The sequence below is a fragment of the Eptesicus fuscus genome, chromosome 5 (assembly GCF_027574615.1).
Source record: "Eptesicus fuscus isolate TK198812 chromosome 5, DD_ASM_mEF_20220401, whole genome shotgun sequence".
In the NCBI taxonomy this organism is placed as follows: domain Eukaryota; kingdom Metazoa; phylum Chordata; class Mammalia; order Chiroptera; family Vespertilionidae; genus Eptesicus; species Eptesicus fuscus.
Genome location: NC_072477.1, coordinates 2,970,760 through 3,039,771, shown reverse-complemented (window position 1 = coordinate 3,039,771; position 69,012 = coordinate 2,970,760). Strand labels below are relative to the sequence as shown.

Below are 69,012 nucleotides of genomic sequence, written 5' to 3'. Positions count from 1 at the left end.
AGGGCGATGCTCACCCACGGAGCCACGCCGGCTGGACAAGCGGCTCCTTCTCTCCATGCAGGGCAGGTGGAGGGAGCCGGGAACCCAGGAGAGAGCAGAGCCTGCGAACACTGGCTGCTGCTACGTGCCACCCTGCGCCCCTCCTGCGCCCCTCCTGTGCCCAGAGGAGGCTGGACGACAGGCTGAGCTGGTGCCAGGACTGTACTCAGTCCAGACCAGGGGCACAGTGCCCCTGATGGGCAAGGGCACAGTCTCCCAGCAGGCCCAGGGAGAGGCAAGGCCGGGTGCCGGAGGGCGGCCCTCCCGACTCCGGGGTGCTGGGAATCGAGCTGAGAAGGGCCCTCCAATCCGGCAGAGCTGGGGCGGGAGGCCGGGAGCCAGGGAGCTGTCACCGGCACTACGTTAGTCGCGGGGGAAGCTGAGGAGGCTGTGCCTGCCCGGCCGGTGCAGGTGCGGAGGTAGCGCCGTCTATTTTTACCGGGAGCGTCGCGTCCTATTACACAGTCTAAAGAGGTGCTCCTGTCAGCAGGGAGGGAACGCGGGCAGCTCTGCAGGGGAGGTCTGCACTGCAGAGTGTGTGCGCACACGTGTGTGTGCGTGGATGTGTGCAAACGTGTGTGCATACGAGTGTGTGCATGTGCATGTGTGAGCACCCACGGGGCTCTCCAGCAAAGCCAGGAAATGCTACCACAGCCATTTCCAGGCCCTGCCATGTGGGATGGGAGCCCCTGCCACACGGGATGGGAGGGTGCGCCTGCTGCTGGTTGCTCCCGGCATCACTCCCGGGCCCTGCGCGTTCTCTCCCAACTCCCCAGGAGCCCAGTGGGCGCCTTCCTCAGGGCCCAGCCTGCCCCTGGGCCCACACAGCCCTCACAGCCCGGGCCCAGCCTCGATGCTGGCTGCCTCCTGCGCCCCTCCCTCCTCCAACCAGCACCAAAGTCAATAGACTGCCCTCCTGCCCACCCTTTCCTCAGCCACTCGCCTGAGCCTGAGCATCCCCTTCCGGCTCCTCGGGCACTCCCACGCCAGGCGGGCACTCCCACGCCAGGTGGGCACTCCCACGCCAGGCGGGCACTCCCACGCCAGGTGGCTTTCAGCTCGGCCCCGCCCCCCTGCCCTAGAAGCAAGGCAGGTGCTGGAAATGACAGCGAGGGGGGCCCACAGGGACAGGTGAGCAGGAGCTCAGGCGAGGACAGAGCAGGCTCCAGCACCTTGGGGTGCAGCCTTAGCAGAGTGGGGCGGTGTGTGATAAGGGGGAGGGTGTAAGAGGTGGGGGGAGAGGAGTTGGGGGGATGCGAGTGAGCCCCATGAGCAGAGACTGGCAGAGATCCCGGGTTTGGCGGCACCAGGACCAAGAAGGCCAATGCTGAAAGCATGGGAGTGGCCCTGGCCGGTCTGGCTCAGTGGTTAGAGGGTCGGCCCCGGCCTGAAGGATCGCAGGTTCGATTCCGGTCAAGGGCATGGACCTCGGTTGCAGGCTCCATCCCCAGCCCCGGTCGGGGCACATGTGGGAGGCAACCAATCGATGTGTCTCTCACATGGATGCTTTCTCTCTCTTTCCCTCTCGCTTCACTCTCTGAAAAGTCCTCGGTGCCGATGAAGAAAGAAAGGAAGAAAGAGCTGGCCCAGGAGAGACTGAGGGAACCTCGCCGAGGAGAGAGACGGAGACCGTCAGCGTCTTGGGCACAGAGATGGCGCCTTACACTGTGGGCCACCAGAACCCACCAGAACCAGGCACGGTCGAGTCGAACCCCCGGGCCTCTGGGGGCCACCCACCAAATGCCCCCGCCCCCAAACGATTGCACGACGTCTCCAGACTTCCTCCGGGCCCCCCTGTCCTAAGGGCACCTGCTTAATCCTCTTCCGACGCCCGGCGTGTGGTCCCCGGTTCAGATGCCCGTGGGCCTCCCCTCTCCGGCCTGTCGCCCAGGAGTCCTGCCCGGCTCAGCTCAGTATGGCACCACGTAGTGTTTATAGAGAACTTTGTGGGACCCAGCCCCCCAGATTGGTGTTAAAGGAGGGTTCTACCCTGGGCGCGGAGTGGAGCGCACAGTCCCGACTAAAATGGATTCCTGCGCCCGGCACCCCCCTCACTGCCTCTCTCTGGCTTCTCCCCAAAGGCCACTGCGCCGCGTCCCCCAGGCTGCTTCCCTCTCGCGCCTCAGAGGTGACCACTGGGGCCACGGAGGCCCTTCACCTGTTGTAACAAAAAGGCGCGTCTCACCACCCTGTCTGCATCTGGACTGTTTCCAGCTGTTGGCGGGAGGTAGGACCCCCTGGCTCTCCTCGGACCCGTCTGTGGTGATGTCCCAGGCGGCTCGGGTGTCTACACAGCACCCAGATGTGCTTGCCTCTGCTGGTGAAGGCCGGGGACCGCGGGGAGCGTCCTCCGGAACGAGCTCGAGCTGTACAGCAGGAGCTTAAGATGTGTGAGTGCTTTTAGTATGTATCCTATTGATCTCAGAGAGGAGGGAGCGGGAGGGAGAGAGAGAAACATCAGTGATGGGAGAGCATCATGGATCGGCTGCCTCCTGCACGCCCCACACGGGGGATCGCCGCAACCCGGGACCTCCTGGGTCATAGGTCGACGCTCAACCACTGAGCCACGCCGGCCGGCTGTTTGTGTGTGTTTGATCCTGTGATTTCACTTCCAGGAGCCCATCCTAAGAAGGTGACCTAATGCGCAGGTTCCTGTGAGAAGGGGCGCAGATGGGATCTGGTGGCACCTGAGCCGGGCTGTGCAGAGCCCTCCTCGCACCCGGCTCCCTCCCCGTGGCCACCTCGTTCCGGATGATTAATGTCTATTCCAGGCTCAGCACCGGCCGCCTCCCCTCCCGCCTCCCTCCCGTCCTTTCTAATTGGCGTGCTCTGGAAGCGTGCTTGGCACCGCGCTCGCCTTTCAAATGCCCTAGAATCCTTTTGGCTTCTCTCTCCTTTCTATTTAAATTCAAACCCACAGTGCTCGCCACGGGGCTCCCACCATCCCGGCGCCATCAGGAGATTAAAAATTTGCAGCAACGGACTCTGCTGCTCCCGGGTCCCACGTTCCCCACCGGGGAAGCACAGGGCCTGCCACCTGCCACACGGGCCACGTCTCCTTCCGAGCCAGGGAGCGGCCGGGACGGGCTTCCCAGTGATGAGGCTGGTTTCTGCAAGCACCTGGTCCGCTGCCTGGACCTGCAGGAGCCGGGAAGAAACCCAGGGAGGCCGGGAAGGTGGGGGCTCCGGGCAAGCACCCCCCCCCCCAGCCTGGAGGCGCAGGGCCTGGCGCGAGTCCTCCTCTGCTTCTCACTCTCACCCCCTCCCCGGTCCTGGGCAAGTCACGGCTCCCCCAGGCCTCAGTTTCCCCATCCCTGAGGAAGACGTGGGACTAAACACCCTCAGCGTGCCCTCGGCGCCCCACAGCCTCTGTGGTCTCCTGCTTACACGCGAGGAGACCGGGGTTCCTGACGGGGTCCGGGGCCCTCCATCCGGGATCTGCGGTAATCGTGCGCACATCCCGGGACACACGTCGGGTGCCGCGTGGGAAGCCGGGGGACTGCCCCGTCCTGAGAGAGCGAACCGTCTCGGCCACACAGCTGTCCAGCACGCCCCGCTCCCTGTTCCCTTTCCTGTAAAACTCCTTGACAGGGTTCTTGGAGGGTTAATATGCGCTTGTCAGTCCTCGGACACCCTCCCATGGAGCAAGGGGATGCATCCCTCCCTGAACGGGGCAGCTCTGTGAGGGCCGTGGCCAGCTGAGCAGGGCAAAGGCCAGGGATGGGCTGTGGCTCCGGCTGAGTCGTCCAAGGCCCACAGCCTCACCCTGCTCACCGGGCCAGAGAGCTCGCTCTTCAGGAGTCTGCCTGCCTGAGGCCACCATGCTGCGAGGAAGCCCAAGTTAGCGCACACGGAGAGGCACCGGGACTTCATGGGGCCGCGGGGGGCGGGGAGGAGGGGGACAGAGAGAGAGAGAGAGAGAGAGAGAGAGAGAGAGGAGATGGAGGAGGAGAGGAGGAGAGGGGAAGGAAGAGAAGGGGAGGGAAGGGGAGGGGAGGGGAGGGGAAGGGATGTGGGGGGAGGGAAAGGGAAGAGAGAGACCTGGCCATCCCCCAGCTGCCCGGCTCCAGCCGCTGTGGTCCTAGCCATTGCACGACAGCCCTCCGGCCAGAACTGCCCAGCGAGCCCTTGACTCACAGAAACCAGGACAGAGTCTGGAACAATGGTGGCCATCATTCTGCCACTGAGCTTTGTAGGACTGGAGCCGTGTCTGCTTATGCTGCCCCGTCTGCTCCCGCCCGCGCCTCTGCCTCGCCACACCTCCACCTGGGCAACCACCCTGGTGCACCCGCCTCCAGCGTCCTCCTGTAGCCTGCCAGCAGCACACCCATCGGCGCCATTTCGGCCGCCCAGCTCCGAAGCACTGCCAGCACCCGGGACCGCGGTCTGCTCCTCTCTACCGCCCCTCCCTCGCCTCCCTGCCCGCTCCCCTCAGAGCGCCCTGGGCACGGGCTCGGACCTCTTCCCGCCCCACCGGCTTCTTGGGAACCTCTCCCACTCGAGGCTTTAGCCGCCTCCACGTGCCCAGGACCCCAGCCTGGCCCGTCCTCTGGACTCCGGACTCGAAGCCGTGTCTCCACGGGCGTCCATGGCGTCTCCGAGTGGCCGGCTCCAGCCGCACTTCTGCTTGTCCCCACCCAGTGTGCTCCCCGGCCCTGCCCCACCCCAGCTGCTCAGACAGAAAGCCTGGTGGCCTGGACTCCTCTCTCTCCATCATGCCCCATCCAACCCATCCCCGTCCGTGGGCTCTCCCTCAGCTAGACCCGCACCCACCTCCTCCCCCACCTCCTCCCTATATCACCCGGTCCATGCTGCCTGCGGGACTCGCTCTCGTCTCCTCACTCATTCCCAGCATTTGCTGTTACCCCTCTTCCCTTTAGTTTCTGGCAGGAGCCAGGGTGACCCTCTTAACACTGACGTCAGACCCTCCCACTTCTCTGCGAAACGTCTAACGCTTCCCGTCCCGCTCAGATTAGCAGCCGAGTCATGATGACGACCGGCCAGCAGCAGGCAGGGCCCTGCGGGATCGGCTCCCTCCCTTCCCTTCCTCACCTCGGCTCCCCTGCTTTCCCTCTGTCCGCTCGGCCTGGTCCCCTAGGCGTCCAGGCCACCCTCAACCACAGCTCCGCGTCCCCACCCCGGGCGTGCACCCGCTGCTCCGCGGCCGGAACTCTCCTCCCGCGATGCCCCTGCCCGGCCCTCCTTCACTTGGTCGCCTCTTCTCCACAGCGCTCCGCCTTCACCTTCTTCCAAACGGGCGCACGCTGGCCTGGCATCATCCAGGCACAGAGGCCGGTGGTTTGATTCAGGGGTCGGGGCACCGGCTTGCTGGCTCGATCCCCAGTAGGGGGCGTGCAGGAGGCATCGAGGTTCCTCAAACATCCATGTTTCTCTCTCCCTCTCCCTCTCCCTTCCTCTCTAAAAACAATAAAAACATTTTTTTAAAAGGACACACACTGTCCACACGCCTGCCGGACTCTCCCTGTCCTGTTACTTATGTCTTTTTCTCTGACACTCAATCTCCCCGAGATACTTGACATGTATGTGTTTGCTGTCCGCCTCCCGCCACTCAAGTTTAAGTCCGTGGCAGCAGGAGTTCAGGGCGGCTCTGTGCCTGCCCTCTGCCAGCACCTAGAGTGTGCCTGGCACAGAGAAACACTGTCCCCAAATGGCAGCTGCCTGAGTCACATGCCAAACACAAATCAGCACCCTGGCCAGCGACAGCCCTTCCATAGCTCCCGACATCTGGAGGATAAACCTCAACCTCCTTCACCCGACAGGTAAGGCCTTTTATAATCTGGCTGCTGCCGCCCCTGGCAGCCCCAATTCCCACAACTCCCTGCTTTGCACACCCCCTTCCAGCAACACCAAGCTGCTCGGGTCGTGTCCCCATCATGTGTCCCCTCTTGTGTGCGGAAGGCCCGCCCCGCCCCCTTCTCCTACCCATTTCTTCTCACCCTCCGGGTCCCGCCCAGCTCTCCTCGCCTACGAGCCTGGGTTGGGCCCCTCCCGTTGTCCCCTCACCCGTTTCCGGGCAAACAGAATGAAAATGCCAGGAGCCTGCGGATTCCACGAGTGACAAACCTTGATTCAAACTCTTCTGCTCTTTCGGCTCCACACGTGACTCAGGCTGTATCCTCACTGGAAGGCCCTTCTCCCCTTTGCTCCTCCAAGCCCGGCGCGCAGGCCGCCCGCCGCCGTGGGCCTTCCCTGGGTCCCTTCCTCTCCCTCCTTCCCCCTCCCCCCCGGAGCAGGTGCAGAGTGGCCCCTCCGAGACCCGGCCCTCAGCCCCCGCTGCTGGGAGCGTTGGATGCTGGTGGCTCCCGGCTGGGTCTCCCCAGGAGTTACCAAAAGGACCTGCCTCTCTCAAGGGCGTGCCCTCTCGCCGTGGCCGCTGGTCGGTGTGGGCAGTGGGGCCGAAGGCAGAGCGTCCGGGCGGGCTGCAGAGGCCCAGCTGCTGCCTCCATTCAGGGCTGCTCCGAGAGCCCTCTACAGCAAGCGTGTCAAACTCTCGGCCCGCGGGCCACGTGCGGCCCACATGAATACTTTTGCGGCCCAGCCAATACAACGGTATGTAAGAAACGTTTTAATGAAAATTTCATAACTTAATTTTTACAATGTCCTGTTGTACATAATTATTAATAACGAACTACAACGTTCGCTAATGACTGATTGCGATAATCGTGTTGCATTCATTTCCCTTACGCACCTTATGCGCAGGCGCACCATTTCTCTCCACTAATACCAGCAGCGAATATTTTAGCGGCCGATGGCCACGTCATTAGTCTTGGACTGACTTACTTGGCGTGCACAACAGGGAATATTTTGCTTTCGGAGAACAAGAAAAATAGGTTTATTTGCATTATGCTTATTAATTTGTGCAGTTATTCATGTCTGGTAAGTTAATGTTCAAGAAAAAAGTATTAATTTTTATTAAAGTGTTCTTTTATTTTATGTTAACGATTACTCACTTATTTCAGCCCTTTGTATTCAGCATGTCTCTGTCGAAATACACCTACGTTTCTATGAAAATGGAAGCTTTTGTTTTTTGTGGCCCACGTGAACTTAAACCTTGTTTATTTGGCCGTGTTAGCCTTTGAGTTTGACATCCTTGTTCTAGAAGCTCCGTCCTGGAAAATGCATCCTACAGCAGCTCTCGTCTCTGCCCGCCTGCTTCCCCCCCTCCCCCAACACACCTCGCACAGGGGACCTCCCGCCTGGGGACCCCGTCCTGGGACACCCCTCCCCCAAGGCAGAGGGGAGGGGTGAGACTGGGTGGGTGCTGACGCTGTCCGCACTCCCATGGAGACTCTGAGAGGGATGCAGCCCCCGGCACCGAGGTTTCAGCCTGGGGAGACCATGTGGGACGCCCCCTGCAGACGTGCGAGGAAATGCGCCCCGTGTCCCGCTGTCCCAGCTGCCAAGCTGGTCAGGAAACTCACCGTGGCCAGGCAGCAGGCGCGCCCTCAGGTCCCTGGCAGGAACCCTCCGTCCCTCCACAGCTCCTCCAGAGGCTGCTCCAGGGTCCTCACAGCACGAGCCAGGGGTCCACCCGCGAGCCCGGAGGTGCCGCAGGCCTCTGGGTCCCCACCACCAGGGTCTCCCCCGCAGCCCACACTCCAGGGGAGGGGACGGAGTCCACCTCTGAAGGAGGCGTGGCAGGGAGCGTGCGGGCTTTTGTCACACGGCCCACGACCACCCAGAGTGAGCAGCAGGCTGGGCTTCACACACACACACACACTCGCACACACACACACACGCACACGCACACCCTCAAGTCTCTGGCTCCAAGTCTGCAGTCTCCCCCCCCCCCATCCCCCATCTTGCCCCTATATGTGGGCCCCATTGCGGTGGCGCGGAGCCTGGGTCCCGGGATAGTGAGGGCGCGCCCGGAACCATGTGCAACGTCTTTACATTCCAACGGGAACGTGCGTCTGGGCCAGGTCGAGGCCGCACCAGCGTTTGCGTGAAAGGACATCCCCCGCTTCGCTCGGACTGCCGGCAGCTCTGGCGGGGGTCATGGATGACTTTACGAAAATCCGCGACCCCCAAGCTAGGAAACAAGCGCGGGCAGCAGCACCCTTCCAAAGTGTGGCCCCTCAGAGCGTCCCGGTAGGGGAGGGCTGGGATTCGCTGCTCTGCGGCAGACCTCTGGTTTTACCGGCGGGGAAACTGAGGCTCGGAGAGGGGGAGGGCCCAGCCAGCCACCCTGAGAGTTCGACCAAGCCAGGCGCCTTTGTTCCCGAGTCAGTCCACAGCCTCGGAAGAGAAGGCTCCCCTCAGGAGAGGACAGCGGGGACGTTCCTGAAGGCTCCTCCGGGCAGACTCACGGCTTTTAAAGTGAAATGCTGATGAGGAAGGTGCCCTGAGTGCGTCTCCATGGGAACTAACTGGAGGGACGGGATGCTTCATCTTGGAAGTGGGACTGGGAAGGAAGAAAGCGGGGGCGGGGGGAGAGGGGGGGGCGCTGCTGTCCAAGCCTGAGCAGACCGTGGGAGGAGAGTCCCACAAGCAAGACCTGCCCGGGCCGTGTGCTCTCCTCCGCCCGCCCCCTCTGAAACAGATGAAGCTTAGTGCCCCGAAACCTGCTGCCGTGGGTCCTCAGTTCTGACGCCCGTGCTGTGTTAATTAGTGTAAGGTGTCAGCAGGGGGCGGGGCCTGGGGCAGGGGTGTGCGGGACTCTCCACTACCTTTGCAGCTGTCTGTAAATCTAAATTATCCCCAAATAAAAAGGTTATTTAAAAACTTCAGCATGAGTGAGTGAGTGGCCCAGGCCGGTGTGGCCGTTGGTGGGGCCTTGTCCTGTGCACTGAAGGGCTGCAGGCTCAATTCCCGGTCAGGACACAAGTCAGGGTTGCAGGCTCCACCCCCCGGAGGGGTGTGCAGGGGGCAGCTGACCAATGCCTCTCTCTCTCCCTCTCCCTTCCTCTGCCTCTAAAAGTCAATAAAGCGTCTTTTTAAACCATGAATGAGCGAGTGGATGGACACATGTGGTACAGACGGACAAGGGACTATTATTCCGCCTTTAGAAGGAAGGACCTCTGTCCCTGCTGCACCACGGACCAGCCTCGAGGACATGGTGCTCACAAGACGAACGCTGTGTGATTCCACTTAATGAGGGGCCCGGAGCAGTCAAATCCACAGACACAGAGACGGAAAATGGAACGGGGGTGCCGGGGGTGGGGTGGGGAGTTGGTGTTTAACGGAGACAGCGGTTCAGTTTGGGAAGAAAAGCTCTGCCCACGGCCCCACCACACCCACAGCCTCCTCTGCGCCCTGCAGGTCAGGCCGGGCTGAGCCGCAGCCGAGGAAGGCCCAGGCCCGAGGTCCAGCCACAGACACTGCCTGGGCGTCCCTGGTCCCACGCTCCGCCGCCTCCCTTTCTGCTTCCACCTCCCGCCTTCCCTTTCTCTCCCGCCTGGCCTGTCCCTGCCTCCCTGCTCCCTGCCTTTCTCTCCTTCCCTCCTCTCTTCCTCCCGCAGACATTTCCATGGCAGCCTGTCCAACCGGGAGAAAACAGGGGCCAGTCCATCCTGTGTGCCCCCTCCTTCTGCCTCCGCGCTAGCCCTCCTGGCTGTGTCTCCCACGACTCCTGACAGTGGGATTAGGAGCGGGGGCGGGGGGGGGACCGCCATTCATTTTTTCCATCCTCACTCATGAAGTCACCGGCCAGCGTGCAAGCCCCCAAAGGGCACCCCTTTCCCGCACCATCTGCTTTTTCTACTTGCCATGCTCTCCTGCAAGAGGGCCGCCCGACCTTCTGACCTTGGAGAACTTTCAGCACCGCCAGAGGGACAGCTCCCTGCCCTCCCAAAGGTTAGGTTCAGAGGAACCAGGGGAGCTCAGAGGGGGGCTCGCATTTCCTGGGGGAGGGGAGGAGGGGACTGGTGTAATGGTGCCTTCACGAATAGGCGGGGCTTGGGCTTCGGAGGAGAGTTCAAGGGTAGGGCAGGCAGGAAGGATGGGTGAGCGACGCCAACATGCTCCCTGAACCCTGCCCGTGCGTCACTGGGAAGCATTCCCATCCCCGCAGACCGCGGAGGGAATGGAAATATCGGGCAGTAATAAAAATAGCGCCAGGAAGCCTGTGACGTGTTTGGAACCACCTGGAAAGGGAGCTGTTGCTGACATTCCGCTGGGGACGTTATCCAGGTTGGTCTGTCCTCTGCGGGGGACGGGGGGAGGCAGCGCTGACCCCCTCGCTTCAGGTAGAGGGGAAATCAAGGTCGCCTTGGGGACCAACATGTCCTCCCCAGGCACAGAGCCCAGCCGTGCCTACACCCTGCCCTGGGTCTTTGTAGGACTGGGGCTCGCTGTCTGCAGGGGGTCCTTTAGGGCCGTGGTCGGCAAACTGCGGCTCGCGAGCCACATGCGGCTCTTTGGCCCCTTGAGGGTGGCTCTTCCACAAAATGCCACGGCCTGGGCGAGTCTATTTTGAAGAAGTGGCGTTAGAAGAAGTTTAAGTTTAAAAAATGTGGCTCTCCAAAGAAATTTCAGTCGTTGTGCTGTTGATATTTGGCTCTGTTGACTAAGGAGTTTGCCGACCACTGCTTTAGGGAAACAGTCATTGTCTACAGGACAGTAAAAACATAATCGTGAAGACCAAGCAGCAGGACCCCGAAGCCCCTTTAGCCAACGGTGATGGGTACATGGGGACAAGACCAGGCGCAGGGTCCCGCCTCCCGGGGACGCTGGGGCAGGGCGGGGGGGGAGGGTTGGGGGGTGCAGTTCCCAACTGGCTGGAGGTTTTGTCTTGTTTCTGAGTTTTTCTTAGCAACGTTCACTCTTTGTGTGGATTCTCACGGTGAGAGAAGAGAGTGACCTAGATTAACACCCTCATTACTCCTCGGTAATTAAAGTAACGCTCATGGCCTCCACACGCTTGCCCTTGTCGGGAACAAACGCTGTCTCCGGGCCTGCGCTGGTCTTGTTGCTTTAGCTCTAGCATTTAACAGGCAGCCGGTGCCTCCTCAGAGGGCCTGTATCGGAGCGGCCACAACAACAGGGCAACAGAGACGGAAATAACCAGGGCTGCCGCTGGGGGTGGCTCAGCAGCTGGGCATCGACCCAGGAACCCAGAGTCACCGGTTCAATTCCCCGTCAGGGTGCACGTCCGAGGTGTGGCTCCGTCCCCAGTAGGGGGCGTGCAGGAGGCAGCCGATCCATGGTGTTTCTCTCTCGTCGATGTTTCTATTTCTCTATCCTTCTCCTTTCCTCTCTCTCTCAAAATCAGTAAAGAGGGAAAAACCGCTAATACTGCTAAGAATTTAGGCCTGCGTCCAGCCAACCCTGGGCACAGCTCTTGTATTCAACACCTCCCGTGTCATCCTAAACCACCCTGGGAGTAGGGGCTGCTCACATTTGGGGTGATGGCGGATTGTCGGGAGCTGGAAAAGGCCAGGCAGTGTTCCCCTGAGAGCCCGCAGAGGGCGCGGCCCCTCCGACACCCTGCTTTCGGACTTCTGGCTCCTGAACTGGGGAGAATCCGTTTCTGTTGTTTTAAACCCCCGTGGCCCCAAGACACGAACACGGGTTTCTAGGTCGTACCTCCAGTTGGAAAGGAAAGAGACGACGGAGTGAAGATGTGCAGAGATCCATAGCTACGGAGGAAAGGTGCGAACGGTCTGTGCGGCTGGGCTGCCAGGCCCGACGCCAGGCCCCCCGGGGGTTTACCGGGAGATGAGGGTTCAAAACCGACCCTCCCTCCGCCTTCAGTGTCTTATAAATGAGGGCTTTTTATAATAAACAAACATTTAAAGAAGTGCAGGGGCAAAATATTAACCTATGAATAAAATGTTTTACAAAGAAACCAGCATAGAGGGCAGGAGCCGTACCACACACTTCACTAGAAGGGAAATGCTGGACCTCAGAGGTCGTACCTCCCTATCGTCCTGCCCAGTAAAGCAGACTCCGGGGGCCGGGCCCGGGGCCCAGTTACAAAGGGTTTTTGTTGTAAGCAACTGAGCAACTAACAAATAACCGCCCCCCCCCCCCCCTCCAAGCAACTGTTGGGGGGTTATTTGTTATGCAGCAGGAAACGAATAAAACTAGCGGATACACGAATGCTTAGAGGCGATATTTTGTTCTCCACCTGCTGGACTCACCCTGGGGAAGAGAGGTGTTTACTGAGCCCCTCAAACCCCAGCCATATGCGACATCGCGGGGGGAAGGCCTGCACGGGGAGCCTCTTATGGTTGGATGGTCCTGAGTCACGTGACCACACGGTTGGGAGCCCGTGGTCTGCCTTGGCGAGTCCCTGCGGCGGGTGGAAAGCACCCGGCCCAGGAATAGGTGCTGTTCTCAGGATGGGAGCTGGGGACGCAAGGCAAACCCTCCTGCTTCCCCGATGGGCCGTGCGGAGGAACGGATCGGAACCAGGGCTATGGGGGGCACGTCCCACGCCGCTGATTTCCTTCATTTTCTATTTCCCCCCTCGGAGTGTCTGTCGGGGCGGCTCCGTGGTCCGGATGGGACTGTACCGCAATGACCATTGGGGCGCTCCGAGGGCACCCACTGCGCGTCTCATTCATCATCGAATTCCGAGAGCCGAGCCAGCGCCTGGCTCCGAGGCGGAGGCGTGAGTAATGGGAAGGCTGCCCGGCTTTGGCAGGGCCAGCTGGGCGCACGTTTCTCGTCTTGTAAGTGACGCTTCCCTGGGCGTGAGCTTTCACAAACTGTCACCGTCAGACGCGAGGGCTGACAGAGCTCAGGTCCCCAGCTCCCCTCTGCTCGGCTCTGTGGGAGGTCCCCCCAAACTGTCACCGTCAGGCACGAGGGCTGACAGAGCTCAGGTCCCCAGCTCCCCTCTGCTCGGCTCTGTGGGAGGTCCCCCCAAAGGGTCAGGCTGAGCTCCCGGGACCACTCCCATGGCTCCCCACGAGCAGGAGGCACCGTGAGGGGAAGGAGTGACTCCGCAGAGGGCGCTGCCGCAGTGCTTCGGAGACGGTGGCGGGCACTTCCTCGGGGGCAGGGGAGGCCGAGGTGCCACCTCTGTCCCCACCCGCCCTGTGGCTTTGGGAGGGGAGGGTACGCTCCTTGAGCCTCATCTTTAGAACAGCCCGTGCCGCCGGCCCCGGGTGCTTGAATCACGTGTAACAGATGCAAAATGTCTAGCTCCGCGTAGGCGCTCCTTACAACAGTCTTTTAAAAAATATCTTTATTTTTACTGATTTCAGAGAGGAAGGGAGAGGGAGAGAGAAATAGAAACATCAATGATGAGAGAGAACCATTGATCGGCTGCCTCCTGCATGCTCCATCCTGGGGATCGAGCCCACAACCCAGGCATGTGCCCTTGACCAGAATCGAACCCGGGACCCTTTCAGTCCGCAGGCCGACGCTCTATCCCCTGAGCCAAACCAGCCAGGGCTAGATGGTCTTTTTTTAATGTTTTGGCAACGGCTGAACTTTTAGCTGAACGGGCTGGCTTTTTATAACCTCTTGGCCCATAAGACTGGAAAGATAATTCTATTCTATTTCAGTGCATCTTGGATCTGCCTCATTTGACGGGATGGAAGGCAGAGAAATGCTGATTTCTGACTATTTCAAGGATTCTGAGAGCATGGCGCATCTTTCAATGGCTTATACGAAAGCTTTGCAAATTGGAAGTGAAAATGGTGGCTTTGAACCAGAGCCTCACCTGGCGCCTGACCCCATCGGCCTTTCCAACCTTCTTGACCACGGCCGTCCTTCCCAGGCGGCCTGGGCCCTGGCCGCTGCTCCTGCCCTGGGAAGCCCCCTCTCTGGCTGGCAGCTCGCCCTCTTCTCCATGGCGAATACCAGCTCCCGTGCCTCGTCTCTGCCTGTCCGTCCTGTGCTCCATCGTCAAGGGGGTGTGGCTGCCACCTCCTCCAGGAAGCCCCTGGGCCTCGGACTCGGGTCCCCTGATGCCCCTGATCCTGACTCCGACCCACCCTGCGCGGCTGGACTCCAGTCCGAGGAGGGGGCGGACGAGAGGGGGACTCCCTGGCGTATCCTGCCCTTGCTTTCTGCTGGGCTGGGGGGAGCATCCACAGACCATCACACACAGTGACACCTTGCTCAGCTCCAGGAGGCCGCGGGAGGCCTCCGCTGGGGTCCCCGTGGGACCTGGGCCATCTCAGGTTCCGAGTGCCAGTAACTGAGACTGTGAGGACAAGGGGGGGCAGGGGGGCCTCGGCTGTCAACCTCACTGCTCAACTGGCTCAGCTCACAGTCTGCAGGGCCCAGACATGGATGCAGACGGAACGGTCCCGCACTCCCGCGTGGCCCAGGCCCAGCCTCACCTGGACAACGAAGGGCCGGTGCTAAGACAGCTTCTAGACCCAGAGGGATCGCCCTCTTTTCTGGATGGGACTCGATGCTCATGTGTTCGTTCATTCATTCACGCCGAGCGTCTGCTGAGTGCCGGCTCGGTGACGGGGCCTCTTCTAGGCGTGGGGTCCCAAAGACCACTGGCTCCTGGTCCTGCCCTCGCCCGTGACCTGGGGAGGGACCAGGAGGGGGTGAGCACTGAGAATGAAAGGAGCCAGAGAGTGGCACCTCGCTGTGTCTGGGGTGGGAGCAGGTGGTCGTGAGGGCTTCCTGAGGAGGTGGAACCTGAGCGAGCCTGAGCACAGGGGCAGCCGTCAGGGTGAAGGGGTGAACGTGAGAGCCGGCCGGCAGAGGCGTGAGCAGCGGCCCGCGGCCAGCACACTCCACAGGGGCAGGCGGCGCGCTCTGCGTTGTTGGAGCCCGAGTCCAGGCCAGCGCTGACGGGTGGAGCCACGCACGGAAAGCCGAGGAATAAAGGCAGAGAGAGAGGCGGGACCTTGGGAACGGGCCTGGAGGAGCTCGGACTTGACCTCCAAGGAACGCAGAGAGAGCCCAAGGAGGGGGCTGCCCAGGAAGGGGGGGACCAGGCTTGCAGGTGGGGAGGACAGGCTGGGCTGCAGGGAGGAGAGACAGGAAGGCTGGAGGGAAGCCGGGGGTCCCACGAGGACTCTCCTCTTCCAAGGTCAGCCTCACACACGTGCTGCTGGCTTCCACCCACCCTTCGGAACTGTCGACAGAAACGCCCAAACCTGGAGGGAGTTTTCAGGGGTCTATTTGAGCCACTCTGATGACAGAGGCCAAGGAGCACAATTTCGTGGAGGGAGAAAAGGCTCCGGAGAAGGGCCGCCTTGCTGGTTTCGTACATTAGAATGGCAGGAGGAGATGAGGGAGGGTTCCGAGAAGCCTGTTAGTGGTAGATGAGGGGAGCCGAAGGGAGCACAGTGGGGAAGTCTGGGGTTGGGTAAATGGAGAGACACATTCTACATGGGGGGGGGGGGGCGGATGCAGGACAGTTAACCAGCAGCACGGAAGGCCTGTGGGGGACGAGATAACTGGGTTCTGGGGTCTCTGCTCGGTGGGAGGGTCTGGAGGAGATCACATTTCAATGGCAGTAGACAGGCTCACTGAAGGTAAAGATGGCCTTTGTTAGGGGGTGGGAGGGGAGATGAACCAGAGAACTGATATGCAGAGATGCATTGCCCAGGGCAGGGGGAACTGAGTGGAGGGGGGCAACGGGGGACAAAGGGGGATGCCTGTACTATTCTCAACAGTAAAGATTTTTTTAAAAAGGAAGCTACAGGCCTTGGACATAACTACCCGCCATGAGTTTGTACGTCAGACACTCCCGCGTGGTTCCTCTGTCTTTGCGTTGGTAGAGCCGCCGTGCGGGGCTCCCTGAGCGCGTTAGGGTTAGCGTGTGGCCCCTGTGTCAGCCGCCAAGCCGATGGGCCGAGGAGCCCTGGGCAGAATCATTCTGGGATTCTGGCCACGGACCCATGTGGAACCTCCTCCAGCACTCAGCTCTCTGCTGCCCCCCTGTGTCTGCAGGAGGCAAACACACCCCTCCTCGGGGCCGCCAAGGCTTGGACGCCCCTCCCAGCAGCCTGGCTCCGGTCTGCCCTCTGAACGTCCACACACCAGGGTTGGCCAGACTCACGGGATTTTCTAAACGAAGTTTAATTGACACACAGCCACGCCCACTCGCCTCCAACCTGCCTGTGGCTACTCTCAGCAGCAGGGGTAAGGCGTTGCCATAGAGACCATGTGTCCAGAGCCAAAAATATTGACCCTTTTACAGAAAAGGTCAAAACCCTGCGCTTCCAAAGGAGAAGCAGAAACCCCAGCGCCCGCCCAGGCTGGCGGAGAGGTCCGGGGCGCTCCTGCCCGCAGGTGCCGGCAGAGGCGGGGCCAGCCAGCCCGGCCCTCGGAAGGGAAGGCGGACGAGGAAGCAGCTCGGGCCCCGGGAGCCGGCGTTCTGCGGGCTGGGGACTGGGGACGGGCTGACATCGCAGCCACTGGTCAATGCCCCGAAGCTCTGCGGGTGGCATTGCAAAAGCTAAAAAGCGCATCTGTTGACAAAATGATTCTAAAGTTCATGAGGAAAGCAATGCTGGAGAGAATACCGGAGAAAAGTTTGGAAAAGAAAAACGGGAAAGGTGAGAGGCGCTCTGCCAGAATTTGAGATGGGAATGTCTCCCTTCACCCTCGCAGGAGCTGCTGCAGGGAGGGACCTTATTAACCCCATTTGGGGGATGAGAAGGCTGGGTTCAGACATCACAAAGGCTCTCCAAGGGTGACAGACTCGATGCATTTCATCGCCACGCCTCCCTCTGCCCGCACCTGCACTTAGGCCGAGAGGGAACGTTCTCAGCCGGACCCTAGAAGAGCTGCATCCAGGTGAGAGCGGCGTGTGGCTCTCAGTGTGGATGTGGGCGCAGGCGTGTTAGGGGCGGGGACATGGTGATGGGGTGGGGAGAAGAGAACCAGTTCCAGAGATCGCGGGCAGGGGCCAGCAGGCCCGTTTGCACTGGAAGAAGGAAAGGGTGTCTGGTTTGAGCAACTGGATGAAGGTGGGTTTAGACAAGACTAATCATTATATTGTGTAATTACACACGTGACACGTCCCATGTTCCAGCACACCACACGTCACGCCTGTTCTTCAGGCCTCGTGGCCACCCAGGGAGGAAGGTCCTGGGCACTCCCCATAAGGGAAATGGTGCCCACCTGCAACACGGGAGTCGGAGGGGCCACCCGGGACCCGGACAGACAGACGCAGGGACGCGGCCCTGACTGCTCTCTGGTGACCCAGCATCTCACCTAAGGAAGAATGGAGCTGACCGTCTCCCTTCCGCCTCTCCTGTCTCAGCTATAAACCCTATCTCTGCCTTTGCTATTGTTGTTTCCCATGTAGAGCAGCAAATTAACATCTACTTATTACCTGTGTCTGACTTCTTCCCTGACAGGAGGAACTGGGATTATGCCCATTTGACAGATGTGGACACTGAGGCTCAGAGACCTGGCTTGTCCGAGAGAAGTGTGAGCCAGGATTCTGATCCTGGTCTTTCGCCTCCCAATTCCTTCCTCTCCATCCTCCCCACCCCTGAACCCCCCAACTCTCTCACCGCCCCTTACCCTGGACCCCTGGAGGCTCTCAGGGAGGACAGAACCACCCAGTTCTAGCCTGTTAAAGGAGGAAATGGGCGTTTCTGATAGGATCGTGCTGCCCGGTGACGGAATACACAGAGAGGGTACACGCAGGTTGTGACAGGGGAAGGGAGCCTGGGAGAGGCACCCTCACGTGGAGGCGCTCAGTCCTGGAGCAACAGCGCCACCTGCTGGCTGCGTGTGGTGTGACACTGTGGCAGCAAAACCAAAGCAATTGGGAAATAGCAGCACAAAGACACAGAAAGCCTAACTTGATGTTTCACTGTCTGGAGTTATATTGAAGAACCAGAGGCCCGTTGCACGATATTCATGCAAGAATAGGTCTTCCTTCCCCTGGCTTCACTCCCAGCCACCCGGGAGCCAGCAAATCCCCGCCCCCAGCCCGCCAGGGAGCCGGCAAGTCCTCGCTTCTGTCCGGAGCACCACTCCTGTAGCTCCCTCTGTCACCCCTGCCCCCTCATAGCAGGCATCCCGCCCCTCCCAGCCGCTCTGTGCCTGCATATGCAAATTAATCCACCATCTTTGTTGGGTTAATTTGCATACTCACTCTGATTGGCTGTGGGCATAGCGGAGGTATGGTCAATTTACATGTTTGTCTATTATTAGGTAAGATAGGCAGGGGCATTATCCATTCACCACTTACAACAAACAGAAATGGCTGTTAATTATGCAATAAATATGTGCTGAGCAGCTATTATGACAGACACGGCTTCTGCCCTTTTGGAAGCTGTTTTGGCAAAGGGTACCCACACCATCTCTCTCTCTCTCTCTCTCTCTCTCTCACACACACACACACACACACACACGCTCGCTTTAGGTGCTCCTAAGTAGATATGGTCTATAACCCATATGTGTAACTGAATAGGGTAGCAGCTAGGGTCATGGGCGGCCTCAGAGCCGCTTGCCTGGGCTTATATGCCAATTCTTTCACTATTTTTTTTCTTTTTTTAGCTGTGTCCCTTCTCTCCGCCTCAGTGCTCTCATTGGTAAACTTTTAAATTAACGTTAGTATACACTGAGTGGCCAGATTATTATGATCTCTGAACGCATAATCTGGCCACTCAGTGTATATAATAAAAGGCTAATATGCAAATTGTCCCCTCAACCAGGAGTTCGACCAGCAGGCAGGCCGGCCAACCACCCATGTCCGCTCCCCCTGGCCAGGCTGGCAGGACCCCACCCATGCACAAATTCATGCACCGAGACTCTAATCTCTCTCTCTCTCTCTCTCTCTCTCTCTCTCTCTATATATATATATATATATATATATATATATATATATATAATCTAATAATAGACAAATATGCAAATTGACCACACCTTTGCTACACCTAAGCCACGCCCACCAGCCAAGCCACGCCCACCAACCAATCATGACGAGTATGCAAATTGCCCCAACAAAGATGGCGGCTAATTTGCATATCAAGACAGCGTCCAAAGAAGCCAACAGCTGCAGAAGGGAGTAAAGCTTCAAAGAAGCAAGCAAGCGGGGGGGGGGGGGGGGGGGGGGTGAGGGGAGGGCGGGGCGGAGGCAGGGCCAGGGGTGAAGGGAAACACGGGCGGGCTGGAGGAGAAGGTGAGGTGGGCGAACAAGGGAGGAACGGAGGCGGGGTAGAGTGCAGCAGGAAATCCTATTGCAGGATTTTTCCTGCAACGGGAAAGCTAATATATATATATATATATATATATATATATATATATATATATATATATATATATACTGAGTGGCCAGATTATGCGTTCAGAGATAATAATCTGGCCACTCTGTATATTTAGGATGGTTGTCCTCTCTAGTTAATATATTGAGTAGTCCATTAATGTACAAACCTTTAAAAAATTTAACCAAACTTTTTAAAGTTTAAATTGAAAAACTTTTTAAAAAGTTCTCTGTGGGAACCCTGCCCAGAGTAGCTGGACGCTCAAGGCGTTTCCCAGACGCAGGTGCGAAAGCAAGGACACAGCGATCTTTGGCACGCGCAGCGGTTCCGTTGCGTTGGGGTCTCAGTTTCAGGTGAGCCCAGCCCAAGTCCCTGCTTCAGAGCAGGTTTCTATGAGCAACTCGGCCGACCTCAGTGTCAACACGGGGAGTCTCCAAACATAGACAGCTGGGTAAACAGCCGACGATGACGAAGAGGAGCAGCGTGCCCAGCGTCCCCGCCAAACAGCCCCCGCCCCCGCAGGCCGCCCTGTGCGTGGCACAGGGGTCAGAGTCCAGCCCAGGGGCATGCGAGCCAGAAGGAGGCTGAGCCCAGACGGAAACCCCAGCTCTGAGGCTGGCTCCAGGGAGGAGGGAGAGGGGCTTGCAATGGTCTCTCTCTGCAAAGGGTAGACCCAGGTGGGCTCTGGGGCGGGGGGCGGGGTCTGGGGCAGGCCGGCTCTGAGGAGCAAGCCCGGGTGCGTGAGCAGGCCCGGGTGCGTGAGCAGGCCCGGGTGCGTGAGCAGGCCCGGGTGCGTGTGAGCAGGCCCGGGTGCGTGAGCAGGCCCGGGTGCGTGAGCAGGACCAGGTGTGTGTGAGCAGGCCCGGGTGTGTGTGAGCAGGCCCGGGTGTGTGTGAGCAGGCCCGGGTGTGTGAGCAGGCCGGGTGCGTGAGCAGGCCCGGGTGTGTGTGAGCAGGCCCGGTGCGTGAGCAAGCCCGGTGCGTGAGCAGGCCCGGTGCGTGAGCAGGCCCGGGTGCGTGAGCAGGCCCGGTGCGTGAGCAGGCCCGGGTGCGTGAGCAGGCCGGGTGCGCACCTGTGCCCTCACCAGTCTCCGTGCTGCTTCCCTGGTCATTCCCGAGTCCCTGGGAAAGTCTTCCATGTTCAGTCCCGGCCCAGAGGTGCGCGAGGGCGTCCGGGGGGGCCGTGGGTCCCCGGCCATGAGGTCGGCCGGGTGCCGCTGGGTTTGCAAGATGGTCCCTCCCAGAGGAGGGTGTTGGGCTCAAAGCCCAGCCACCTGGAGATCCTTCCGGGGTCAGGCTCCCCACGACCAGCTCAGAGGAACTCACAGCTTTTTGAAAAGGAAGGTAAGAGACCAGCAGGGGCTGCGCCACCTCCCCCGTGGGCCAGCCGAGGTGTGACAACACGCGCCGTGTCGCCAACCCGGGGAGCCGAGCCCTGGGTCCCGGCACGGCGCTGGAGGCCAGCGGTGTGGGTGCCGTTTACTTAGCTTCTGGCTCTCCAGCCCGAGGCCAAGCTGCTACAGTGACCGGCCCTCGGCGCACAGGAAGCTGTCAGAGGACGGCCAGGGCGCAGGCGTCTCCCGGGACAAGGCCCAAGGCCAGGCCGCTGTGGGCTCTGGGCTCCCCAGCCTGCGCTCGGAACAGCTCTCCCCCTTCCTCGGCCTCCCACCCTCCAGGTGCTGCCAGGGTTCTTAGGAGTCGCTCCGGGTCATTTTTGAGATTTACTAAACAATTCCTAAGTGGACAATTAAACTTTTGTAGTATGTCAAATCAGCTGTTCCTGTGACTTTGCACCGAATCCATTTTTCCCTGTCGGCGACTCAAGGACAAACTGCTGGCCTCTGGTTGAAACTCCCTCAACAAAACCTGCCGCTCCAAGGTCGTTCCTCAGTCACAGGGACCCGACCACCGGACACACTGCTCTCTGGGCAGCTAGTTACTAAATTCACGAGCGTGCTCTCGGGCGAGCTGCTGCCGCTTTACAATTCCAGGACAGCCGGCGTGCCCGGCAGCACCCGGGGAAATGCGAACAGGGCCGTGACCATGAACCCGGGACTCCTACAGACCTCTGCCCTGGAACAGCTCCCGACGCGGAGCTTACAGATGTGATGAAATTTCTGTCAAGACGCTTATGAAACAGAAATGACCTTGAATCGTACAAACGTTTCATCTCCCGAAATAACTTCTTCTATTTCTTTTTTTGTTAATCCTCACCCGGGGATGTTTTTTCATTGATTCTTAGAGGGAGTGGAAGGGATGGGGAGAGCAGAGAGAGAAACATTGGTATGAGACACACTGATTGGCTGCCTCCCGCACCCAATCCGACCGGGGGCCGGGATGGAGCCTGCAACCCAGGTACATGCCCTTGACCAGAATTCACCCGGATGGGACCCTTCAGTCTGCAGGCCGGCGCTCTATGCACTGAACCAAACCGGCCAGCGCAACTTCTTCTATGTCTAAGGGGTCTGCTAACAGGGCACTCGGAGGTTGTGACAGGGACCCAATACGTCACATTGGGCCCTGGGCCGCGGGGAGGCAGACCCTGCGGGTGTAAACAGACACTGCTGTGACGGGGGCCGGGGCCGCTGCTCTGTGTCCTCAATTCTCACTGTGCACGTCATTCAAACCGCTCAGCCTGACAGCACAGCACCGCCAGTGCTCCGTGTGGTGCGGACTGTTGGGCACTCGGGACAGCAGTCATCGACTTCCGGAGAGAAGCCACCCCGCAGGGCCGAGTCCTTGAGCTCCGAGCTCTCTGACGACTGGGCCATCGACTCACCGGCTCCAGTCCAGTCAGTCACTGGCCGAGCCGCCGAGTCTTAGTCTAGGGAGGTTTCTGCCGCTCACGGGCCCCTGCTGGTAAGTTCTCACCGTCCCATTTTCCGGGTGAACCCAGGGGTATAGAGGCAGACCTAAAAGGCAGAGGACGCAGAATGATGGACAAGGACCCGACCGCACCAGATGTGAAGGCGAGGGACGAGCTGCGGCCCCGTGGGGGCCCGCGGCCTGGCGTTCACGCAGGGACGGCACCCAGTGACTTGCTGACGGTGTTCTTTGCAAAGGGCAAGGCCGAGACCTTGGCTGGGCGCCGAGTGGCAGTGGCCGGGGAGATCCCGGCACCCGGCCTTCCTCCCGGTGCCCTGGTGTGACCTGTAAAACACAGGGGCTCTCACGGGGGACCCCCGCCTCCCCGAGACCCCTGGGAGCGCCCAGCCTACAGCAGACACCAGGGCACGCATGGAGTGACAGCCTTCCCGTGAGAATCACCTGCTTTCCTTGGCCCGGAAGCCGGGAGCTGATTACTGAGGGGCGTCCTCCTCCTTTCCTTGGGAACCCCAAAGCCTCGGGGGAGGGATGGCGGCGGGAGCAGAGAGGGCAGAGGGCCGCCAGGTCAGTCCCTGCCTCTCATCAGCCGTGTTCAGAGCCTGCAAGGGCACACAGGGGGCCGCCGTGGAGCAGGCCTGGAGGGCGCGGGGAAATGAGCCGCCGGGCCGCCACGTCTGCCCTCCACTGAAACATGCCCCTCCTGCTGCCCCTGCCAGTGAAGACCAATGCTGAACAGGGGCCTGTGTGAGCCCGGAGGAAGGCTTCTGGGGCCCAGGCCCAGCCCGCCCCGCCCCGCCCCGCCCCGGCTCGGAGACGCAGATGCACTGGGAGCCTTAGAAAGACACCACAGAACCGCGGCTCTGACTCCCACGACTTGTCTTCTTTAAGAAGGAGAGTGCTCATCAGACCCCACCTTCGGAGGACGTCCCTGCCTCTCCCTTTAACTGCGGCCTCCTGCCAGGCCCCGGGCTGGCGGGGCTGCCGCTCCAGCCTCACCCGCGCTTCTGGCCAGTCCGCCCAGCACCCACCTGGCCTTCCCACATTCACAACGTCCTCCCCCTGGGAAATAGCAATTTTTAAAAGATTTAATAGAAGAGTGTGAAAATCACACTTAATTTCTAAAATCAAAAGGTCACAGGAACTAAACATCCTGACAGACTGCTCTGAATTGAATGTGTCCCTTTGGAATTCCTATGCCACAGCCTGACCCCCGAAGTGTGGGTGTTAGTCTGGTCTGCGAGCCCCAGGCTGTGGTCACAGCGGCAGGAAGACTGAACACAGACCATCGCACGCAGAATGAACGGCTCACACACCGCATCCCCGCGGTTTATTCTGAAAAACAACTCCAGTCATGTTCTCCCCCTTGCCCACCACTTCTTAAAGAACAAGTTACAAAGAGTGGAGGGCTGTGCTGTCTTTGCAGACGGACACACTGGCAGGGGATTCCTGAATAATGGCCCAGGAGCTCCTAGCTTCACTCCCGAGTCAGGCAAACAGCAAATGGCTGTATGAGAAGACGTGTTTACAGCGACAGGGGGATTGACGCCCGATGATGACAGTGCAGTGGTTATAATGAAGTTCACAACCCGCAGCCCACACACCAGACACGCAAACCACCGCTGCTCAGGAGCACGGGGGTGGGCGCCGGCAGCGGCCTGAGCAGCGACCCGCACGCGGTGAGCTTCTGGGCAGCGGTGGACCCGCGCTCCCCGCCTGAGGGCCGCGGCTCTGCCGGGGGGCCCGCCCTCACTTTGAGTCCTGGTCTTCCTTTTCGTCCACAAGGGCGGAGCGGATGCCCAGCTTTTTCAGTTCCTCCACCAGGTCTCCGTTCTGGTGCATCTGCAGGAGGATGTCACAGCCCCCGACGAACTCGCCGTTGAGGTACACCTGCGGGATGGTGGGCCAGTTGGAGTAGTCTTTAATGCCTGTGGGAGAGAACAGTGTGTCACCTACACGCCAGGCTGAACCGTCCGCAGCAGAACGCGTTACCCCGCCCTGGCAGGCGGCCCCTCCGGCTCCCCCCGCTCGGGGACAAGTGCTCGCTGAGCAGAGCATCGCTTCAGAGCCCAGCCCTGCCCGTGAGGATGAACCTCTCGCCTGGGCCCCTCCCCTCCAGGCTGTGATGGGACCGGAGTAAGGCTCCCGCGGCCGGCACAGGCGGGATTGACAGCAGGGAACCTGATCGGCTGTGGACGTCACACAAGACACCCACGACCTAGAAGCAACGCCACAACTTCCCTCCCAGAGGAGGACTTGCCACGGAGCCGTCTTGGTGACACTGCCACGTGAGGCGGCCCCACCTGGGCCTGTCTGGGTGAGTGAATGTCACTGACACTTATGCTCAGATGTTAGGCACTGCGTTTGCCTTTATTAACCTTTGACCCAGAGAAACGCCCTTTCCCACGGCTGCAGACGGAGCCCTCGCCCTGTTTAGCCTCCGAGGGCACTCGGGACAGGCGCTCCGGCTCCGCAGAGCTCACAGGGTGAGCTAATGGAGTCCAGGCGAGGGCCACTGGCCAGCAGGACAGGAGACCTGCAGCACACATGTGCCAGGAGACAGCGCAGCCACCGGCCATTCTGTTCTGAGCCATGAGGAGACGGTTTTGACATAGTAAGGAGGAAATGTGGTTTCAAAACCCATTCTTTCCCCATTCACCCTCACCATTATACTCATACTAGAGGCCCAGTGCACGAATTCGTGCACCGGTGGGGTCCCTCAGCCTGGCCTGCTCCCTCTCGCAATCCAGGACCCCAAGCCAGCCTGCGGGGACGGGCTGAAACCGGCAGTCCGACATCCCACAAGGGATGTAGTAGTGGGGCCGGGCAGATAGCACGCTGCCACGGAGGCTGGAGAGGCTCGCACCACCGCAGCTGTGCTCGCCAGCCCTGAGCCCAGCATCTGGCGCTCCCGCAGTGGGAGCACACTGACCACCAGGGGGCAGCCCCTGTGTGACCGTATGCCCCCTGGTGGTCAGTGTGCATCATAGCGACCAGTCATTTAGTCGCTTAAGCTTTTATATATATAGAAGATGTTGAGATGAAATAGCCTTTTTAAAACATATCTAGGCGATAAACTTCTGTGTTGGTTATGTTAAAACAGAGATGGTCAAAAGCATGACATAATAATCACGATAGAGTATATGTGATATTTTTATACTTATATAGATAGGCAGTTACTTTTAAATGGCCAAAACGAGCACAAAATAAAGAAAATAGAAAAGTCAACAAAATAAAAACACAAGAACTGGTTCTTGATACCCTACCATTCATTATCAAACATTTACTTTCCAAATAAAATGACCAATTTGAGTTCTATCACTGCCTTCTAACCAACAGCAACTCGCCCTACATGACAGTGCTAGAGAAGGCCCGGGGGCTGACGGCTTTATCTTCCTCTGCCAGACGCACTTAGGAAGAAATGGTTGCTAGGTCACAGGCCCCGCCAAGCACACGTCTTTTCCCTGAACTCTTCTTACCGCAGCACGGCTGACCTGTGATGCTGTAACAGTCTCAGGTGCACAGCATGGTGTCTGCATACGCTGGTCACCACAGTACGTCTACCATCTGTCACCACACACAGTGACAACTTTTTGTGTAGGTATGTGATGAGAACTTTTAAGATCTAGTCTCTTAGCAACTGCAAAGCATACTCCTAAGTCACTCTGAGTGTCAAAAAAACAAAACAAAAAACAGCTAAGAGGTATGCGGTGACCAATAAAGGGCAAATTCCATTAAGACCAGAATGTCCTTCTTTTACAGCGATGCCAGTTACAAATCTTCTTTTACTTTTATGATGAAGGATGGGTGTGGGAATTAAGAAATGTCTAAAGTAAGTATGAACTTCTTTTTAATTCTTCTACACTTTCTTAAATGTCCTGTACATTCACGTACGTGAACCATTTGTGCGCATGATATATCTGGGTTTTAAATTAACAGTACACTGTACTGAGCTTTCCAGGATGATACATATCTGTGCTTCTTTAGGTGAGTGCCTCCAGCTTTGGACACACCAAACGTGAAAACAAGCTGGCCGCCTGAGGGTCACCCCGCACCACACATCTGACCCTCGGAGGGCCCTGCGGAGCACCAGGCAGGCTTTGCTCCCACGGAGCATTCTTTGAGAACCACACTGGACCAGGGCAGGAGGCCTGTCTCATCCATTCGCCATCGTGCTGCAGACCACGTGCCCTGACAGTAAGGGAAGAGAAGCTGCGCCACCAGGACCAACCCCACGGCCGAGCGGCTTTCCCACCCCCCGAGCATCCGACACAGAGCCCGGCCGAGGGGACCGACTCCTGGCGACCCTGCGAGAGCAGCCACGGTGCCCTGGCTGACAGTTTACCCAAACCCTCCTTACCTGCTGCTTTGGTGTTTAGGTTAACGAGTGTGACGGGCAGCTGAAAGCTTTGGCATCTTTCTTAAAAAACATGCTATTTTCAATTTTTAAAAAGTCTGATTACAAGTTTACATGTTTAAGGAATATCAGATTCCTACACAGCAGCAATTTTCAACCCTGCTCGTCTCATGCACACGTAAACTAACTACTACAATTCTGCGGCACACCAAAAAGTATGTTACATTTTTTGCCCATCTAACAAAAAAAAAAGAAAAAAGGTATAAATTTGATTCACTCACACCGAACAGCTATTGTACTGGCTGTTGTCACTTTTTTGTTTACTTTTTTAAAAATTAAATGTATTAGGATGACACTGTCCACATGAAACGCAGGTGCCAGGTTGTTGTCATTTTTTATGTGACAATCTAAGGGAGCAGAGGTCAGGGCCCTCACTGAACAGTCAGGGGCTGCATGTTTTAACAATTCCTGCGGCCCGGCGGCCGGAAGCTGCCGGAGAGTGACGTGAGACTGCCAATAAAGACCACCACTGCTCACCAACCGGAAGTCAGAGCCCCATCGGGCCACAATGACCTGTTTGAACGTGGCTAAGTTCGCTCACACCTCAACTTCCAAAAACTGCAACTTACAGTGGTAGTTCTTACAAATACCACTTGGAATTACTCAGAATCAAAGCTAAACTCTTGAAAACTCAAAAATTATACCCAAGAATGGATTGTAATGACAATTACATTTTAGAAATAGCAGACAGGGATTCGATTCGGGACAGAAAGTGTTGATGGCAAAGCTACGTAACAGGGTAACATTAGGAATCGGGCGTTAGGAGGCTGACTCGTATACACCGACTGCTCCCCCCAAAATTTAATACTCCAAGCATCAAGCCAGGGAGGAGAAAATGCACTGGATAATTCCCTTCCAGAACTTTCAAAAGGGACTTTTCAAAATCCTCCCCATTTCAGGACATCATTCGTTCCTGGTTGGACAGTAAGTGTTAAGAGGACCATAAACATAGCCCTCTTTTCCCTGGAGTTTCACTGCGGAGCTTCAGAGTCGATGCAGATTAATTCCCACCCTGCCCCTCCTTGGCTCTGGGACTTGCGCAAGTCACGTCACCTATTTCTCCATCTTCCCTGACTCAGAGAAGGGCGCCAGGACGCCGAGAGGGTCGGAGCTGAGAGCATGGAGAGGGAGACCCTCAACAGAGGGAAAGCGAAGCATGGAGGCGGAGTGAACAAGGCATCCATCGGCCTGAGGGTCAGCAGCCTGCGGCTGGGCAGCTCGGACACGCGGCCTCAGCTACGTCTGCTGCTCTCTGAGCCTGTCTCCTGACCTATAACACGGGAATAACTCTATGCCTCAGACTTACTATGAAGATGGAATAACACAGCACTGGTGAAATGAATTAAGCTCCCACAGGGCCAGGGACAATGATTTTGCAGCTTTAAACGGCAGGCTGGAACGTTCCCCCCACCTCTACCCTAAACCTTTGCGCCAAACCTGGTCCACTTCCTGTTTTTGTAGATAAAGTTTTATTGGGACTTAGCCATGCGTATTCATTTATGCATTATTCCTGACTGCTTTCATGCTGCAACAGCCGAGCTGAATAGTTGCAATAGGAGACTGCACAGCCCACGAAGACGGATGTACTTACTCTCCGGCCCTTACAGAGGACTAGACGATATACTCGGAGTGAAGAGCTGGGCCCTCCGCTGTGTTCACCTCAACCCGACTGGGCGCTGACAGTACTCCCCAGAGTGACGGAAGCTATCTTACACTCTCATTTCGGCGCACGACACACCCACCACGTAAACACACAGACACCGTGTTATCTGACTTCTAACGTGTGCTGGGTCATTGGTTTGTCACTACTGCCTTAAATTCCCCGACATTGGAAAGGCTGAACATATTTTCAAATGCTCAAGAAACACTCACCAATGGGATAATGCTTATTCATTCAGAAGACACTGCTCCCAAGGCCAGGATACAATGGTGATCTGAACTGGCAGAAGCTTGAGATGTTTCCAATGTTTGTAAGAGCAGGGGAGAGGGTTTACGATATTATAAATACAAGAAGTGCTGGCTTATTCATTGAAACACCTGCTCTGCGTAAGCAACATACACAGCCCCGGGCAGTGGCATAAGGCATGCTCCCTCCTCTCAAGAGGGCAAAACGCTACGTATATATACAGAGTGGCCAGATTATTATGATCTCTGAACGCAGAATAATCTGGCCACTCAGTGTGTGTGTGTGTGTGTGTATTAGAGGCCCAGTGCATGGGTGGGGTCCGGCCAGCCTGGCCAGGGGGAGGGGACATGGGTGGTTGGCAGTCCTGCCTGCTGGTCGAGGGGACAATTGGCATATTAGCCTTTTATTATACAGGATATACACTGAGCGGCCAGATTACTATGCGTTCAGAGATCATCATAATCTGGCCACTCAGTGCAGACATGCATGATATCAGTTGTGTTTTTAACAACCACCACCTGTTGGAAACTAGATCAGAAAGCTGACCACAGAAGGATTCCGACCCAAAGCCTTCCCAGGACGCCGGCCTGTCTCATCAAGGTAAGCCTGACTGTGACAGCATTTCAAAGGCGGGATATCCGTCACAAACACGGAATACCAGGATGCAGAACTCCGCATGTAAACGGCAGGCCTGCCGACTCCTTTCGGAGCACTGTACCTACACACCAGCTTAGCTCAGGGAGATGCCAGGGCTCGGTCATCACGAACCTGCAGCTGGAACGCAGGGACCTACGCCACCCTCCAGGAAGCACCGGCCCAACCTCCCCATTTCTCCACCAGCCCCCACCAGCCTTCGCCAAGCAGCAGACCCAGGGAGACCCGCAGGGAGGGTCCCGGCCCCGGGGCCCGGAGCCCGGAGCCGGCAGAAAAGGTGCTGATGGCGGTGAGGGCCGCCCTTCCACTCCGCAGGCCGGTGGAAAGCCACACGTCCTACCAGGAGTCATTCCTTGTCCCTCCCGGGACAAGCCTCCCCAAGCCCTAGCCCCCACACACCCGCCCTGCCTGACTGCATGCCCATTCTCCCACCCTCCCAGACCCCAACTCAGACCAGTCCAAAAGCGGTGGCAACCACTCCCTGTGGCAACAACACAGGACGGTCTCGGATACCCTGAGCCTTGAAGCTGGAGGACCCAGCCTCGGGACAACGCCGCCCGCTGCTCCAGCTCCTTCTGTCCACGAGTCAGGCCAGTGTCCTCCAAGGACCCCGCCCCTCCTCCCCCCCCCCCCCCGCAAAGTGCCCACCTCCCAGGTTCTTCCTGTACCCCTCCCCTCCCCATCCCACTGCCCCGTCTGCAGAGCCGGAGTCAGGCCGCTGACCTCTCTCCCGGGACGCAGCCCCAGAGAACTCGCCCCGAAACGCCGACTGCAGCTCCGCGTGAGGACCGTGAGCCGCTGGGACGCTCCGCACCGCCCAAGCGGGCCACAGTGCTGGAGCCCAGATCCCCAGACCCTGTTCAAGCCACTCCCGTCCCCACCCCAGGCCCCTAATGCAACAGGACCCCGCGCCCTAACCCCGCTCGAACCCCCGACAGGCCCCCGCCCGCAGAGCCGCCGGGCCTGCCGCCCCCACCCCGCCCCCGGCGGCCCTGACCTTGCCGGAGCTGGGGGTCGTCCAGCACGTTGTAGGCCGCGTAGTCGCTGACGCCGTGCAGCCGCAGGATCTGCACCACCGCGTTGCTGAAGCCGCACTGGGGCTGCTCCGGCGTGCCCTTGAGGAAGACCACCACCTTGTCCTTCTTCACCATCGCGTCCAGCCGCTCCGCCGAGCCCCCGCCGCCGCCGCCGCCCGAGCCCGCCGCCCGCACGCCCGGGCTCCGCAGGCCGCCGCCGCCCGCGCCGCGCCCCCAGCGGAGCAGAGCCGCCGCCGCCCGGCCCAGGGACCCACTCATCCCGCACGCCCGCCGGAACCCTCTGCCGAGGCCGGGGACCTGGGCTCGCCACCCGGAGCCTTGCCCCGCCCCGCCGCGGCCCGGCCCGCCCCCCGAGGGCCCTCATTGAGCCGGCGCCGAGCAGCTCTCCGTGATTGGAGAAGGCTGGCTCACAACTTCCAATCCCGTCACTCGCCCCGCCCCGACAGGTTGAAGGTGGTCCTTACGCCTGAGCCGCATCCTCTAGTCTTCCCATTGGCCCGCGGCAGCCGCTTTGCCAGCTGATTGGAGAGAGTGGATGTCCATCAGGGTCACGCTCCACCGCTTGGAGGCGAAACGCGGGGGAAGACGACTTCCCAGGGAGGGTAGAGGGGCCTGCTGGGATTGGTCCGGGGAACTGGGAAAGGCTCTGGGCGGGGTTCCGCCGCCCCGCGGAACGCCGGGAAGGGGTCACTTCCAGAGGAAGGTTCCGGTTCCGGTTCAGGAGGTGGTTGAGTTGCCAGGCAACGCGGTTGGCGGGTTCCTTCGTGACGGGCGGTAACTGGACTGGAGGAGGCCTAGGTGCGTCTTTCCCAGCCTAGGTGAGCGACTCCGGTGCCTCCCTAAGGCCGCGACCGAATGCGGCCGTTCATGGCGGAAGCCGGGCCGGGCACTGGCGGACAGGCCTGCCGGGGCTGCGTCATCGGGCCTGGCCACACGTCCCGGCTCTCCTGGCCCCGCCGCCCACGTGGGAGGGCAGGTCCAGACCCGGCCCGGCGGCTCCGGCCTCTGGCTCTCGTTTATTTCCCTCAAGAAAAAGAAGAAAACCCTTTTAGGTTAAAAGTTGGTAAAGCGCTCTCGTCTGAGTGATCGATCCCACCTGGGTTTGGGGTTCGCTGACTCCTCACCCCACTTAAGCCCTTGGGCCTGGCCCCGGGGAAGGTTTGTGGAATGGCCACGAGGACGGGAATCGGCTCGCTGGACAAACGTTTTGTGAGCCGGTGCGTGCGCGGCACGGAGCCAGCGGGGAGCGAGAAGCAGGTACACGGCCACGTGGGGTGCAGAGCACAGAGGGGGGCGGGGTGCGGGCATCGCTTCCTCCAGTCTCCCGGTACGTGTCTCTATCAGATGGGGCCTGACTTCGCGCCCAGGCACGCGGTTTGATTCTGTGCTCCTGCGGGGGGCTGGGGGGAGGGCGCCGCGTGGTCTGCAGTCTCGGAGCCGCACTGGGTTGGTGGTACCCGAGGGCACACCAGACTTGCAGGAAAAGCATACCCTGGAGGAAGCTGAGGCATGACTGCTCGCGAGCCAGCCGGCCATGTGCAATTTTCCTCTGATAGTTCCTGGGCACTGTTGCCACGGCGATAGTGACTGTCCGTGTCATTATCTATCCACCAACAGTAAGAGGAGCTTTGCAGTCGAGATATTGTTTAACAGATGGAGTGGTTTCTGTTGGACACTAAGTACTGCTACAAATGATGTGTTGTTTTTTTTTTAAAAAGTTGCGTCTGGGGGTGACCTGTTTATGCTTTTGGAGGTGCCCAAATTCAAAATCAGAAAGTACGGTCAGGGGCCGTCAGCAAGGGAATCTTACAAATAATCCTTCAGTGTGAAACCTGAGCCTGATGAGCTGGAAATAAACTCAAGACGTTACTCAGAAGTGCTCCTCAGTGACCCACCTCGTCCCATCAGGGGTATTGATGTTTGGTGGTGTTCCAATGTGGGACCCAAAATTGATCAGCTTCTTAAAGGATCCCCCCACCCCCACCCCTCCTTTGATGATTCCAGGTAAATCAGAGGAACAGGCACCAGGAGCCAGAATACACAGGAAATCACGGCCGGGATGCAGAAGCAGAACCGGAAGTCCAGCATGTGGTGCATTTAACAGTAGAGAATACCTTATTTCCCAAATCACCTAACGTTTACTCATGCTCACATTATAGTAAGATATGTTGTTTTTTTAAATAAACATTGGCGATTTGCTCCTGAAAGTGTAAATTGTTTATTGCCTGCTCTAAACCATGTCCTCCGGCTTTTGTGTAATGCTATCCCGTACCTGGAGTGTAATGCGGCTTTGGGAGTGTGGTTGTCTTTCCCGCTGCCAGGTGTTCTGTTCAGTTGAGAATACAGCTGTCACTAAAGATTAGGAGTAATCCTTGAGCAAGAAGAATGCAAAGCCTGTTTGTCCAACGTGTTAGGCAGCAGTTGCTGCGCACAGGAGAGTATAAGAGCCTCAGTGAATGTAAGCTGTGGGAACGAGTTCATGCTCTTCAGGGGGTTGTGGGGGGGGTTAGCTTTGCAGCTCGAGGCAGGAAAAGAAATCAGGGGTCTAAACCAAAGGATTGGAACGATACGCCTACATTTAAGTTTTGGATAAAGGAAGCAAAAGAAAATGTTGAACATAGTCATTCCTGTCTTTGAGTTAAAACCACTCTTGGAGTATTGGCTCCAAACATCGCTGATTTTAAAAAGCAGAGAAAATAGTATTCAAAATATTTCTTTGAAAGCATCAAACTCCTATATGATTTGGCATTTTAGTTTTGAGATTTCTCTTTAGGAATTCTATAACAATAACATGGCACAAATGTACTCTTCAAACAGTTACCAGAAATCTGCACTTGTGCTCAAACATATGTTCATATATGAACACGTAAGTCAATAATCTATCCATTTCTGACCTCGCCTGTGGGCACTGACGGGGAAGAGGGGGTGGGAAGCACAGAAGCTTAGGAGAATCCTGGCATGGTCACAAGATATAATTAGACCCCAAACGAAATAATGCAGGCATGGAAGCTTGCTGACTCACGCATCCTAAAAACGTTTTCCTTTCCTGCACTTATTTATAAATAAGGCTTTACTATATTTGGTAAAATTTCTCCTTTCCACCCACTTCTCCAAAAGCAAACTCACGTGGAGCCATAGTTAAAAACCTTGCAAATTCGTGATGGTGTCTTCCCAGATAACAGCCCTAAAGGAGGACTCGGTCACTGAGCCTGCGACGGCCTTTCTGTGACCTCTCGGCTCCTGTGCTGCTGCCCTGGCATCCGTGCTGCCGTGCTTCCTTCTGACAGAGCGTGCGTTTGCGCACAGGACGTGCCATACAGAAGCGGCTCCGTCCCAGTGGGCACAGCATTCTGTAAAGTGTCATTTTAAGACAAAAGTGGCTGCTTGGACAGCACAAGGGGGAGAGCCACACACATTCCTGAGCTGAGCGAGCATTTGGGACCCAGAGTTGCAGCGGAAACCGGAAGCTCTGGGGCACCTCCCTGTTGCCAGGAACCTCTGAGCCTCACTGCAGCCCTGGATGCGCTGACTCCCCACCTGCCAGAAAAGCGGGTGATGTGGAGAGCAAGGCCAGCCGCCCTGGGTGCGGGAAGCCGCCCACTGTCTTCACGAGCAGAGAGGTGTGGACAAGGAGCCCGGAAGGCTGGTGACCCTTGAGCCCTGGCAAAGGTCAGGGCTGTACACCCACAGTTTAGTCCAGACAGTGGTAGCTGAAGCAACTTCCCCACCACAGTCACGTAAATCCTTACTGATAAGATAGTCTGCCTGTTCCTGGAAATTGCCTGCCTAAGGGCTATAGGTGTGTCCCATGTTGAATAAAAGGATGGCGAGGCTAGAGCCCAGGTAGAGTCCTTCCTCTTGGGATGGGCTCCCGCCTGGCCCCCAATATTTCCAAATTATTGTTTCTTGTCTGGTCTCTCTCATTTGTGTGCGGCCCGTCTTCCAGAGCCCGAACCCTGAACCACGTGGGACGTGGGAATTCACACTGGGGAATCTGCGAATCCCTAAGGCAAAGATAGCAATGCCTGCTGGGTTTCACTCCCTCTACTGACAGACAGCTGTTTGTAAAGACTCCTCTGGCCCTGGGAGGGGCCCCCAGTCAGTGGGCTCTGCCGGGAGACCCGGAGGAAGGCCCTGGTTCCAGCTCTCCGGAAAGGAAGGGGTGCGGTGTGCTGTCAGTTGGGTTGCCAGTCTAGGACCAGCCAGGGGAGATGCGGTGGAAACTTCTCCATCCGGAGAAGCACTTATGAGAAGCCCGGAGCCCGCAGCGGAACCGGATCCAGCGCCGGGAGTTGAGGTGTAGACATGTGACGTGAGCCTGGGTTCGCGCCCCTGAATACTTAGGAGTTCTTGATTCTCCGTGGAACTCCCCACCCTCTGTCTTCCCGGGTTTGTGAAAAATGTGTGATGGCTGCCCACAGTTTCTCTTACTTTGAGACATCTTTCTCTAAGGGCTGCCGAGTTGAAGGAACCGATCCATTTGTACTCTGCTCCTAAATATTCACCCCAAAATCATAGTCTTGCACGGGCAGCAGCCGTGTTGCCCTGGAGACAGGGTTTGTGCGCCTGCATTCCTGCGGACCTTCCCCTGGCCCTGGGACAAAGGTCCTCGGGGTTTGGTCCCTAAATTAGGTGCGAGTGGCGGTGTGGGTGGAGGGCATCTTTTTGCCGGACTCGAGCTCCAGGAGCGGTGTTGCCTCCATCAGCACTCTGAAATCGTGCTGCTCAGCCCTCCCCTCGCCAGCAGGTCCACAGACATGAAACCCTCCCGAGCCGCCTGCACCGGCGCTGCCTGGGCATCGGGCACACGTGGGATTGTGTGAACTAAGAGGACAGACACACTGCCAACCCGAAGCCCCATGAGAACAGCGAAGCCACAGGCTCCGTGTCTGCAGGTTTCCCTCTCCGTCCTCCCCTCGCATCTGGTTTGCATGGAGGCCCAGCTCCCGGCCTCTGCTGGGCTCTGTCTGGTGAGACCTTGTTCTAAGGGAAACAGCCCGCGTCACCCCTGCAAGGTGACACTGAGCGTTAAGTGGTGATTGCAGACACGCCCAGGCGGGAGGGGAGCGATAAGAGGAGAGCTCGCTCCCGCAGTGTCTGGGTGACGGAGATTGGAGGCCTGGCAGAAGGTGTTTCTCTGTTCCGGCAGCAGATGGTTTCCGAAACTCAAGCTGTTACTACAGCCCCACGCCTTCCGAGGCAGCGCCAGACCGCAGGAGCCAAAGAAAGCGGGAGGCGGCGCTGCTGGCAGGCCTCTGGCAAGATTTATCTGCTCGCAGGAGTTTACGGCTCCTCCTGATAATCACTGGGTTTGCAGCCAGGTGAGCAGTGAGGCAACTTCATTATTTTCTTTGCGTGAGTGCTAAGATGTATTGCCAAGGCCTTAAATACTCCTCGTGATGAGTCAGAACGCCTTGTGGTGCTTGCACCTTGGGCCTTAGTGATTTAATGGCTTCGGGATTACACCTTGCTCTCCTGGGAACCCATGGCACCTGCCTTCTGCAGCAGTCCATCCCGCAAGGACCGGAATCCGACCGTCTTCACCGAGGGGAGGGGCTGGAAATGGGAGGAGACCTAAGCTGTTCATTTTCTTTTACAGGAAAAAAATTGGAGGATTTTAAATATTTTTCTGCTTTTATGGCCTGAAAAATTCCATTGGTTAATTCTAACTTTAAATTTTTTGAAAGTGTGCCTCTTGAGATACAGTTAGTTAGCGGTTATCAAATTTCAGTGAGCCAGAGTTGTAATAGAAGACTTATAAACTAATTATACTGTTTTAAAAAAAAAAGGCAAAGGGGTCACTTTGCATAGACCTCACTTGCTAAGCTGGGTGACCAAGAGATTGGGCATTAAAAGCCGTGAGGAGAAGGTGCCAATGGGCAGGCCTCCCCTGGGGATGTATGGTGACCTGGCGTTTCCCGTCTAGCCCGCCCTTTCCGTGCAGCGCTGAGTGTCGGTCAGCTGGCGAGATAGTCCCACTGGCGCATCTTCATACCGCGCAGCTGCAGCTGACGGTCCCGCACCGCTGGCTGCCGGGGGACAGGCCGGGACATCCCCTTACTTGAAGGGCTTTGCTTGTGTTAACATCTCAAAGGGTTTTCTAGAGAAACCTGCAGCATTTCATCATGAGCCTCTGCCTTACCCTGCACGGCAGGTAGGGGGCGCTGGCCTGTTTTTCTTGGGGGTGCAGGGAGGGGGGGTGCTGAGAGCCCACAGACACTGTCTCTGCCAAGACACGGGGAGCAGGAGTGAGACTCAGTTCTCATCCAGGGCCTGTTCTTACTTTCGGGAATGGCTAACGCTTCGTTTTCTGGTGTTACCGCCACAACAGATGAGAAGCAGTCCAAGTGAAAAGTTTAACACGAGCAGGAAAGAGCAGTGACTAGCAGGTTAATGAGAGACTTTAAAAATGAAGAAGCAAACATCCTGGGATGATTATTTATTGTTTTTTTTTTTAATATATTTTATTGACTTTTTACAGAGAAGAAGAGAGAGGGATAGAGAGTTAGAAACATCGATCAGCTGCCTCCTGCACATCCCCTAGTAGGGGATGTGCCCGCAACCAAGGTACATGCCCTTGACCGGAATCGAACCTGGGACCCTTGAGTCCGCAGGCCGACGCTCTATCCACTGAGCCAAACCGGTTTCGGCTATTTATTGTTTTTTTTAAAAACAGCATTCTGGGAGCATCTGGTTTAAGCAGGGCCACCAGCTCTCACCAGACACTATTCCACGGGCCTTGGGGCCTCGTGTAGTGATGTCGAGTCACCAAGGAAGACATGGCGTCCCACGGCCTAGAGGAGCCGGGGGACATGCCGTGTCTATCAGGCTGCGACAACAGGTGTGTGCGCGTGGCCTCAAGGGCGATGTTAATAAGACAGAGGGATGCCTTCTCCCTCCTCAGGCCACAGCTCTATTCTGCTTCTGTGACAGACAGCGTGTTAGGCCATAGTAAGCGCCTAGGAGTCATCCCGTGGGCAGGGGCTGAGTGACGCTGGCGTGACGCTGGGTCTTTCTAAGCTGCGTGAACCACGTGTTGGGCTTGAGAGAGCTGGGCTGACATCAGGCCCGCAGACGCCACCCACAGAGCCGCGCTGTGAGTGCCGCGTCCCGCTCAGTCCCCATGCGCAGCCGGGAGTGGCAGGCTGTAGCCAGTCCTGTTCACAGCTGTGGGGACCAAGCCCTTCGGGGGCCTGGATGTATCATCGTTTCATTTTTAGCCCCCCCCCCCCCCCACTAGCCCGGCAGCTTATAGTCCACCTGGATTCTTTTTTGCGTCGGGCCCTGAGCGCTATACCCGGCGCTTAGGATGTGCTCAGTGCGTGATTCTTTCTTTTATCCCCCCAAGGCTGTGTCATTGATTTGAGAGAGAGAAACAGATGTGGAAACATCTCTCGGTTGCCTCCTGTATGCCTCCTGACTGGGGATCGAACCCGCCACCTTCTGGTGTATGAACAACACTCCAACCAACTGAGCCTCCCGGCATAGTTCCTGCATGGAGAGCACTCACATGGTGACAATGCAGGACGGGATCTCAGAAACCCCAAGTCGCAGGGACCCCTCTGCCTTGGCTGCGGGAGGGGAAGACTGGCCCACGGAGTGCAGAGTGGGAAAGATACCCCCTCCCTCCCAAGAGCCTTCGTCAGGACAGGGACAGGGACAGACACAAACGCAAGGATGTCCCTGGCACTGGAGAAGGCAGGGCGGGGCTGGGAGTTCAGCAGTCAGCACTTGGGGGAGGGGGACAGGGAAAGTCCGGTGGGGGTGGCCCTTTAAAGGAGGTTGAGAAGGGAGGGAGAGCTGCTGTTTAAAGGGAAGTGCTTTGGGCAGGAGGAAGCAGCCAGGGCAGAGGCCTTGGGAGGCGCCTGTGGGATGAGGGGAGGTCGCAGGCGTGCACGCTGCCCGTTCTTGAGAGGTGAGCGGGGAGGACGGTTGAGGATGAACTGGAGGCTGCGAGACCCACGGGGAGGCCAGCCAGGAGGCTGCGGTCCAGCCGTTGCTGGCCTGGCTGGCGTGGCACAGGTGTTCCAGACCTGGCTGGGTGTGGGAGGGGCCGGGGAGAGGAGGGAGGGACTCAGGCTTGTCCTGGTTCCTGGCTTAGCCTCTGGTGGTCCTGCAGAGGCAGGGCAGAGGGGCAGACGGAAGGGGGCTGGGAGGGGTGAGGCGGCGTTTACTCTGGGGGAGTCTGAGTTTCGAGGCTCCTGGGTCACCATGTCATCTCTGAAGCAGGGGAAAGGACTCAGATAATTGCATCTGCAGGTCTGACCCTAGTGATAAAAGGGGTTGGGGCAGGAAGAGCAAGAGAAAGAAGAAAACAGAAGAGCCTGGGTCTGTGTGGGGTCAGGGAGGATGGACCAGTGACTGAGCGGCAGGATGGGGAGGCAAGAGCTCCTGGGAGAGAAGCCACAGGGCCGGGCAGGGCCAGTGCCTCCCGGATTTGGCGGTCCAGGTGAGCGCGGCTGCGGGCTGGCGCCGTCAGGCCAGGACCTCTCGAGTGGCTCAGAGCAGTGGTCGGCAAGCTCATCAGTCAACAGAGCCAAATATCAACAGCACAACGATTGAAATTTCTTTTGAGAGCCGAAAACCAACTTCTGCGCATGGGCCACGAAGTTTCAGTTGCACTGTACGTGCACACCCGCACGTGGTATTTTGTGGAAGAGCCACATGCAAGGGGCCAAAGAGCCGCATGTGGCTCGCGAGCCGCAGTTTGCCGACCACTGGCCCAGAGCATTTGTAAAGTGTCTTCTGGCTGCTGTGTGTGTGTCTCTCTGTGTGTGTGTCTGTGTGTGTGTGTCTCTGTGTGTGTCTCTGTGTGTGTGTGTCTGTGTGTGTGTATGTCTCTGTGTGTGTCTGTGTGTGTGTGTGTGTGTGTGTCTGTGTGTATGTCTGTGTGTGTCTCTGTGTGTCTGTGTCTGTGTGTGTGTGTGTCTGTGTGTCTCTGTGTCTGTGTGTGTGTCTCTGTGTATGTGTGTGTCTGTGTGTGTGTCTCTGTGTCTCTGTGTGTGTGTGTGTGTGCGCGCCCGTGCTGCAGGCTGCCTTAGAGTTTGGACACTGAGCAGACAGGGCCCTGTCCTGCTCAGATTCACCAGTGACACAAACAAGCAAACATTTCCGTTCGGATGTGGGGACAGCCTGGCTGCTGAGCGGGGCGGTAACCCCAGGGCACGGCACTAGCAAGGACCTTAGTCCCAGGGCCCGGTGTGTGCGGCCTCCGCCCGCTGAGCCTGCTCTTCGGCCAGGAGGGGCCTTGATGGCACTGCCGTTTCTCGGCACACCAACCCGGCAAAATGAAAGCAGGCCCGTGGCATTCAAGTTCTCTAAGGTCTCCGGCCGGGGCTGCGGCTCCAGCCAGGACAGCCGCGGGCACCCCGGGCAGCGTCCTGGCCGCGTGTGCCTGGCCCCGTTCGCAGCGAGTCTAGGGCTTTGTCGGGGAGGCTCCTGCGGTGGAGCGGCCTCTGCTCCCGCAGCGTCTGCGCCCAGGACTTGGCACCCAGAGCTGCGCGCCCCCCGCGCAGGGCCCCGTTGGACGCAAGCCCTGCCACTCCAGTAGCCGGGGCAGCTGCACCCCAAGGAGGGGCTTCCCCAAAGAGCAGAGCCCGCCTGGGTTCCGCTGCCCCAACCGGTGCCAAGGCCAGGCCTTTGCCAGCCTGCCAGGGGCTCAGAGCCTCCCCCGGCTTCCCGGGCACGCTGCCTGTCACCGCCGCTAATGCTACCCCAGGGCAGGACGGCGAGTCCGCTGAGAGCAGGCCCGGCTCTCCTGAGGGTTTCAGGCCGGTCTCCGGAGCACAAGCCAGGTCCCTCTCCCGCGGGAAGCCTTCCTGAGCCGCAGCCTGCGGAGGGCTCCGCGCAGTGCGCTGAACGGGAGCGGCTGAGGGTTCTCTTCCCTGACCGTGCACATCTGCACGGAGCGGCCACGCTGTCATTCTCTGATGCTCAGGGCAGCTCCCCCGGGGAGCCACGGGGAGCGGCCAGGGCCCCCCAGCTCCACCAGCTGGGCAGCACGCGCCAGAGAGAGACCAGGAGCTTCTCGCTGCCCCCCCCCCCCGCCCCCGCAGCAGGGCTGGCAGCTCTGACATCGTCAAGGCTGCATTTAGGCATCAAAACATAGATAAGCCGGGTTCCTAAAATGCTACTGTTTACCCCGTACGATGCTGCTGGAAGGGCGAGCCGCAGCCACGGCCGTGTGGAGAGCACGGCCCAGCTCACGGGTGCAGTAACCAAGGAAGTAGCCGAGCGTGGGTGTGACGTCCCTGGCACGCACACAGCAGTTCAGAGAACAGAAACCGCATCTGTTATCTGTGTGGCTCAGCCAGCCTCGTGCTTCATCTCTGCAGCTCTGCTGCTGTGCCGCCGCCGCCTCGCTGAGGGCACAGCCCTGCTGCACATGCATGCACACACGCACACACACATGCACACACCACACACACACACGCACGCACACACCAGATGTCTCGCCTGTCACTAAAGCTAGTGCCACTCTTTGCAAAGTACTTTTATTTCTCGTCATAACCTTGACCATAAAGAATTTATCACATGCATGAAGCCAGCGCCCACCACTGGGGGTTCCGTGTAGCTCTGTGTGAACACCGAGCCTAAGAAGCAGGCTGGATTCATCATGACCAGAAAGCGGCCCTCCGCGATCGCTGCCTGCCAGGCAGGATGCACAGGGCCGGGGTGCGGGCCGAGGCCAGAGCGCCTGGGTGGGTACCCGAGGTCCATCATGTGACCGCTGTGTGACAGTGGGCCAGTTATTACCCTCTCTGTTTCCTCGTTTGTAAAATTAGATCATAATTACCATCCACCTGAAGGTGGTGATGAGCAGCGAAAGGGTTAATATAAGTAAAGGGTCAGGACAGCACTTGGCACTAGTGACCCTTTAATAAATGTTAAATATTATTATTCTCCATCAATCAAAATGTAGCTACATCTCGCCTCTCACACCTTCCCCCAGACACGAGTCCACTCCTCCCTCCCTCCCTCTCTGGACGCCTCCAAGACTCACGAGGCCTTTGACGCCTTGTTATCTCGGGGTTTCCGTCTTACTGCTGCTTCCCCAGTGGCTGCGAGTCCCTGATGGTGGGGACCACGTGGTTGGCTTTTGTTGGACTCCCAAACGCGAGGCCGGCCCTGGGCAGTTCCCGGACACTCACACATCCTGGGCGTGTCCGTCACGGTGAGTAAGGAGGTAAGAATCCGAGGGGTGGTGCTGTACATGGATGCTCTACGGGGTGAAAACTCACCTCGACACAGGGACCTGGCTACATGTTCATCCAGCTTTCTGCCAAGTAGCCCCGAGCCGGAAACCAGCCGAGGGCCTTCACAAGTGAATGGTTAGTTACACTGTGGTCGGTCCATGTGTGGACTCTCCTCAGCAATCAAGGGGCGTGGGCCCAGTGCACACACAGCCGGGGGACTCCGGTGAGTCACGCGGGGTGGGGACAGCCAGTCCCCAGAGGATGCAGACTTTATGATTCCACTTGTTTCACTTGGTTGGTTTTTTAAAAAATATATATCTTTTATTGATTTCAGAGAGGAAGGGAGAGGGAGAGACAGAAACAGCCCTGACTTGTTTGGCTCAGTGGATAGAGCGTCGGCCTGAGGACTCAAGGGTCCCAGGTTCGATTCCGGTCAAGGACATGTGCCTTGGTTGCGGGCACATCCCTAGTGGAGGGTGTGCAGGAGGCAGCTGATTGATGTTTCTGACTCTATCCCTCTCTCTTCCTCTCTGTGAAAAAATCAATAAAATATATTTTTTAAAAAGAGAGAGCCAGAAACATCAATTTCGAGAGAGAACCACCAATTGGCTGCCTCCTGCCCACCCCACACCAGGGATCAAGCCCACAACTCGGGCACGTGCCCCAACTGGGACTCCAACCTCAACCTCCTGGATCATAGGTCGACACTCAACCATTGAGCCACACCGGCTGACCATTTATATCACTTTCTTGAAATAGCAAAAGTATAGCATTGAGAACAAAAGAATGGTTATGGGGAGGTGGGGGGGGGGTTAAGGAAGGCCGAGGGCAGGAGGGAGGGGCATGAGAGCCCCTGCGTGCGGGGGATGCCGGCATCCCGAGGGCGCCGGTGTCCGTGTGGGCACTGTGACGGTGTCGGTGTAGTTTTGCAGGATGCTGCCCTGGGGGAAGGCTGGGGGAAGGCCCAGCGGAGTCTGTCTCTGGTGAACTGCGTAATACACAAGCACCTTGACACCTCAGTTTAAGAAGATTTAAGGAGTTCCCAGCAGAAGCAGAAAGAGTAGCTTGGTTCGTCCGCTCGTGGGAGAAATAGAGCAAACCTCTTATTTTATTTTTGTAAAATATATTTTTATTGATTTCAGAGAGGAAGGGAGTGGGAGAGAGAGAAACACCAATGATGAGAATCATTGATCAGCTGCCTCCTGCATGCCCCACCCGGGGGATCGAGCCTGAAACCCAGGCATGTGCCCCGACCGGGAATCAAACTGTGACCTCCTGGTTCCTAGGTGGACGCTCAACCACTGCGCCACGCCAGCCGGGCTAGCAAACCTCTGTTACGAGGGTTTTACCTTTTAGGAATAAAGCGTGCCCATTGTACGTTAGCCTTTCTGAGTTACTGCTCAGTCCCTGGAGTGGGACCACGGCAGCGCTCAGTGGTGCTAAAGGACGTGCTGGCCTGACACAGTGGGGCTCACGTCGTTTTTCCCGTCGGGGGCAGTGGCTAGCAGTGATCTCCAGCGGCCTCGTTCACAGAGGCAGGAGTCGGCCGCAGCTGGCGGACAGCACCCGCCGGAGCCGGCCCCGCGCCCAGGAGCCAGTCCTGTGCCTGACAACACGTTTATTTTATAAAAGCAGCGTGATTACTGTGTCCGGGGGGACAGCCTGGACTCCTCTGGTCCCCACGCTCAGTGTGGAGCTGACGCCTCGCCGTCCAGTGGGGTGGGGCTCAGGTGCTGGGTGGCTGGCGGCCGGGAAGCCCCCCCATCCAGACACGCTCAGGACCCAGGCCGGGGCCTCGGGGCCTCCTACAAGCACACGGTGGGCCGGAGTGGGACGGGACAGACTGACACTTGGGGAAGTGGCGAAAAGGAGAGCGAAGAAAGAAGCTGAGAACAGGGCCGGGGTGAGAACCAGTCTGCAGCTCAGGCCGGGACTTCTCAAACGGGCCCCCGGAAACGGGGCCCAGGGTGGGATTTTCATTCCCGGCTAGCCAATGGCCCTTACGTGGCCCTCTCTAAGGGGGAGCCGTCCCCTGCAGAGACGTGGGGCCACCAGCTACCACCCTGGCACTCCGCCCTCTTGCCTCAGTTTACCCATCTGCACTGCAAGAGGCGGGGGTCCAGTGGAGCGGGCCCAGTTTGTGTTCTGATCCTGCCGTGGAGACTGACCGCAAACAACTGAAACCAGGCTTGCACAATCAGACTCCTCCCGACCGGCTGCTGAGGCCGGCTAACCGACCGCAGATGCGAGGCGGCCCCGGGCACTCCCCGGGCTCAGGAAACTGGCCCGCTGCCCCGCGCGCGCGTGGTGTTGGGGCCGCGGGGCGCGGGGATCAGACGTGGGGAGAGCAGAGTGTAGTAACAATTCTGCTTTTCGGGAGACCTCTGTGTGCTGCACAAACAGCTCCCACTGCCAGATGAGTCAGAATTTCCGAGCAGCCTAATTTCAGGGCCTCCTTGTGGTTCCCCCTCCGGGCCACTCTGAAAGGGAGGCCGTGGGGCGGGGTTTCCTGTGCTCCGTCCAGAGACGGCAGAGGGGCTCTCCCCACCCCGGGCCAGCGGTTTCTTCCAGATGAGTTTTCCTTTCCTCTCGCTTCTGGCTTCTGTGTTGGTGGGTCATGCGGAAGAACTGCCGTTTTATGGACTTCCTGGTTAGGACTCCCCATCCTCCTGCGCTGCTCCCTCAACCTCCCCGCCCCCTTTCTGTATGGACTGTCTTGGGGTGGCAAAAGGCTGCCATGTAACTGACAAAAAATGAGGTCCTGTTTTTACGTCAGACTTAAGAAAAACAATGGGAAAGGGTTCTGAGAGGCATCAAGCCTTGTGAAGCTAAAAATAATAACAACAAAGCGATGAACATCTGCCTGCTATTTCGTGACTTACAAAATATTTGGATCACATGCATTCTCACCTATGAAATATTATTGCTAGCTCCTTTGACCGACGGGAAAACCAAGGCTCTGAGAGGCCGTTAAGCTGCGGGGCTGGGCCGGGATGTGGGTCTCAGCTCGGGAACGGGCGCTCTGAGCGGCATGCGCAGTGAGTGACGGCTCATCTCTATGCACCAGCACTCCCCTGTGAGGCCTCCAGCCCCGCGGACTCGGGGTCATTGCACTGTGACCTCCCCAGGTGGCAGTCTCTGCCACATTCTCCTCCGTATTCCCAGGGACTAGCACGCAGTAGGTGCTCGGGAAATGTCTGCTGAAAGATGAATAGCTAGCTGTATGCCAGGACCTGCAGGGATGGCGCTGTACCCAGAACAGCTCCAATGCCAGGCACAAAGCCATTCAGGGCAGGTGTCTATTATTAGACCCATTTCACAAACGAGGAAGCCGAGGATGAGGAATGAGCTCCAAGCTGCAAACTCCAGCAGTTTGACACCAGGGCTCGAGCTCTTTTCTCCCAAGCGTGCCAAACCCAGAAGCGGTCAAGGGCAAGGGTGGGAGAGGCCCTTCGTGTAAGTCACCTGCGGCCCAGTGAGTAATTATACCTCAGTAACTGGGTTCTAAGGTTCCTCCTGGCCCGGCTGACACTGGCATTTTAACTCAAGGTCTACCCAGTGTTAACTCTAGGCTTCGGCATCCTTCTGCCTTCCCCCACGCGCACACACACCCCCCATCACTGTCTGGTCCCGTTTTGCAGTCTGATCTTTCTTTTAGGACAGTGATTTCTACTCTGGTTTATTCACACGCCTTGACAGGGGCTGCCCGCCTCACTAAGAAACGCAGCGGGAAGCCGTGGCTCTGGGCCAGTGACTTACGCCTCCAGCCCAGCCTCCTCTCACCGCCTGGAAAGTGGGCGTGGCCACACCTGACTCGGGGAGACCTGTCCTCCCGGCACCCAGTTCTCCTCCCTCTGGGACTGTCCTCCCAGCCAGAGGAGGCGGGACCAATCCTGCAAACCTGCCAGAGCGGGGGCAAAGGTCGGGGCTGGGGCGGGGGGCAGGTCAAAGGGCTAGGCCCAGGGCTGATAAGGCTTGGGTGTCAGTAGGTTAGGTCGCGGGATGGAGCTAGCGCTCTGGTGTGGGGTGGCTGCGGGGGCGGGGGCGCGGGGAGCGGAGGAGGCAGGCACCTCTTGGGCCTTGGGTTTGTGGGAGGTTCTGATTAGGCGTGGGGTTCACATTCCTGGTGGGAGGTTCTGATTAGGCGTGGGGTTCACATTCCTGGTGGCTCATTCCCAGACGCCTCGGCTCCTTGGCATCCGGGGGACTCCCCGAGGTCCCGCGCGTGGCCGCACCCGGACTGTGGGGCGACGGCCTGTTGGCGCGCCCCACTGTCAGGCCGGCGGGTAGTTGTCACCTGGGTTTGGCGCCGGCGGAAGGGGTGCCCGTGCCTTCGCCCCACCTCGGCTCGGAGCGGGCAATCCTGCCAGCCCCCCGTCTTCTCTCCGAGTCTGCACGCGCGCGCGGAGGAGTTCCCTCCCCGGATTCAACTTTCCCGGGAAGACGGTCCGCGGCTTCCCGGGGAGGAGACCCGGGCGGGCGCGGGCAGGGGCCGGGCTGGGCGGCTCCCGGCGGGAGAGGGCAGCCTTGGGCGCGGGCCGGGGTGGGGGTGAGCGCCCCCCGCGCTCCCTGCGCCCGGGGTCTGAGGGCGCCTGCCGGGCTGGGCTCGCGTCCCCGGGCATCCTGAGCGCGTGGAGCGGGGCGGGTCCTCTCCCGCCCGGCCCGGCAGGCGGGGCCCGGGCGGCTCCGGCGTCCGGAGCTCCAGGGGACGGGGCGGGGCGGGGGCCAGTGTCCGGGCCCCTCCCCGGCCCCGCCCCGCCCGCCCCGCCCGGAGCAGCCCGGGACGCGGGGAGAAGGAGGGCGGCTCCGCGATCCGCCGGCGGCTCCGCGCGAACTGCCCGCGCGCCCCGCTCCTGCGCCCCGCTCCACGGGTAAGTGGGCTCGGCCGGAGGCCAGGCGGGGCCCGGGGGGTCGGGGCCGCAGCCCCAGCGCAGCCTGATGCGCCCCGCAGGGATCGGGTCGCCGCAAGTGGCGGGGACCCGGGAAGCGCGCCCGGCGGGGCGGGGGCGGGGGCGGGGGCCTGGCGTGACAGCTGCCGGCGGCGGGTATTTTTGGTTTAAACCCGCCGCTCCCCGCCGCCGCGGAATCCCCGTCCTTCCGCTCCCGCCCCGGAGGTTGGCCCCAAGGAACAGCCCCTGCGCCCGGCAGCGTCCCGGTGCCTCCGCCCGGGCCGCGCACCTTTCCCCGCGGCTCGCGGGCGCCGGGCCAGGGCAGGAGCCGCGGCGGGAACACGCGCTCCCGCGAGCCGCTCCGCAGTGCCCGGGGCCGGAGCCGGAGCCGGAGCCGGAGCCCGCGCGGTGCGGAGGGGAAGTCGCACCCGGCAGGCCGGGTTCACCCGCTCACCTCCTGCTGTGCCGCTCAGGGCCGGCCGCTCACCCTCTCTGAGCCTCACCACAGTTCTAGAGGAGGAGGGGGTGCGGCCGGAAGGAGCCCCCACATGGATGCTGACTCCCCTTAGGGCCTCCACAGCGGGACTCCGGACGGGGGACCTGGCGGGTCTGGCCCTGGGGTCTCACTGGAGCCGGGGTGCCGCCCGCGGGCAGCCCAGCTTCCCCGCTCCAAGGCCGGGACTAGGGTGGAGCGATAACCAATGTCATTTATCGCGTTGGCCCTGAAGCTCCCGCCCCAGGCTGCCTGGGACCCTCTGAAGGGTCAGAGTTAGGGTTACCTCCTAAACAGAGGCAGCCAGCGGGGCGCCTGACCGCCCAGGGGATCCCCCCTCCCCCTGAGGGCAGGAGGAAACCGTGGGGGAAAGGGATGTCCTCCCAGAACAGGGAGGTGCCACGTGCAGGACAGCCCCTTCAGCCCCTGGGAGAGGGGGACACAGGCCCAGAGAGGGGGAGTGATTTGCCCAGAGCCACACAGCCAGGAACAAAGCGACTCTCCTGAGGGGCCGGGCCCTGCCTCCCACACAGCCAGCCTGGCAGCCAGCAGGCCCCGGGGCTCAGGCGCTGGCAGGCGGGAGGGCGTCCGTGCCAGCAGGCGGGCTCGCTCCGTTTCCTGTAACCGTGCCCCAGCGGGGCTCTCCGACACGTGTGGGTCTGCACATTCCTCCGGCAGGCCCCCGGGCAGGCCCACAGCACAGCTGTGCCACGTTTTCAGCCAGGGGCCCCGCTGAGGGCAGCTGGAGCGGGGAGGGGGCCGGGGCCGGGGCCGGGAGGCCTGCTTCTGCACAAGTCCTCCTGGGGGTGAAGGGAAGTGCTGGGCCGTGCGGCTGGCACTGAGGCTGAGTTCAGGCTCTGCCTCAGGGGCCCTTCAGGGCCGTTGGCGCTCCTTCATCTCCATGGGAACAGCTCTGGGGCCCGGCTGCTTTGCATGTTCTCCCCCCCCCCCCCCCCCCGCCCGTGGTGGCCTTGTCCGTGCTGGGCGGGCGCTTCACCTGCTGATGCGGAAACCTGGGGTGGGGGTGGGGAGACCCTGGCTTGGCTGCAGGTGACCTCCCCTCTGGGGAGGCAAGACCCGGCAGGTCGGTGCCCCTCCAAATCCCCTGGAGCCTGGAGGGCAGGGGGCCCCCCTGGTCACCAGCTGTTGGGGGGCGGGTGGCCAAGGCAGAGGACCTGGTCCAGGTGTTCCATTCCTTCCCGGGGGGTAGTGCTGGCACCCATGGGGGTGCCCGGACTGAGACACCCCACCCACCGCCTGTGTATGGTGTCAGGCCCAGCACGTGCCGGCAGGGGTCACAGTGTGGGGTGACAGAGCCGGTGTGGCACACCTGAGTTCCCTCCCCTCAGCTCTGCCCTTCCCTCTCTGCCTTGATGTCCCCAGGTCTGTCAGAAGGCGGTGGCCTCGCCTGGCCGGTGTGGCTTGGTTGGAGTGTTAACCAGTGCACCGAGCGGTGGTGGGTTCGATTCCCCATCAGGGCACATGCCCAGGTTGTGGGTTCAATCCCTGGTCAGGGCACGTGCAGGAGGCAGCCGATCGATCCCCCCCACCCCTCTAAAAATCACTTTTAAAAATGTTATTTTAAAGGGGAGTGGGTGGCCTTGAGTCACCCCCTTGGAGCCTTCCAGCCCTGAGAGCTGGTCCCTGACCCTGGCAGAGGGGGCAGAGGGGGCGGAGGGACAGAGGGGCGGAGGGACAGAGGGCCTGCAGCGGTACGTGTGTCTGTGGCTCCTCAGCCTTTCCTCCTCACCTCCTGTGGTCCTGAGCGGCCCATGTACAGAGGAGGAGAGCGACTCAGGAGCAGGAGTGGTGGTGGCAGGATTTGAACTCGGGGCTCTGCATCACACCACACAGGCCACCCCGACCATGCACGCAGGGTGCTAGACGTTCATCGTGGGGAGAGCAGTACTGACGAGGCAGGAGCCTGGTCATCAGGAACACGTGACATCTGCTGGGAAACATGGGAGCCAAACATTCTTTCCCCCGGAACATCGGAAAGTAGCCTGAGAGCCACCAAGAGAGGACCCTGGGCGGAGCAGGTGGAGTTCGGGCCGTGTCTGCTGACTCCCCCGCCCGGCCCACCCCTGCCGATCTCTGCTTCAGGACCCAGGGATGAGGTTCCTGGGGGTAAGCAGCTAGGAAGCAGGTGGGGGCCAGTCCTGGCGGCTGAAGCCTCGATGCTGTCATCTCTGAAGCAGAGATCAGCGGCCCCAGCACCTCGCTGTGTGCTGTCCAGAGGATCAGTGAGATCATTGGGGACGGTGCCCAGCAGAATGCCCCGCGTGGCAGGGACACGCCATGGCGGCGTCCTCGTGGTGTGGGCCATTGCTAACCCGCTCAGTGGGATTATAACAACGCGGGGCAGCCTGCGCCGCTAGGCTGAGGTTGGCGAGGGGAGTCCTAGCATCTCCGAAAACGCTTGCAAGGACGCAGCAGAGAGCTGCTCTAGGGAAACGATGAAGCTCAGAGCATTGCACCCGGGTTGCTTAGGGATACTTACCTGGGAAGTAGATGGTGGCAAAAGCAGGGAGGGGGTGGCCCTACAAAACGTTGGCTGTCACAGCAGGGGGGGCGGGTCGGGATTGGGCGTCTCGGGGCGGTTCCTAAGGCACTCACCTTGTAATTATCTGTGAGTACGCCTGTTTTATGCACACTCTGCACGTAGAGCCTGTTTCACACATTTAAGCAGGTTAAAAAGGGAATGATAATGCTGTGCGGGTTGGGAATGATAATGCTATGCGGGTTGGGAATGATAATGCTATGCGGTTTGTATGGTGGGTGGGAGGGCACAGGATCGGGGGAGGTCTGGGCTCCATTATGCTGTGTCTTTGGGTGGTGGGCTCATGGGCCTTATTTTAAAATTTCTTTATGATTCATCATTTACAAATAGGAACTATATATACACATTATATATGCTGTATGTAAACATTGTATACAATCCATCTATATATATAAAAGGCTAATATGCTAAGTGTCCTTCCCTCCATCTGGGTAATGACATCACGTAGCTATGCCAGGCTTCTCCCTAGCGACTAGCCTCCTTGGAGTTTCTTCAGCCCAGGAACACGATTTGCTTTATAGCCAGGTGCAAACATTTCACACTGTAACCAAATGTCTGTGAAGTGTTTTCCCGTGCCTCATCTCTTGATCCTCACAGAAGTCCTGGAGTAGGTAGATAGGAGACTCAGTGGAATCCTATTTTCTTTTCATTAGCCTGGAAAATGGAGATTTAGAAAGCTTAGAAATTTGACCCGACTGAAAAGAAATAAGAAATGGTGGACCTTGAAAATGACTTCAGGTTTTCTCACTGTGCAGACTATAGTCAAACACTGCTGCAGTTAAATATTTCACCCTTTGTTCTCCCTGTGTGATCTACAATTATAATCTGCTTTGTGTTGATATTTACTGCTGTGTTGCTGACAATTACCTGAAAGAGAAGTTGGGGTGCTTCACTGGGCTTGAAAATGTGTAGCTACATCAGAGAGCAGGTCTAATTAAGCAAGTTTACTCTCTATATATAAAAGGCTAAGTTGACTCACACATGTGCACATATAAAGTTCTACCTGGCGCCAATCGCATGCGTGTGTTTCCATCTGTCATTGTCAATTGTGAATTTGGTTGACAGTTCTATTATAGAGAAAGGGTGAATAGCGATATTAAAATATTTCTTCTAATTAATTTCCCTTCAATGTGCATGAATTTGTGCACTGGGACACTAGTTATATATAATGTATATAAACATTGCATACATTCTATTATATATGATATCTATAAATATTGCATATAATGTATATACTATAGATTATATATAAACATTACATATACTATATAAACATGTATAATATATAAACATTATATATAGTGTATATAAACATTGTATATGTCCCTTTATATTTATCAAATCTTACATACAAATAAATGAAAAGATAGCATGGGCCCTTTCCACAGAGCTCTCTGAGAACATCAGACTCCACCCACAGTTCCAGAGTTAATCTGCTGGATTTAAAGACGCAAACCCACAAATCCTGTTGCATGGCAGCCACGAGATTTTTCATTCGGGGAAGTAATCCAACAAGAAGACATTAACACTCGGGAGCTCAGCGTCTCAGGATGTTTTTAAACTCTTAGCCTAATGATTTCTGCTTCTGAATCAGAAAATTCTGGCCTGTTTGAGTTGGGAGGAGCCCCAGGCCTGGACCAGTCTGACGGCGAGGGACGCGCCCTGGCCAAGGACAGCATTAGGTGCACGAGGAGGGAAGACACCCGGGCCACTGCTGTGAGGGGGCCACGGCCTCCCGGGGTCAGGCCGGGAGGTGGCTGACACCTGCGGTGAACCTGGGTGATCGGTGTGTCTGTGAAAAGTCAGGCGCTGCGACCTGTGGTGACCGCGCACCTTAGAGCCAACGTGAGCAGGGCCGTCGTGAAGGAGGGTGTGCAGAGCCAGGAACCGCCCTGCCTGCAGGAGCCCGGACACTGGCCGCTCCTCCTCCCGTGCCCGCAGGCTCCATGCACTTAGGTTTTCGGAGCGCCCCTGCGCTTCAGTGGGCGACAGGCTCAGCGCGGCGAAATGCCTTCTCCAGGTGCCAGCCTGTCAGGGATGGAGAGGACCTTCACCCAGACGGAACTGAGAAATGAGGAGCGTCTGACGTGAGCTGTGCGGGCACACACCCTTCGCTCCCCAGAAGCGGCAGCTCCGGCGGCTCAGCCCGCCTGGCGGCCACGGGGACCAGCGGAAGTTGAGGGGAACAGGGTGGTGTCCTCCCAGCTGTCAGCTGGGGGAGGCGGAGGGCTCCGAGTGCTGGCTTCCCTCCTGGCCGAGCTGGCTCTGTGCGGGGGCAGCGTGCATGGGAAGGGGGAGGGGAGGGAGGGTCGGGGGAATCCATCCCATTGGGGCTCTGGTGCCTCCAGGGCTCTGTTTGCCTCCTGGCCGCCTTCTCTTTGCCGGGATCCCAAGTGTCCTTCCGGCCCTCCCTCCGCACAGGTGCCCGTCCCGGGCACAGAGCTGGGTGTCCCCGCGCTGGTGCTTCAGGCGTGGTTTTGCTGATGCGAGGCGGGCACGGAGGCAGCCGTTGTCCCTGCCCGTGTGCTCACCTGGGCACGTGTGCTCACCTGGGCACGTGTGCTCACCTGGGCAGCGCAGCCCTGGGGTCGCAGCGCCGTGACCAGCTCCCATCTGTCTGCCGGGCGCGTGATGCCCCCAGCAGGCCCCGGGCGAGAACCTGGTGGGAGAGAACTTTGCACAGGTGGCAGCTGCCGGAGACTAGGAAACAACTCGCTCCGCGTGTGCCTGCGTGTGCCTGCGTGTGCCTGGCGGTGTACAAGAAGTATTTAGCCCTAGCTGGTTTGGCTCAGTGGATAGAGCGTCGGCCTGTGGACTGTAGGGTCCCAGGTTCGATTCCCAGTCAGGGCACATGTCCTGGTTGCGGGCTCGATCCTCAGTAGGGGGGTATGCAGGAGGCAGCCGACCAATGATTCCCTCTCATCATTGATGTTTCCCTCTCTCGCCTTCTCTGAAATCAATAATATTTTAAAAGAAGTAGGTAGAAGTGGCAGCTGCAGTGGAGAATAAAAATGTCAGAACCATGGAGCCTTCGAGACTCTCTTGCCTGAGCCTTTAGCTCTCCCCGCGGGGACACTGAGTCCCACACGCAGAGATGACCGGCCTGGGTCTCCCAGGTGTCTTCTGGCCCCTGGGCCAGTACCTGTTCCCTCACGGCCTCCTCCCTGAAGTCTGTGTCACAGCACTCACCGGAGAGCGCCACTCGGGTGTTCCACGGTGAAACGGCGAGGCTGGCCCCGGCTCAGGCCACCTGGCCGCGCCAGGGAGCGGATGGCGGCGGGAGGGTGAGCCGCTGCCGCTGGTTGACCGCCAGGGAAGCCAAGCGTTTTGTGTGCGATCTGAAAGGGCTGAGCCCCTCCCGAGTGGCGAGTGGCGTTTGCTGAAATAATACAGCTGCTGACTCACCGGGGAGCCTCTTTCCTTGTTGTTTCAAAGAGCCCGGCCCTGCTGTGGCCGTGGGAGGAGCCCGCCGCGTCCCCGCCGCCCCTGACCTTCACCTGGGCTGGCCCCGTTTCCTGCCCTTTAAAATGGGCGGGTGCGTTAGATCTGAGGTGCCTGAAGTCTGATGTTGCCTGGTCCCCGAACCACAGCCTGGGAATAGGCGCCCCCTGCCCGGCCGCGTAAGCAGGTGACTCCCTGCCCGTCTGTCCCCCGTGCCTCCGCCTGGCTCCGAGGGTGAAGGCCCAAGCCCCTGCCAGCCTGAGGGGTATTTCATGCTTTCTACCACCGCTGCCCTCCCCAGCCCCAGCCTCCTCCTGGTCTTTGCCCTCCGGGCCTGTGCGCCAGCTCCTCCCTCTGCCAGGCCCTCCCTGCTGCTCCTCCGGGAAGCCCTCCTCAGCGCCCGGCAGGGTTGGTGCCAGGGGCTTTCCTGCGCCCACTGCCCTGGACACATGACGTTGAGTTTTCAATGTTCGCGGCTGATTCCCCACGAGGCCGTGACCTTGAGGGCGGAGACGGGATGATGCGTCCGCACGCCCCAGGCAGAGGGCGGTGGGTGGCTGTTAGCACCCTCAGTATCATTGTCTCACTGAAAGGCTGTCCACGTCACAGGAGCCTGTTTCCAACGTGAGGGCGGCTGGCGCTCAGGGCACCCCGGCAGGAAGCGGACAGGCAGGTGCTACTGAGTCCAGGGCGCAGTGGGGAGCGGTGGGCTCGGAGCTGGGGACGCAGCGTCCCCTCTGGGGAGGGGCGGCAGGACACCCGTCACCTCCCTCTGCGGCGTAGACCACATCCCTGGGCCTCTCTGGGACAAGCCTGGCGTCCATCCTCTCTCCCGCGCACCCCGCTTGCTCTTCCCACTCGGGTCTTCCCTCTCGCTCTCCCCTCTGCCTAAAGCCTGCTCCCCCTCCCAGGCCTCTCCGCAGCCGCCCCTTCTCTTCCCCGACCTCAGCGCCTGGTCCCAGGCACCCTCCAGGCACCTTCCTGCCCACAGGGCAGCCCCGCACCTTCCTGCCACCTGGAACTATTTGCATTAGGTCTGCGTCTGTCTATGGAGCATAAGCTCCTGAGGGCAGGGTTCTCTGTCCCCATGGCCTGGCATCCTCGCTACTCGCATCCTCAGAAGGAAAGAATGGGCGCGTGAACAAATGAATGAATGTGCGCACGGATGCGGTGGACCAGGTGCCGCCTGAGATTTTTAAAAATATATTTTTATTGATTTCATAGATGAAGGGAGAGAGAGAGAGAGAGAAACATCAATGATGAGAGAGAAGCATTGATCAGCTGCCTCTTGCACACCCCAAATTGGGGATCGAGCCTGCAACCCAGGCATGTGCCCTGACCGGGAATCGAACCATGACCTTCTGGTTCTTAGGACGACGCTCAACCACTGAGCCACGCCGGCCGGGCTAAGATGTCTTGCCCAGTTTATCCTGACAGCTGGCATCTGTTCAGCATCGCTCAGTGCTCCCCGCGTTTTCTCTGGTTCTGCTCCCCGCTCCTCAGGGAGGCGTGCCCGATGCCTCCAGGGGACAGAGCTTCAGTCACCCGCCGTTGGGTGTCTCTCAGCGGAGCTGGGAACTGAACTCAGATTGCCTGGCCCAGAGCCCCTGCAGGTGACACCGCCCCACGCGGCCCTTCGCTGGGCAGGACGTGAGTCAGACCTGGAAGCGCCGCCCCTCGCCAGGCATCGTCACAGCCCCCAGTGGCTCCTCCGAGGAAACCCTCGCTGTGTGGCCTGTCCCTGGGCTCAGGAATGCCCGGGTGTCAGAGCCGGACCCACCCTTCTCTCACTGGGTCCCGAGGGACCCGCCCGGGGCGTCTCACTGGCTGTGGGAACGTGGTGCCCGCAGGCCGGCGGGTGTGGGGTGGGCGTGGGCCAGGGGGTTGCCGGGTTAGATTCCTTTCCTCAGGACCCGGCGGCCATGGGACCTGGCTGGCTTCACTTGCTCATTCATCTGTTTGCTGATGGCAAACTCAGCTTTGCTCAGAAATAATTTTAGAACCGATTTTTCAAAAATTCCATCTCGTGGTGTCTCTTGCCCCCACTTCCTTCTGGGTAAAACCACCCGCATGCCAGGGTGGGGGGGGGGTGCCAGGTGCCCCCAGACTTGGCCTGTGGCTGTGCTCCTCAGAGGGGGCGGGGAGCCCCGTGAGCGCCCACGTCCGCCCCCACAGGAGGGGGTTAGTCACCAGCTCCTGGCTGCGGCCTCTCTGGTTTGGGAGCCAGAGCGGCACATGCTTGCGGCCGGGACTGGCTCTTCCGCCCAGAAGCTGCCAGCCTTGGGCAACCGCACTCCTTCACGCGGACAGGACAGGAAGGAGGACGCCCGAGGTGCGGCCCTGCCCGGCCAGGGGGGGCTGAGGGGAGGTGCCAGGTGGGTGAGGTGGGTGCTTTCAACACACTGTCCCACCCTGACGCTGACTCGGAAAGAGGGGAGCTCGTGGGGCTGCAGGGCCCCAGGAAGGACCCTCTAGTTTTGTCAGGGGGCACAGTTCCTCTGGGCCTCACCCCTTCTCTGTAAGGTGGGGGGCCCGTGCTACAAGCCTCCCCATCGGTCAGAGCTGCCCGCTGCACACCCACAGGAGCTCAGGGGCCGCTGGTGCTCAGGGGCCCCTGTCTTCCTGTGCGAAGGGCACTGGGACCGTCCGGCGTGGCCGAGCTCCTCCCTGCTCCTGGGGTGGGGCCGGCAGCCCTGATGGCGGGGTCACACGTGTGTGCTGGGACCCTGGCTCTGCCACCTGAGCTACGATCTGGACAAGTCGCATAACCCCCATGGGCCCGGCCTCCTCCCGTTCAGCGGGGCCGTCACTCCTCCCCCGCAGTCGCCGTGAGGAGCAGATGTGACCACAGATGTGCAGGAGTTCCCAGCTCCACGTGGGGGGTTGGCCCAGAAGGCTGGCGCCTCCATCCCTGCTTTCCCGCGCCGCTCCCAGCTAGGGGGGGGGGGGCGGGGGAGGGGACTCTGGTGACCACGTGGCACCTCCGCCTGCCTCTGCCCGCCGCTCTCAGCAGCGGGTCCATCCGGCACAGCGGTGGGTGAGTCAGCCTCGGCGCAGGTGTGCTTGGCGGAGGCCCGTGCTCCCGCGGGTGGGGGGGGGGGGGGATGGCCAACGCGACTTCCTCCTTTTATCGGCGACTATTGAAAGTCCGCGTCACCCACCAGGCCCTTGGTCCCACTCCCAGCCCTGAGCCTCGGGCCTCCTCCGTGCAGTGCGGGGCTAAACTAGGCCACACCTCTGAGTGTGCCCGGGGCCACTAGCCATTGATGGATGCATGTGTGGCACAAGCTGAAGGTCTAGAGCCGTGGTTGGCAAACTGTGGCTCACGAGCCACATGCAGCTCTTTGGCCCCTTGAGTGTGGCTCTTCCACAAAATACCACGGCCTGGGCGAGTCTATTTTGAAGAATTGGCATTAGAAGAAGTTTAAGTTTAAAAAAGTTGGCTCTCAAAAGAAATTTCAATCGTTGAACTGTTGATATTTGGTTCTGTTGACTAATGAGTTTGCCGACCACTGAGCTAGAGGGACAGGGACTCTCTCTCTCTGTCTTCCTCTCCATCCTCATTTTTCTTTTTAATTTGTATTGATTTTAGAGAGAAGGGGAGAGGGACTCATTGATCAGCTGCCTCCTGCACGCCCCCTACTGGGGATTAAGCCGACATCCCGGGCCTGTGCCCTGATGGGGAATTGAACTGTGACCTCCTGCTTCATAGGTCGACGCTCAACCACTGAGCCACACCGGCCGGCTGCCCCCATCTTAAACTCCCAGAAGGGAAACAGAAGCACAGCTCCGGCCGCACACACCCTGCCTGGCCCCTGGCTGCTGCTGCCTGGGTCCAGCGGCCCCTGCTGTCCCTGGAGAGCTGGCCGGTGCCTGCTTCCTGTGAGCTTGGGGAGGTTCCGTCTCTTCACTCGGGATCCACACCGTGGCCCCTGGGGAGGGTGGGACCCGATCCCCATCCAATACCGTCTCGGGGGCCGCGGGGAGGTGGCCCTGAACGTCCTGCCAGTGCGGGGAGGACAGCTTAATGGCAGACGCCCCCCGAATGTCTGTACGTAAGGGAACCCGCCCGCTCAGCCGCCCTGGATGGCAGGACTGTGAACTGTTTGCGGGAAGGATGAGCATGGAATCTTCTGGATTCCCAGGCCTGGAGGCACGCTGTGCTGGTAGACGGTTGGGGTGCGGTGTGTCCCTTTGGTCCCTGGAACTTCGAGCTCGGAGGTGACTGTTCCGGGAAACCCCGCGTGGGCTCGGGCTGCCTGTCGCCGTGTCCAATCACGAAGGCAGGGTGAGTCCTCTGAGGCGTTTATTGAGAAGGCAGGGCCCTTCCAGGCACCAAATCCGCCTTCCAGCGAGGGGCAGGGGCAGGGCTGTAAAGGGGAGGGGGCTAGGGTGAAGGTGGGAACGGACGGCAGCTCTTGTCCTGTCATCGGGCGAGAGAGGATGTGGACGCGATGACGTTTTGACTCCTGGTGGGTCGGCCTGACCATACTTATCGGTTCTACTTGCTGGATTCACAGCTGAGTCAGCTCCTCCATCGCTTCGCACAGGCCTGGAAAAGGAAACTTTAAGAAAAATTACTTCTCTATTCACATAGAAGAAACTTAATCCCCTATCCGTGTAAGTGTATGTGTTCTAGAGTTAAGACAATATGATTCCTTTCAGATTAATTCAGGAGCTCTGTTACCAGGTCATCGGCCCCCATCGTCAGCACAGGCTTTCTGCAGAGGGACCGACAGTAAGCCGTTCTGGCGTGGTGGGGGGCCCCTGTGCTGCAGTAACTCGGTTCTTGCATCGTCTCTAGCCAGCAGCCGGGACGCTGTGTGAAGGAACGGGTGTGGCTGCGTCCAGTCAGCCTTTCCTGGGGACCCTGGAGTCTGGATGTCAGGCCATTTCCATCCCTGGCTTGCGGCCCCTGTTCGAGCAGCCCTCTCTGTGGGGGAGGGCGGGCCTTGCAGATTTGAGCAAGTCACCGTTCTTTTTTTTTTGTTTTGTTTTTTTAATTTAATGAATCTTTATTGTTCAGATTACAATTGTTTCTCCTTTTTCCCCACATATCTCCCCACCACCCAGTTCCTACCCCCCCTCTTCCCTTACCTCCCCCCCCCCGCTGTCCTTATCCATAGGTGTATGATTTTTGTCCAGTCTCTTCCCATACTCCCCACACAGACACCCCTTTCCCCCTGAGAATTATCAATCCACTCCCATTCTATGCCTCTGTTTCTATTAAGTTCACCAGTTTATTCTGTTCCTCAGATTTTTAATTCACTTGACTTTTAGATTCACTTGTTGATAGATATGTATTTGTTGTTCATAATTTTTATCTTTCTTCTTCTTTTTCCTCTTTTTAAAGAATACCTTTCAGCATTTCATATAATGCTGGTTTGGTGGTGATGAACTCCTTTAGCTTTTTCTTATCTGTGAAGCTCTTTATCTGCCCTTCAATTCTGAATGATAACTTTGCTGGGTAGAGTAGTCTTGGTTGTAGGTTCCTGCTATTCATCACTTTGAATATTTCTTGCCACTCCCGTCTGGCCTGCATGGTTTCTGTTGAGAAATTAGCTGATAATCGTATGGGAGCTCCCTTGTAGGTAACTAACTCTTTTTCTCTTGCTGCTCGTAAGATTCTCTCTTTGTCTTTTGCTCTTGGCATTTTAATTATGATGTGTCTTGGTGTGGTCCTCAAGTCACCGTTCTGATCATTTCCGTCCTTAAAAACGTAGCTCTGCGACAGGTCGCGGTCTGTCTGCTGGTTGCGTTCGAACCCGGTGTTCATTCGTTCGTTCATTCAGCAAATGGGGACGGTCTGCAGGCAAAGGGGGGCGGGACCGGGAGGGAGGGAACGCGCCCTGTGCCGGCTGGGGGAGCGTGGGCAAGGGCTCTCTGAGCCTCAGTTCCTTCATCTGTAGAGGCAATACTGTGGCACCTCCCCGGTCCGTGGAATCAGCGCTGGGGGCTCGGCCCAGGCCTGGGCTCGGAGGTCAGCTGCTTCCTCTCGCTGTGCTGTGTGAAGAGTTGAGGGGGGAGAGGGGGAGGCTGCATCCCTGCATCCAGGGCCGCACAGACCTTATTTGGCACTTGGTACAAGGAGGCCAAGAGGTTGTGGCGCTCGTCCAAGGTCACAGGTCATGACAAATGGCAGAGCTGGAGCCTGTGCGGCTCAAAGGACTCTTTGGAGGCGACGCCCTGGTGGGGGACCCGCGGGGAGGTGACCCTACGTCACCTCGGTGCTTCCTGCCGTGGGGGGGTGGGTGTTAATTTAATCACCGGCATCTTTCCCATCGGAGCCGGGCTCTTGTAACTCCCCATGCTTGCTTCACAGTCTCGGGGAGACCAGCATCATTTGGGGACGCACAGACCCCGCAGCGTGGGGGGCTCTGGGCTGAGGGTTTTCTGTGAAGAGCTGAGTGGGACTTTGTTGCTCCGCGTGGGGCTCTGGTGAGAAGCCCCAGGCTAGACAGAGCCCCGGGGGAGGAGTTTTCCAGAGTCCCCTCGGGAGAGGACGTCTGGGGTGAGGTGTCAGTCTCTGCAGGGCTACTGCGGAAGGCTCTAGAAGGTTCTAGAAAACAGGATTCAAGGTGCTGCTTTTGAAAAATGGGATCATCAGGGTCTTGGGAAACAAATACCGGAGGTGAGTTCCTGACCAGTTTTATGCCTTGGGCCTCCCATCTGTAAAATGGGATGAAATGTCATAATGAGTTGCCTGTTGCTTGGGCTCAGCCCCTGCTGGTTTGGTGCCTGTGACAGCCTCCCTCTGCATGCCCAGGGCAAGGCCGGGAGGCAGCCTGACCTTGGACCGTGCAGGCCCGGGAGATACGCCCAGACCAGGGACTCAGCGGAGGGGTCAGAGCCTGCAGCGGCTGCGATTGGGCGGCGCCAGGGGAGGTGGGCCGGCCAGTGTCCTCTGCACCCTGCCTCCTGGGGAGACTCAGCCAGCGCAGGGGACACACGCGGGCCTCGGACTCGCCGTTCTGCTACCCCGTCTGTCCCCTGGAGCGTCTCCCTCTCGGTCACCTGAGGAAACGCTGGACACCCAGCCCCCATCTGTGAGTGCGAGAGGGTGGCATTGGGGTTAGGAGTGTGGGGGGGGAGGGTACTGGGGAGAGGACATGCAGGTGGAAGTGGGTGTGACTGACTGTCCCCCGTGTGCCCTAGACTGAGGGGTTCTTGAAGGAATGAATGACTGAGCACATACAGCGGAGATTCACTCATTCACTCACTGACCAACTCCTTGCCGAGGCCCTACTGTGTGCCAGGCCGTGGGATGGGAGCAGTGACCATGGCTGCGGGAGGGTGGTCAGCGGGCGGGGCCTTTGCCGTCCATGCCCGGCATGTGAGTCCGCGGTCCCTTCAGAGAGACCCATCAAAGCCGGCATTGTGTGTGAGGAGGAGAAAACAATCTAGCAAGTCCAGCGTGTTCTGTGCCTGGTGTGGGGGCCAGTGTGTCTGCCGCCCACAGCCCAGTGTTGTTCCCAGGGGCTGAGTACAAAGGACAGGCTCACGTGTGGCCGGCCCCTCCCCGCCCCCCGCAGGGTGGGTGACCTGGGGGCGGGCTCTACTCGGGACTGTTGGGGAGGCTCGGGAATCTCAGGGGGAAGGGATTAGCCCCCTACTGGCCCAGCAAGGGGGGCTGTCAGGGAGGGGGTCCCGGGAGACAATGGGGTGACAAGGCCTGGTCAGCTTCCAAGCACACAGTGGAGCACTGTCCACGGGAATGACGGGGCTCAGCCCAGAACAGGCCCCTCAGGAGGGGCGCAGCCCTGGGTCTGGGAACACGGCCCCCTCCCCGCTGCCCGGTGCGCGCTGCGCTGGTGCCGAGGCTGGGAGAGGGCGGCACCGAGGCTCCGGAGACAGCCCTCACCGGTGCTGGAAACACCTTCGCGGCTGCACCCCGGAGACCAGAGCACGGAAGTCAGGCCGGGCTCACACGGACACCTCGTAAAGCCGGCGTCTCCAAGCCTGGCAGGACCGGGCATGTGCCGACTGCAGTCTGCGCAGCCTGGGAGCCAGCGACCTTGGACTCCGGGAGGTGCAGGTTCCTGGAGACAAGGTCCCCGCGGTGCCGTGAGGCGTCCGGATGGGATGGAAAGCCGGGGTTGGTGACACAGGGACAGACTTCCCAGGGAGCTCAGGGACATCACCTCCACTCCAGCAACATGGGGTGATTTTAACCCTCTGGGCTCCGCGGAGGGGCTGTGGGGAGAATGAGCAGGATCCCTTGCAGTGTGACCTTGGCAGTTTACTGGACCGCTCTGAACCTGGATTCCTTTATCTATAAAAAGAAAACAAACATTCCTACTTCACAGGGCTGCAGGCCTCAATTAGCTGGTGTGTGTAAACACCTCACACAATGCCTGACACCCGGTGAGGTGTGCACTTAGCAGGTAGCACTTAGCAATGCTGTTCCCAGGGGCTGGCTACCCCCTGGAAAATCCTAAAGGGCTTCCTGGAGGCGGTGATGTCAGAGCTGATGGTGAATGTAGCCAGGCAAAGAGGAGCATGGGCGGGGAGCTCCTGCTGCAGGGCGAGGAGGGGGAATGGTGGGAGGTGGAGCTGAGAGATGGATGAGGAGAGACTTTAGTGGTCCCACTAAGCACTGTGGACCTTCTTGGGTGGGGGCTGGGGAACACTGGAGGGTTTAAGTCAGAAAGGCTCTGACCCTGACCCCTTAAATACCCCTTTCTGCCAAAAAAAAAAAAAGAGGGTTTGGGTCGCTCTGCCTCCTGCGAGACTGGCCGGGTTCCTGGGGAAGGAGTCTGAGAACCCTGGTGCCGGGGCCTCCGGAGCCGGGCGTGGATTTGGCCCTGCAGGGCTGGGGGTCTGTCTCCCTGGTGAGTCCAGCCACGAGCACCCCTCCCTCCGAGAACTCCCACATGGAATGAACCCCGTCTTCCTTGGCTGGGGTGCCTTTTACTAACTGAAAAGCGAGGTTCAAATTGTTCTGTCACTTTATAAACCAAACCCGAGAACCATGCGCAGCCATCTTTCTCAGCCGGAAAGTAAAGCTGGCTGGGTTTGCTAGCCTGTCCGGTTCCTGGTGAGGACGCCTGGTGATGATATTTGGTGATGGCGTGGCCTGGCGTCAGCAGGATCCAGCCCAGGTTCCTGAGAGGTGGCTTCTTTGCATTCAGGGCTCACTGTGCCCCAGGCTCAGTGCCAGGACTGTGCATGCTTGTTGGTGCCATTGCGATCCTCACTTTACAAACAAGGAACAGAGAGGGTAATAAACTTTCGCAAGGTTGCACAGCCAGTAGATGGAGAAGCCGAGTTCTTTCCCGACTGGCCATACTTCAAAGTCTCTACTTTTTCTGTAGAACACCAGGGTTTATTAATACTAATTATACTCAGCTTAGTTTGAAAGTCTAATATGACTGTGAAATCTCTTAATTTATTAGAATGTATAAAATGTTAAGTCCTTTAATTTTTTTATATATATATTTTATTGATTTTTTTACAGAGAGGAAGGGAGAGGGATAAAGAGTTAGAAACATCGATGAAAGAGAAACATCGATGAGAGAGAAACATCGATCAGCTGCCTCCTGCACACCCCCCACTGGGGATGTGCCCGCAACCAAGGTGCATGCCCTTGACCGGAATCGAACCTGGGACCTTTCAGTCTGCAGGCCAATGCTCTATCCACTGAGCCAAACCGGTTTTGGCTAGTCCTTTAATTTTTTAAAAAAACTGCACCTGACTGGCAAGGAAATCGAAATGATAAAAACATACCCATGATTCCACTGCTCGAGGAGAAGGCTTCCAAATTCTTCGATCCCCATCTTTTTGACGGTTTCTGTAGGATTTGCACAGCAGGGACTGGCACGCTAGAGCCCGCTGGCCACGCGCTGCGTGTTCTGGTCAATGGCGTGCTTGGCGCACAGTGCGCTCGCCCTGCCCGCGTGGCCCCTGCTCTCGCACCACAACTGCAGGGCGGAGAGGTGGTGACGTGCCCAGGCGGCTCGCTCCGCCTCCAGTCCTCAGCCTGCCGTCCTGTCCAGGAAACGTGCCGGCCCCGGCCCCGGCCCCGGCCCCATGCGCATGGACTTTTGCCACACACTTTAAAAAGCGTTTTGTCAGCCACAGCATCAGTCCACGGTGTGAAGGTCACACTTCTCATTGTCGACGGCCCAGAATGTTCCGTGGAATGGGCATCACAGCTCCTCCTCGCCGTTTCCTTTTCCCTGGATGCCGATCACATCTTTGTCTTCCTCTCAGAAGGGTCACGTCTGCAGTTTATTATTTACTTAAAACACTTCAGTGACGCCTACTTTTCCTAAGCGATTTACCGACAGAACTCACTTAATGCTCAGCTCAGGGGTGAGAAGGTCATGTTACTATGACCCCGTTTTACAGGTGAGAAAGTGAAGTCCGGGGAGCCACATCCGCTTGGCTAAGGCCGCCTGGATGGTCAGCAGGTGACTGGGCTCTGAACCTGCTCCGCGGGCTGCCCGGAGCCCCAGCAGCTCTTAGGAAGGGTCCCCGAAGAGGCAGGCCTCTGCGACGGTGGGAGTCCAGGCAGTGACTCCCCAGGAGGGATCCCGCCCTGCCGGGCCCAGCCCGGGGGTCTGGGTGATTCTCTGGTCTCCTTGGTACAGCCAGGCAGCTGGGGCTGTGGGGTCAGAAACGGTTTCTTTGTGGACGAGGCCCTGGGAAAAGGCGGCTGCCGATCCGGACGGGAGGGGACACGCAGGCCGAGGAAACCGGTCGGAAAGGACCGCGTGGGCGTCATAACAAGAGCGGGTCAGGCCGGGGGGCGCGGGGCTTGCTCAGCGGCTATGAATCAGGGGCCCCTGCCCGTGAGCAGTGCCGTGTCGGGGAGCCTGGGGTGGCGGGGAGACCAGCTTGCTGAGCGGGCTCCCAGCGCGGGGCCCACCCCCTGAAGGGGACGGGAGACGGAGGCGCCGGGTCCCCGGGAGCGCAGGGCCTGGCCGTGTCATTCATCGCCGTGCTCTCCAGCTCCGGCCGTGTGCCTGGTGCGGAGAAGGTGTTGGAACCGGATCTGTCATAGAGGAAGCGAGCGGCTCCCGGGCTCCGGAAGGGCAGGCATCGGGTTCTCGGTAGGAGGGGGGCCCAGCCCGGCTCTGCCTGTGCGCTGGCTTCGAGGTCACCCCCTTCCTCTGGTGGAGTAAGCGGCGCAAGGGGGAGAAGGCGAGGGAGCTGGGGTTTCTCAGCCTCAGGTCCTGGAAGCCCAGGCCCAGGGCCCCTGCAGCTGGGATGGGTGTCCCTGTCCGTCCTGATTCACTCGGAGCCACGCACCCAAGAGACCTCCAGGCCCGTGCGCAGTGGCCCGGCCATGCCTGCCCCTGGGCTGGTCGCCCTGTCAGACACACTCACTGTGGAGGGGCTGCCCGGCCCGGCTCCTTGTCAGTCTGAGCCACTGGGGTTCACCCGCACCCGCCTGCCCCTGCCGCCAGTCGGGTGTGTGATGGGAAATCCTGTTCTGACTCAGAAAGGAACCCCTTCTTTTGCCTTCCTGAGCGACTTCCTCATTTTGCTGGCCATGTGGCAGCATGGCACTGGGCTGGGCCACACAGGCCCGGCTTGGTCCAGAGGCTGCGCAGCAGAGTGGGCGCCCCCGAGCCTCGGTTTCCCCACCTGCAAGGTGGTGCCGTCACCTCTGCCTGGGGCAGGGACGCACAGCATCTGCCGGTGCCTGGCGCACAGCAGGTGGCCTCCCCTGTGAGAGCTTTTGGTGACCTTTTCTCAACCCACAGGAGTCTCCTTTGCATCCGAAGGTCAAGAGCCTTAGTGACCTTGACACCCACCCAGGGTCAGATGAGCCTGTTACCCACAAGCAGCGTGGGCCGCTGTGCTGGCTGGGTGTTTGCTGGGCGAGGCCCGGAGGACCAGCCTCCAGGGCCGACAGCGTGGGAGGAGGTGGCCGCTCTGCACAGCCGGCCAGATGTTTGCACGGTCCATCAGCTGCTGAGAACGGTCCTTTGATTTGACTCCTTGCACTCCTTGTAAAGGGCACTGCGCAGGCATTTCCTAGCCTGTGGCCTAAGGTACCATGTTGCAAGGAGCCTGCTCCGTCCAGCGTTGTTTCCAGAAGGTTGAGCGGCTGCTGCCTCGGCTGCTTGTGGGTGTTGCTCCAAGACCCTCACTGCCCCCCTATTGCCCACAGACTGAAGTCCGTGCACCCCTTTGAAACCCACGCTGTTCAGCGCCCCCCCCCCTCCCGCCCCCAGCCTGCCTCTCCAGCACTCCTTCCTTCTGCCTCCCTTGACAGTTCTCTGAACTTGGCCTTGCACGTCCCCGCCTCCCAGCTTTTGCTCATGCCGGTCCGTCCACTTGTCACGCTCTTCCCCACTTCTCATCTTACCCAGACCCTGCCCATTCTTCGCCTCTCAGCGGGGGGTCCCCTCTTCTTCTGGGAGCCCCTCCCTGGGCCCCCTGATCAGCATCACTGCTCCGTTCTCTGGGCTCCCAGAGCCCGGGGCGTGTCTCTCCATTTGCACGCCATAGCGACCTCACTTAGAGTCACGCAGACCCTGAGCGTGGTCACCCGCAGCCCCGCGCCTGGCTCAGCACCGGGCACGTCTGTGTTGAAGTCACACGGTCCGAGTTCTGGCTCCTTGTCTCGGCACCACGAGCTCTGGGGCCCTGGGCAGGTCAGGACACCCTCTAGCCTCAGCGTCCTCCTCTGTAAAGTGGACGTGAGGAGTAACGCCCGTCTGCCGAGTATGAAGGATGTTTTTATCGTTAACTCAGCAAATGCAGCTGAGTTGAATTGAGGAGCATCTCACCAGGATTCCAGATACCCAACGCAGCCACCTCCCTGGGCCGGGACCTGGCGCCCAGGCTGTGCGGCGGCTTCTGAGGGCCTCGCTGAGCCCCGTTTCCCCGAGGCTGCCCAGAGGCAGCGGGCCTCCCGTGGTCACTGCCACGGTCAATGCCGTCTTTGGAGGCCGCACCTCCCACCCCCACGCCAGCGTTTGGTCCGTCCTGTCAGGCCACACTCTGCTCCCTTTTGAGAAGCAGAGTTTGCCTGCTGGTTCCATCGCTTGATGGGAAACGTGCGTGCCAGGCACGTCATGCCCGTCAGACCAGGTGGACTTCGGGATGGTGTCGGGCTCTCGGAAGCAGTCTGGCTAGAAGCAGCTGGGTCGTCTGCGGCTCTGGGTCCAGTCGTCCCGAGTTCGCTCCCCTCTCGGCAGTAACAGGGACCAGCTCTGAAATTTTAAAGTCAAGTTTTTCAACTCTGCAACGTCACTGACACCAGTCTTCCAAGCTGCCTACAGGCCAGGTGAGGCGATGGGTGCCTGCAGGGAGGGGTATATTGACTGGCACCTCACACATGCTCAGTGAGTGGGAGGGCTGGCCTCTGTTTTGCAAATGGATGTCCCATTGTTCCAGCACTTGTTGAAAAGACTGTTTTTTCCCCATTTAATTGTCTTGGCGCCCTTGCTGAAAATGAGTTGTTGGTAAATAGGAGAGCTGGTTATCTGTGGGTCATTCTGCAGAAGTCTGTTTGTCCCCATTCGAGGCACAGGATGTCTTTATGCCCAGACGAGTCCTGGCCACATGCTTGGCACTGAGCCGCTACAAGGTCTTGGGTGGGTCTCTTTCCTTCTCTAAGCCTCAGGCTCCACGTCTGTCAAACGGCACAGCTAGATGAACGGATTCCTAGGCAGTGGTCCAACTGTGACACGACACGCTGAGACTCCCCTCAGGGAGTAGAACCTTCATTGCTCCTTGGGGTGTCCCAGCATCCCATGAGGCCCAGCCCGGCGGCCTGAGATCTGGAGCCAGTCTCAAAGCTGGGCAGTTCCAGCCACTCCCCACCTGGCCCGGCCCCGTGAGAGCCCGCCCAGCCTCTCCAAGAACGTTGATGTTGTGCTCAGTTAGTGAGCAGCACCGCCCTCCCCCACGCCTGCTGTGCTCCAGGCCGGGGCACACACAGCAGATGAGACGGGCCTCCGCCCCGGGGTGCCAGTCTAATGGGAAGACAAACACGCCAACAACAGTCACAGGGCTGCAGGTGCACGTGGGAGGATGGCAAAACACAGCTGTGTGGGCAGGCCACGTGTGAGCCCTGGCCCGAAGGTCAGCATGTGCTCTGGGCAGCATCTGAAGACTGTCCGGTGAGCTGTGGCAGCCACTGTAGTTGCCTTACGGGTCAGCTGAGGTAATGGCATGCGCCATCCAGCGGTGGCCATGGCCGTTCTGGCTCCTTTAGCTCCTCAACCAGCCCTACCACGCTGACCGTGTGGCTGCTGGCCCCCTGTCTCCAGGTACAGGCTGCCCGCGTTTCAATCCCAGCTCTGCGTGCTTTGGGAAAGTTATTTCACACCTCTGAGCCTCAGCAGCGCCTCCCTGCGGGACATCTGCTCCGGAGCACTGCACGTTGGAGTTGTAGCTTGGGAGAGTGTAGCCTTTACTCCAGGTGCTGTGGCCCAGTGTTGCTTATTATAGCCCAGGGCTCTGGCATGTGGGAACATGGTGACACGGTGCAGTTGCTTTAAGTTGCCAGAACGGAAGGTGATCGCTGCGGTCCTGTGCATTGATAGAGCAGGGTTCCTTGGCAGTGTGCATGCCCCTTGCTAACAGCGAGCGCTCTTTGGGAGCTCAGACAGCGCCCCCCCCCCCCACACACACAACCAACACACACACACACACACACACACACACACACACACACGAGGGACTCCATTTATCTGTTTTTACAGGCTCTTGGCTGTTGGCTCAGGGTGCCTGGTTTTGTCCTCAGAGAACCCTCCGCCTGTTCAAGGAGTCCTCTGGCAGCCCTTGGAATTAGAGCAGGCTCCTGTCGCTTGCACATGTCTCCCTGTCACTCAGCCCCTCACTCCTTTAGCCTCCAGCCAGTGGGCTGGAGCTGAGCCCGCCAATAGCCTTCAAGTAGGAGGAGCCTGGGGTGGCTGGAGCTGAGCCCACCAATAGCCTTCAAGTAGGAGGAGCCTGGGGTGGCTGGAGCTGAGCCCACCAATAGCCTTCAAGTAGGCGGAGCCTGGGGTGGCTGGAGCTGAGCCCACCAATAGCCTTCAAGTAGGCGGAGCCTGGGGTGGCTGGAGCTGAGCCCACCAATAGCCTTCAAGTAGGCGGAGCCTGGGCGTGCTTGGCGCAGAGCCCGGGGCCAGTCAGGTGTCCTGAAGTTACACCTGCGAAAGTCAGTGGGCCTCTGCTGGGCGTGGGAGTGCCGACTAAAACCGCAGTGAGCTATGGCCGCCAGCTGCGATGGGCTAGGGACACACTGACCACAGGAGGAGGTGCCGAACGGGGCTCCCACGCTGCCGGTGGGAATGTAAAGAGGTGTGGCCACTTTGTGGCAGTTTCTCAAAAATGCAAACACGCTCCTCCGGATGATCCGGCCACTCCACTCCCAGGTGCTTCCTTAAGAGAATGAAAGCTTATGTCCACACAGTGACCAGAGCAGCTTTGTCTGTGGTCGCCCCGCACTGACCACCAGTGGGTGAGTGAAGAAGCACGTGGTCTCCCTACACGGTGGAGTATTTCTCAGCAACGGAAAGGAAGGGCCCACTGACCCAGCCAGCAGCATGGCTGAGTCTCAGAGCGGTCCTGCTGAGCGAAAGAAGCCGGACCAAGGAAGAGTCCATACTGTGCCATCCCATTTGTGTACCCCCGCCCCCCCCCACCCCCCCACCCCGAAAATGCAGACTTGCCTCTAGGGACAGTGAGCACACACGCAGGTGCTGGGACGGGGTGTGGGCAGGCGGGAGGGATTAGAACGGGGTCGGGAAACTATGGGGTGATGGATGTGTTCTCTATCTTGATGGGGGTGAGGCTTTTAGGGGCGTGTAGATGTCAGGCTTGTCCGTTTGCACAATTTAAGTGCACTTACTGTTTTTCAATGATGCCCCCACAATGCTGTTGAACGTGAAGGCCGCCCCACCTGCAGCCCCCCAGTCACGGAGAGGAGCCTGCTGGGCCTCCTTCAGAGAACTCACTGGTTTGTGCCAGCAAATCGGGAGAGTGACGTCCAGGCAGGGCTGTCGAGGAGCTGGGCCACCGTGTCCGCGCTTGCTGACCTCACCGTGCCTCCCTGCGCCCCCGTGTTCTCCCTGTGAGATGGGACTGACTTGTACCTCCCTCCTGTGGTGGTTGTGGGAGAATGCGGGGAAATCCATGTAACGCGCTTAGTAAACATGCTACCCGGCCCATGGGGACCCAGGAAGGGAGGGGCTCTTTCTATTGGCGGCTGGAGCTGGGAAGCCCCCCCTCCAGTGGCTGTGAACTGGATCTTGAAAGGGGTCAGGGCAGTGTCTTCTGGAAGGAGGTGTGGAGGGTGGGGTGCAGGAGGACTTATCAGGTAGAGCTAAGCGGGGGAGGCCGCACTCAGACCCTAAGCTTCTAGCGACATCGGCAGCTCCGTCCTCGGGGTCCCGGGGAGCGCGGCTTCGTCATCCAGGCCAGGGTGTCTCCGCGGGGCCTGAGGGATTTCCCTGGAGGACAGGCGTTCTAGGAGAAGTCT

The 69,012-nt window shown here is 59.0% G+C and overlaps 2 protein-coding genes, 2 long non-coding RNA genes and 1 other non-coding gene across 5 annotated transcripts in view; 4 read left to right on the top strand and 1 right to left on the bottom strand.

The window, feature by feature from the left end:
• Positions 1–23,273: 23,273 nt before the first annotated feature.
• On the bottom strand, positions 23,274–30,285 carry GLRX5 (glutaredoxin 5). Its single transcript, XM_054715742.1, has 2 exons — positions 29,948–30,285; positions 23,274–23,901 (listed from the first exon to the last, which is right to left on the bottom strand). Exons 1-2 carry the CDS (start codon positions 30,243–30,245, stop codon positions 23,723–23,725), a joined length of 477 nt encoding a protein of 158 aa, XP_054571717.1. The 5' UTR covers positions 30,246–30,285; the 3' UTR covers positions 23,274–23,722.
• On the top strand, positions 25,528–26,037 carry LOC129149091 (uncharacterized). The gene is made up of 3 exons (XR_008556032.1): positions 25,528–25,574; positions 25,736–25,805; positions 25,961–26,037. It is a non-coding gene; the product is annotated as an uncharacterized LOC129149091 (long non-coding RNA).
• A 297-nt stretch (positions 30,286–30,582) lies between the features above and the next one.
• On the top strand, positions 30,583–32,194 carry LOC114229020 (uncharacterized). Its single transcript, XR_008556031.1, has 2 exons — positions 30,583–31,244; positions 31,992–32,194. It is a non-coding gene; the product is annotated as an uncharacterized LOC114229020 (long non-coding RNA).
• Positions 31,408–31,680, top strand: LOC114229023 (small Cajal body-specific RNA 13). The gene has a single exon (XR_003615119.2). It is a non-coding gene; the product is annotated as a small Cajal body-specific RNA 13 (non-coding RNA).
• Positions 32,195–45,964: 13,770 nt separating the features above from the next.
• SYNE3 (spectrin repeat containing nuclear envelope family member 3) overlaps positions 45,965–69,012 on the top strand; it is a 63,748-nt gene continuing 40,700 nt past the window's right edge. Inside the window, exon 1 of the mRNA XM_054715741.1 lies at positions 45,965–46,053. The gene's annotated coding sequence lies outside the window, so the exon portion shown is untranslated. The remainder of the gene's footprint in view (positions 46,054–69,012) is intronic.

Bases quoted from the DNA above. Each gene is read 5' to 3' on its own strand.
- GLRX5 (XM_054715742.1), bottom strand. From the start codon at position 30,245: ATGAGTGGGTCCCTGGGCCGGGCGGCGGCGGCTCTGCTCCGCTGGGGG. The intron at 23,902-29,947 runs GTCAGGGCCGCC...TCTCTCCCACAG, and splicing joins CGACCCCCAGCTCCGGCAAG to GCATTAAAGACTACTCCAAC.